At 33.8% G+C, this 72,089-nt stretch overlaps 4 protein-coding genes and 9 non-coding genes across 13 annotated transcripts; 6 read left to right on the forward strand and 7 right to left on the reverse strand.

Annotated features, from left to right (window-relative positions):
• Nucleotides 1-19,835: 19,835 nt before the first annotated feature.
• Nucleotides 19,836-21,342, forward strand: LOC131072353 (uncharacterized). The gene is made up of 2 exons (XM_058008491.2): nt 19,836-20,322; nt 20,414-21,342. The coding sequence occupies exons 1-2, from the start codon at nt 19,836-19,838 to the stop codon at nt 21,340-21,342; spliced, it is 1,416 nt and encodes a 471-aa protein (XP_057864474.2).
• A 3,449-nt stretch (nt 21,343-24,791) lies between these two features.
• On the forward strand, nt 24,792-25,352 carry LOC131856507 (AAA-ATPase ASD, mitochondrial-like). The gene has a single exon (XM_059208319.1). The coding sequence runs from the start codon at nt 24,792-24,794 to the stop codon at nt 25,350-25,352; it is 561 nt and encodes a 186-aa protein (XP_059064302.1).
• Nucleotides 25,353-25,368: 16 nt separating this feature from the next.
• Nucleotides 25,369-25,970, forward strand: LOC131072352 (AAA-ATPase At4g25835-like). Its single transcript, XM_059207869.1, has one exon. It carries the CDS (start codon nt 25,380-25,382, stop codon nt 25,965-25,967), a length of 588 nt encoding a protein of 195 aa, XP_059063852.1. The 5' UTR covers nt 25,369-25,379; the 3' UTR covers nt 25,968-25,970.
• A 1,096-nt stretch (nt 25,971-27,066) lies between these two features.
• Nucleotides 27,067-27,140, reverse strand: TRNAV-UAC (transfer RNA valine (anticodon UAC)). Its single transcript has one exon. It is a non-coding gene; the product is annotated as a tRNA-Val (tRNA).
• A 17,142-nt stretch (nt 27,141-44,282) lies between these two features.
• On the reverse strand, nt 44,283-44,356 carry TRNAI-AAU (transfer RNA isoleucine (anticodon AAU)). Its single transcript has one exon. It is a non-coding gene; the product is annotated as a tRNA-Ile (tRNA).
• Nucleotides 44,357-47,034: 2,678 nt separating this feature from the next.
• Nucleotides 47,035-48,867, forward strand: LOC131072306 (AAA-ATPase ASD, mitochondrial). Its single transcript, XM_058008452.2, has one exon. It carries the CDS (start codon nt 47,143-47,145, stop codon nt 48,607-48,609), a length of 1,467 nt encoding a protein of 488 aa, XP_057864435.2. The 5' UTR covers nt 47,035-47,142; the 3' UTR covers nt 48,610-48,867.
• Nucleotides 48,868-52,718: 3,851 nt separating this feature from the next.
• Nucleotides 52,719-52,792, reverse strand: TRNAV-UAC (transfer RNA valine (anticodon UAC)). The gene has a single exon. It is a non-coding gene; the product is annotated as a tRNA-Val (tRNA).
• Nucleotides 52,793-55,193: 2,401 nt separating this feature from the next.
• Nucleotides 55,194-55,267, reverse strand: TRNAI-AAU (transfer RNA isoleucine (anticodon AAU)). Its single transcript has one exon. It is a non-coding gene; the product is annotated as a tRNA-Ile (tRNA).
• A 1,445-nt stretch (nt 55,268-56,712) lies between these two features.
• TRNAV-UAC (transfer RNA valine (anticodon UAC)) lies at nt 56,713-56,786 on the reverse strand. The gene has a single exon. It is a non-coding gene; the product is annotated as a tRNA-Val (tRNA).
• Nucleotides 56,787-58,536: 1,750 nt separating this feature from the next.
• Nucleotides 58,537-58,610, reverse strand: TRNAI-AAU (transfer RNA isoleucine (anticodon AAU)). The gene has a single exon. It is a non-coding gene; the product is annotated as a tRNA-Ile (tRNA).
• Nucleotides 58,611-62,818: 4,208 nt separating this feature from the next.
• Nucleotides 62,819-62,892, reverse strand: TRNAV-UAC (transfer RNA valine (anticodon UAC)). The gene has a single exon. It is a non-coding gene; the product is annotated as a tRNA-Val (tRNA).
• A 609-nt stretch (nt 62,893-63,501) lies between these two features.
• On the forward strand, nt 63,502-63,575 carry TRNAI-AAU (transfer RNA isoleucine (anticodon AAU)). Its single transcript has one exon. It is a non-coding gene; the product is annotated as a tRNA-Ile (tRNA).
• Nucleotides 63,576-65,784: 2,209 nt separating this feature from the next.
• On the forward strand, nt 65,785-65,857 carry TRNAI-AAU (transfer RNA isoleucine (anticodon AAU)). The gene has a single exon. It is a non-coding gene; the product is annotated as a tRNA-Ile (tRNA).
• Nucleotides 65,858-72,089: the final 6,232 nt, after the last annotated feature.

Genomic DNA, 72,089 nt, shown 5'->3' on the forward strand with positions numbered 1-72,089 from the left:
GCAGTTCCTCCCAAATCAACTCCTACAAGTCAATATAATCTCCTAGACCATCTGGGGAAGACACCTGCACAAATATCAATTCTTGAATTGTTGAAAATGTCCCCTATGCATCGCGTAGTCCTAGATAAAGCTTTAATTGAGTCCACTATCCCGACAGACATTGATGCTGACTAGTTTCAAGCCGGAATTGGACATTTAGCTGTCTCCCAACATGTTGCCTTTTCTGATAATGATATTTCACCTGATAATCTCCCACATAATGATCTTTTACATCTTGAAGTCTTTGTCCATAATTGCAAAATCCGACGAGTCTTGATAGATGGTGGAGTGGGTCTTAACATTTGTACCCTGAGAGTGGTCATTGGTCTTGGTTATACAGAAAGTGATATTGTTTCTTCCAGAAGAATAACAATCAAAGCATATGATGATGCTGAGCGCCCATCGAAAGGGATAATTTCATTGCCTATCAGAGTCAGTCCAGTGACAGAAAACACTTTCCTACAGGTCCTAGACCTTGATCTCCCTTACAATATGATTCTTGGTCATCCGTGGATCCACGCAATGAAAGCAGTTCCATCCACTTATGATCAATGTTTAAAATATCCTTACAATGGGACTAAGATAACAATTCCAGGAGATCCTAATCCATTTCAATTTTGTGCTAATCTAAAGGATTCCCCGCAGCAACAAGTCCCAGTCAATAGAGAGGCCCACTCACATAGTTATGTGGATCCTAATGAATTGTTAGATGCTGTCAAAGGAAAATTGAAGATACAGGACCAAGGATGCGGAGAGTATTCAATGGCTCAAACATTCCTCGTTGGGAATTTACCAATATCTCCAAAATCACATGGTAGACCACATTTGTTGCAAAAGGAACCTAAGATAGTCATTCAATATCAGCCCCCCACTACATTTACAAGATGGGGTGAACTTGACAAAGAAACTTTGGATGATGATGTCATAGATTGGCTTTATAAGGATCCAACTGAGACACCACCTATCAGGTTGCCGGTGGAGTGGTATGGCAAAGGATTTACTATGCTGCAGAAGAAAGGATATGATGGTTGCAGTGGCTTGGGCCCTAACAAGAAAGGAAGGCTAGAACCTATTATACCCAAGATGCGACCTCCAAATTTAGGGTTAGGTTTTGTACCATTGTGAATTGGACCCTCATCTACCAAAGTGACCACATGTAGAAAGGAGTGTGACTCTGATGATGAAACAACACCTGAGGATACCCGACCCGAAACTGATTCCAATGAATGGGAGTGGAGTTCCTTTTCTTCTAGCTCCTATGCCCTTGATAATGTTTTCCTTGACCCTGATGATTTGCCCATGGAAGACAAACATGAAATAACTCCCCCTCCCAAAACATCTCCTAACGCCTGGATAGAGTCATTATGGGACCCAAGCTCTGAATCAGATATGAGCAATTCAGACAGTGATACCATGGACGTTTACATCTTTACCATCTCAGCCCTCTCTCTCCTTAAAACCGATGATGACATGCCCCTTGTCTATCCTCAGCTTATCCAACATGACCAACAAGAACCACTCACATTAGATTGTTTTCAAAATGACGAAGCAATTGCCAAATTTCTGGGACTCCGAGAAGGCATACCACAAGGTGATCATAAGGCAGGATTTGCTATTGATCTGGATTCCACAGCATATTTTGGGGAGTCAACTCCATCTTCCAGTCATAAAAATGAAAAAAGAAAAGAAAAATTAAAAAATCAAAAGAATGAGTCTTTGAGTGAAAACCGTAAGGCACTCTCTGATCATGAAAAAGTAAAAATAAAAGATGTACGTGAGGGTGAAAATCTCTCTTAGGCGCCCAAAGGTGGAAGATTGGACATACCCCTATCAAGTCAAGATAAATCAACATTGCTTGTGGAAATGACCGAAGAGATAAATTTGGGTACACCTGACAACCCTAAGGTCATTCATTTTGTTGCTTCACTATCAAAATAGGAAAAGATAGATTTTGTCAATTTCTTTCTTGAGAAGAAGATCAGTTTTGCGTGGTCCTATGTAGATATGCCCGGCCTTGATCCAGAATTAGTCCTTCATCACTTGCCATTAAAATCAGATGCCAAGCCCGTCAAACAAAAACTCAGAAAGATGCATCCCCAAGTGGCTCTCTTGGCCAAGGTAGAACTAAAAAAATTATTAGATGTGGGCTTTATCAGACCCATTGATTATGCAGATTGGATTTCAAATTTGGTACCAGTTAGCAAGGTAGCTAGGGCCATCAAAATCTGTATGGATTTTAGGGATCTCAATAAAGCATGCCCTAAAGATGACTTTCCACTGCCAAATATAGACATCATAGTTGACATGACTGCTGGATATGAGATGCAATCACTGATGGATGGTTTCTTCGGATATAACCAAATTCGCATTGCTCTTGAAGATCAACATAAGACTGCATTCACATGTGCTTGGGGTACCTACTACTGGAATGTGATGCCCTTTGGTCTTAAAAATGCTGCAGCAACATATCAAAGAGCTATGATGACAATTTTTCATGATTTTATGCATACTCTGATGGAAGACTATGTTGATGACCTATTATGCAAATCTGTCACACGAGATAGTCATTTAGCCATCCTTGGCCTAGTCTTTGACCGAATGGAAACTTACAAGCTCAGACTCAATCCAAAAAAGTTTGTCTTTGGTGTCACAGCTGGCAAATTATTAGGGTACATTGTTTCTCATAGAGGCATCAAAGTCGACCCTGCCAAGGTCAAAGCAATAATGGATATGCCTCCTACTTCCAATCTCCATCAACTAAGAAGTCTGCAAGGAAAGCTACAGTTAATCCGCTGGTTTATAGCTCAATTTGCAGACAAATGTCATCCCTTCCAGCATTTATTGCATAAAGGTGTCACTTTTAAATGGACTGAGCAATGCCAATCAGCATTTCAAACTCTCAAGGATTATCTGTTGTCGCCACCTATTCTAATGTCTCCTATAGAAGGAAAGCCATTCATATTGTATATCTCTACAACTAAGACAACACTGGGAGGTCTCTTGGCCCAACAGGATGAGAAAGGCAAAGAGCGGGCTATTTATTATATCAGTCGGACACTAGTGGGCTATGAGCTGAATTATTCAACTATTGAATGGGCATGTTTAGCAGTGGTCTTTGCAACACAGAAGCTTCGACACTATATGTTAAATCATCAAACATTGCTAGTTGCAAAAATTGATCCCTGAAATACTTGCTTAGTAGGGCAGCTTTGACAGGTCGCCTAGAAAAGTGGGTTATGATCCTCAGTGAGTTTGATATTGAGTACATGGAGTGAAAGGCAATAAAAGGACAAATCATAGCGGATCAACTTGTCGAGGCTCCTATCTATGATGATCATCCCATGTTGATAGATTTTTCGGATGAATCAGTCTTTTCTCTCATGTCTTCTAATGAATGGAAGTTATATTTTGATGGATCCCATACCAAATTCGGGTCCGGAGCAGGTATATTGTTTGTCACCCCTCAAGGTGATGCTATTACCAAATCCTACAGAATAACTTTCCATTGTACCAATAACATTGCCGAATATGAAGCTTTGGTCATAGGACTCCGAGTAGCGATCCACTGGAATATCACACATTTGCAAGTCTATGGAGATTCTCAGTTAGTCATCCGTCAAGTGAATGATGACTATGAAACAAAAGATGAAAATCTTATTCCTTACAAGCATATGGTAGATTTATTCAAGACAAAATTTACAGCTATCCATTTCAGTCAACTTCCAAGAATTCAGAACAAATCGGGAGATGCGATGGCCACTATTGCTTCCATGTTAAATATGCCCCACAATATGGACAGATGTGAATTTTTGGTCGAACAGTTGTTTGTCCCTTCTTTCAAAATTCTGATAGCAAATGTGATGTGTGTTCTTGTTGGTCCTAATTCCCTGTGGTATAATGACATCTATCAATATTTGAAATCCCAAACCTTACCACCTAATTTTTCCTCTAACCAGTGCCGAGCCTTCATTCGACAGACAGCCAAATATGTCATCATCGCCAACACCCTTTACCATCATTCCTTTGACCATACCCTCCTCAGGTGTTTGGATTATGACAAAGCACAAATGACTTTACATGAGGTTCATGATGGTGTATGTGGAGGCCATTTCAATGGTTTGAGCTTAGCCAAAAAGTTGGTTCGTGCTGGGTATTATTGGCCCACTCTGGAAAAGGATGTTCATGATTTTGTCAAGAAGTGTTACAAATGCCAAATCCATGGAAATTACATTCATGCGCCAGCCCAAGAACTTCATTCTGTTATATCTCCATGGCCCTTTTCTCAATGGGGATTGGATCTTATTGGCAAGATTCACCCAATATTGGCAAATGGACACAACTTTATCATTACAGCCACAGAGTACTTTACAAAATGGATCGAGGCTATTCCTATGACCTATATCACTGGTGTGCAAATTTCAAAATTCCTATTGAATTATATCATATGCCGATATGGAGTTCCCCTTGCAATTGTCACAGATAATGGCCGTCCATTCAAGAACAAAGATGTCAAGGAACTCTGTGAAAAGTTTCACATCCAACACCGTTTCTCCAGTCCATACTATCCACAGGGTAATGGTCAAGCCAAAGCATCAAATAAAACCATTATCAAGATCTTGAAAAAGGTTGTCAATGATGCTGGTCGAGATTGGCATGTACAGTTGAATTCAGCACTATGGGCTTATCGCACTTCTATCCGCACACCTACTGGCGCAACACCTTATTCCTTGGTGTTGGTGCGGAAGCCATTTTACCCTTGGAAGTGGAGATTCCTTCTTTGCGTGTTTCCTTGCAACATCTGATTGATGATGAAATGCATAGAGTCTCTCGGTTGCATCAGCTTGAGATGTTAGATGAGAAATGTCAAACAGCCCTGACACATTAGCAAGCATATCAAAACCGTCTTCGTCGCTCTTATAATAAGAAGGTCAAAGGGTGACACTTCGAAGTGGGAGATCTGGTTTTAAAGGCAAACCCCAAGAATGCACAATCTATTGACATCATCAAAGGAAAGTTTGAACCTAATTGGGTTGGGCCTTTCATAGTTACTGCAGCCTATGGCTCAGGGGCATATCAGCTTGCCACCCCAGAAGGTGAACCTTTATCAGATCTAGTCAATAGTATGCACCTTCGCAAGTAATAGGCATAGTTTTCTATCAGCAGTTCTTCAAATATGATCCTGAAAAAAATACAAAAAAAGTGAAAAAAATTGAAAAGACAAACAAAAGTAAAGAAAAATTCGCCCTCTAGTGAAAACCTGGCAAATAGGCGCTTTGGGCAAGAACCATGGTGAAAACCTGGCAAATCGGCACCATGTGTAAAAGATTATTGCTCCGTCATCTATCATGACCCCTAGCTATACTTTTCCCTCACAGGTTTATCATTCTTGCTTTGACCCAATGTTTCGTCCCAGGCCTGTGATCGGTCAACATCATTGTCTTGCATACTCAGGTTTCTAGTCCTTGTGCATATGTTTTGTCCTGGTCGCTATATATGTCTTTCAAAATTTCATTGGGTGCATGCCCCTTGTCATGATCAATTACTGGAGCTTTCAAATTGAAAAATGTCCTGAAAAAAATCATAAAAATTGAAAAATGTCCTGAAAAAAAATCCCTAAAAATTGAAAAATGTCTTGAAAAAATCCAAAAAATCAAATAAAGTCCTGAAATAATTCAAAAAAAAAATCAAATAATGCCCTGAAAAAATCCAAAAAAATCAAATAATGTCTTGAAAAAATCCAAAAAAACCAAATAATGTCCTAAAAAAATCCAAAAAAATCAAAAAATGTCCTAAAATAAATCCCTAAACAGTCAAATAAAGTCCTGAAAAAAATGAACAAAAAAATTGTAAAAACTCAAAAAACAAAACACCAATATCCCCTTTGTGCATAGACAGATCGCTAAGCATACATCCAACGACACGCAATCACACGCTGCGCTTTAATGAAATCATGTGTTAACAGAAGAAATTTTTCAATCAAACCACACATTCAAACTGATCACAATTGTCATATCAATCAATCAACATAAATATCATTTGTCCTTGTCACTACTATCATGGGTCTTATACAGGGTGTGGTATGCTCAAAACTAGATTGTGTCCTGTCTTAGATGGGGTATCACATTCCCTGAAACCAGACAACATGATCGTCCTATCAACACTTTCAAATTTTGACAATGAATATCAAGATGTTTGTTTGACTTGTTGGAGTTAGTGAGTCTTATCATTTATTGATTTATCTTCGATCATGTTCCTATGTTGCTTGATGATGTCACTGAGTGATTTAGAGTGACCGGGATGGTTCATGGTCCCTTTTTTTGTGGTGTTTGTTGTTTGTGGAATGCTTGTCACAAACTGGGGCAACTATATCATTGGTTGTCTGTGATAAGTACGTTCACTTTGAGAACGCCACACATGCCTCGACCCTTGATGTATGCACCCTAGGATGCTTCACTCATTCCTTGTGTGAGATGTGTCTGTCTTTTGCAAAAGGGGTTGCGTTTTAGCTCTGGCCTTCAATGCCATGATGCTCTGCATCCGTTTTGCTACATTAAATAAAGGTTCTCACCTACTTTTGTGCATTGGTGAAAGCAAGTTTTTCTTCATCTCTAACTGTCCTCTGTCTAATTTCTTCTTACTAACATTTCTTCCATCAGTTTGGGTAGTTAGTTCAATCTAGTGTTCTGATCTCCAAACACATAAGCTGCATCCTGCATTCATTGATTAGTACATTTGCATTATATCAAGCCTATATCAAGCATTTTATCCATTTCATATTATAAATGCATCAAAAACACATAAAAATATATTCATACATGTTCCACAATGGTCCATAAACAATGCATAAGCCATCCATACATGGAAAATAACCATCAACCATAACACATTGCATCCCATCATATAGCTGCATATCATATCATATATCAAAATAATATCAGAGTACAAAATTGGACTGTATGTCCTCAGTATGGCCCGTAGGTTGAATACATAATGTCACACTATATATGTCTCTATCATAAGGAGCACGTGCCTCTGTCACTGGGTGCTCCCTCTATCCTCCTCATCCCTACCATGTCTCAAGGATGATGTCCCTCTTGCCCCAGGTCCTGGCTGTGGTGGTCTCATAGGTCCACTCACCCCCATGCTACTCACTGACCTCCGAGAATGTGGCCTGCTCTCTGTCCTCGATCGTGCCCGATATGACGCTGCTCTCTGCTTTGGTAGAACTGGACTCTCATATAATGTCCTCCAATGGCGTATCTCCTCTCCGGTCTCTACCAACATCTGTGCCATCTGACGTGCACTGGCATCCCTAATCGACCCAATATACTCAGTCACTCTCTGCTCTGCTTGTTGTGCCTACGCTATTGCTGTATCTCGAGCCGCTATCAGTCTGGCTATCTCTCTTATGAACTGATCCTTCTCTGTCCTCAAGATAGCATTCTATCTCTCTAATGTGGCAATGTGATCATGCTAACTCGCTATGGTAGCCCTACATATCTCCATCTCCTGTATGCTAGCTGTCTCTGGCTCTATGGGTATATCCTGCAATGACTCCTGATCGGCTGAATCTGGCTCATCCTCTTTGTCCTCATCATCCTCCTCATCATCCCATTCGTCCTCGTCATCATCCTCATCCTCATCATCTCCCTTGTCCTCATCTTTGTCCTCATCATCTCCAGTGAGTGGGAAGTCCTCCTGTCTTCTAGGTACCGGAATATCAGGATATGTCAATGGCATAGGCCGTCGTCATGCAAACCATCGCTCATACTCCTCTATCATCCCGACATCCACCACATCTGATCTCTAATCCCACTGTCTCTATTATAGCTATGTGAAGTCGGCATATGCTATGTGTGTCTGAATCATCCTCCCCCACTAACTCGTCTCTCTGTGAGATCGAGAAAAGTGTGCAGTCCCTCTCGGTACATCTTGCCTCTCTCCAAACTATTGTCTGACTCTCTCTGGCAGGTACATCTCAATCACTCTCTGGTGATTCACTGGTCACCCAATCAGGTATCTCTCCTGTTTGCAATACAGTAACTCATCACTATCATCTGACCATCCAGGGCAATCAAGATATGGCCTCCATGTGAACTCTCTCAATCTATCTAGCTCATGTCGCCAATACAGTATGTATCCGAAAGGACCCTGTCTCAATGTACCCCCATAACTATACACATATGGTCGGTGTGGTACTACCTGTCTCTCTACAATCGGTTGACATATGGCTATGTGCTCAAATGCCCATACCTGTAACAGTGTGACTCCACAGCTCAAACCCTGCACTCCCTGATATGCTATCTGATGCAACTGAAAATATAGCATGGCAAGCACACATGGTACCCATGCGTATACAATCCCCTCTGTCACCATCCACTCTAGCACTCTTCCTCATCCAATAGGGAATCCATGTCCTCATCTATCCCCTGCTAATAAGCATGCTATAACCACGGCTATCACCACATATGACTAATCGTACTCTGCTGCCATGGTCTCCCAGCCAATCTCCCTCTCTATGATATCTAGATCATCTGCGTCGCACTCAAATAATCTACACAAAGCATCTCTCCCTGTTGCTGGGTCATACTCTATCATCTCCCCATGAATCAGAATGCGGAGGATACGCCACACATCCTCTAGTGTCACAGTCGCCTCTCCAGTCGCCAGATGGAAAGAGGAAGTCTTTGAATGCCATCTCTTTTCCAATGTAGTCAGCAGTCTTGTGTTTGCCCTAATCTCAAGCATGAATGTAATATAGTATAATCCAAGTCCTGCTAATGTATCTCTGTCCGTGCTCCTGAGTCTATGTTGTAACATGAAGCAGTTAGGTCGGTTCTCCCGCATAATCAATGGATACTGTCGACTCTACATCACAATTGGGGCACACTTGGTTAGTTTTAGAGTTTCCTCCTATGAGTTGCATTTCCTTATTTCATCCACCAATTAGGGTGTTTCTTATCTATTTTGACCTATCCAACCCTCATCCCCCTTTTCAGGATCATTCGCATGCTGTTTTTGGTCAAATTAGGGTTCTTAGTGCACAACTGCGCCTATGTACCCTGTCCTGCGCCTGTGCAGCATCAAGCTGCGCCTATGTACCCTACACAGGTGCAGAACATCCTACACAAGTGCAGGATGCGCCCACATAGGTGCAGAAGTCCTTTTTTTCATTCCCTGTGGGTTCTGCAATGTCCCGCAAGCAAGCAAAATTCATGAAATTGACAATATGGGTTTTTGAGATACATACCGCTGCTCCCACGTCGTCCGATCATTTGTAGGTGCGTACGCATTCCTTAAGGTGATCTTCCATTGGAATGTTTTCCATCTCTATGCAAGGGTCCTTTTCCAGAGCAACAAATCCTCCACTTTGGCTAGTGCAAATGAGCTCTTTTCCTTCTCCTTGTCTCATTTATAGATCTTTGTCAGTGCCTAGATGGATGTGCATCCTCTCCATCTTATGCTGGTCACAGTCTTTTGCACCTTCCATTGCTTGTCATTCATGCATCTGATTTTCGATTCTTGATCCGTTTGATCCTATCATTTTCTATCATTCTTATCGATCAATTGGCCTCTTTTCTAGATGTTTTCGACCAATTCCTCGAGGGGGCATGCATATGTCTTTTTATTGTCTGGGGCATTTTCATTATTGTTCTTCGAAACAATGCTTAAAATCACATTGTCTCAAAGAGGGGCAAAATGTAGACATCTAAAAATGGTCAACACTTGCGGAGTCATACTTTAACATTAGCACATTGTCTTATTTTAGGGTTTTTGTGTCGCATTAACATTTCTTCTATGTTGCGCACTTGGTCTTTATCATTTGCAAGCATCGAGTCTTTCTTCTGCATTCTTCATTTGTCTTGCTTTCGAATTTGGTCTTGTCGATAATAATCTTCAGTCATGATTTTGGTCGATCTTATCCTATTGTATCAATGTGCGTGTTCATTTGTCATCATTTTGGACATCGTCAATCCTAATCGATGATAGAATTAGGGTTTGTCCTCTTTTTAATCTCATCAATTTTGCGATTGATTTGTCATCGATCGTTGTCATTTTTCATTCTTGTTGATTTTGCGATCGATTTGTCATTGATCGTTGTTCTTTTCAATCTTGTCATTTTGCGATCAATTCGTCATCGATCCTTGTCCTCTTGTCAATCTCATCAATTTTGCGATCGATTCGTCATCGATCATTGTCCTTTTCAATCGTATCAATTTGGATCAATTAGTCATTGTTCCTCGTTAATTGGCACCTATCAATTTGATCTCTTTGTCAATCTTGGTCAATTTGTCAACCAATCTCAATCGTTTATTAGCATTGGTCCTTTGTCAATCAAAATCATGATCGAATCGACATTAATTTCTTGTTGTCTTGACCTAATTCCTTCTCCTCTTATTTCTAGGATTTTATGATTTATTCATTTAATCTTGATTGTCATTTTCCCTCTAGGTTGAATAGTTTATTTATTTATCCTAAGTCTTCTTGTCACAATTAAATATTTATTTAATTAGGCTAATTAATTCCTCTCTTTTTGTGAATTAATTAATGAATGAAAAATTATTAATTAATTTACCTAATTTTCCAATTTACTAATTTCTCCTAATTCCCAATTTCCTAATTTTCATCAATTTCTAATTTTCTAATTTCCAATTCATCTAATTTTCTATTTTCTCCTATTTTTCTAATATTTCCCCTAATTTCATGGGAATGACATTTCAATCTTGTCATAATTTGTCATAATTTGTCAATCAATGAATTTTGCATAGCAACCATGTCAATTTTGTCATAATTTGTCAATCAATCAATCTTGCATAGAAAGTGTCAATTTTGTCATAATTTGTCATATTTGTCATTCTTGATTTGAAATTTCCTTTCAAATCTCTTCATGCTAATCTTGTCTTTTATCTAATTTATCTATAAATTGGATGAATTTCTTCAATCATGGCCCCCCTCGATCAATCAATCACGCTTCTAGTATCCTTATGCTATCTTGTCAATCTTGCTTTCATATTATGCTTATGCACTTGTAGGTGAGATCCACAAACAAAGCAATTTGGAGGAGAAAGAAGGACAATGGAGAATTATGAAGGAGATATCTACATTTGATTTGCTTTAATTTCATTTTGAATATCTTGTCTTCATGTTTTCTATTGAATATTTTTAGGATTGTTATCATTGCAATCTGGTTTTGTGATTGAGCTAGTTTAATGTTTATATTGCTTTGATGGTTTCCAAATTCCTATCTACATACATACATACATACATACATACATACATACATACATACATATATATATATATATATATATATAGATATATATTATGGATTTTTATAAAATAGTTTAATTCCTCAAACCTATTTACAAATTTGATAATTACACTCTTATCTATACGTTTGTGATCAAATTATCATTAGAATTCATATACACATGTATATAATGCATATATATTTTTGATCTCAAATGATTACGTATATGTATAAACAAAAGTCTTGACGAAATCAAATTTCACTATAATTGGATATTGATATATGTATATGATTGAATTCTTATATACATATACATTTTATACTATTGACCAATTTACAAAAGTACTTATTAGTATGCTTTTCCATATATTATACATATCTGAACAAGAAGGACATAAAAACCTAGGGTCGATATTCGTTTTCAAATCATCTACACATTTTATCTCTTTTAACCATAAAGCTTAATATTTCACCATTACTCATGCAACTTAAATTTAATTCAATCGCCACTCACATCATGCAATCAATGCACATGTATAATTATTTAAATCAATCTACTACTCATTCCAAATTCATCATTTCAATTTGAACAAACACTCAATAAGGTCATTTCAATCATCCATCTTTCAAGATGCAAATATAAATCCTAATGTGGTGTGTGAAAGATTCCATCTATCCTAACGAAATATAAGAGCCAAGACAACTCTACCTGAACCATGTTCTCACCTTCATCATTGTTCACCTGTTCCTGCATTCACTTTGCACTCAATCGCTCATTAGCAATGACAATCCCAATTTACAATAAAAATTATTACTGATCATTCAATTGTATATAAATCATATCAGTACATTCGATATCCTTTCTTATTTCATTAACAGTTCTATTTCATTTCAATTTCATGTGAAAAATAAACATTATTTTCCTAATTAAATAATTATGGAAAAATAGGGTTCGTGACATAATATCTTTGCCAACTTCAGATTCAATCAACTCATTACAGGTATTTTGCATGTTATTGTATTGTCTTGTACAAATGCAAAAAGAAATCGCATATGTTAATATTATCTTTGTTCATTACTAGGTGCTTTGAACAGACAATTTGTTCTCCATTGCACAATCAACACAAAAACTGAGGCAAGTAGCACAATAACTATTAGCAAAACTGAAAAGTTTCGATGACCTTTTGAAAATTCTATTTTCTGGAGATATACACTCTCTCAAATACTCTATATTGTAGAAGCTTAGAAGGGAATTTTCAGTGCATGCAAAACTAAAATCTATGTATCCAAACAATCATAGTTTTAGAAATAGACTCACACTCTTCAACATATCCCATGCAACATGGCCCCTTGCATAGTACTTGAAATCTGCATTATTTTGTTTGTAAATGCTATGTCTTTGTTCTTTGTTTATGTTTGTTTTTCAATCTTCTTGGGTACAAATCTCACGTGCCCTTGGTTTTGGTCTTGTCGAGTCTCAAACTGGTGAACTTTGGCTTTTGTTGTTCCTAGAGTCTACTGGTGTTGCTGGGTTTAAAACTAGAGACCTTTGCTAGCTTAACTGTGTCAAACCTCCCAATTATTGTTGCTTCTTCTTCTTCTCTGACCAACATTAAAACTGCAAAGCTGATTCAATATAGGATGAAAAAATCACGATTCACAGCTACTGACCAACAGTAAAACTGCGCACTCCTACATATTAACACGTTTAAAAATGCATTGAAAAACTTCGCACCCCTACAAAACTTCAAAGAAATGAAAACACACACATTTAGTTTATAGTAATAGGAAACATTTATTCAGCAAACACAAAGGACCCCATGAAAATAAGAACATATAAGAGGACTAACAAATGTTTTAGCAGATGCCCTTTGTTTTGTCCACAAAGTTTTGAGGATGGCAGGCATGGTGTCCCTTTCTTCGCCTGTGACTATGGCTATCACCACCATTCGACTCTGCGACAGCTTCTTTTGCCTGCTGCCCCTTTTTATCTTCTTCACTAATGGCTAAGCCTTGAACTGCATGAATTATCTTAGGAGGAAGCTCTTCCAATTCCTTCGATACTCTATCAATATCTGCCAGTGTTCGATTGAAGTCCTCTCTCACCACAACATGCAGAAGTGTAACATGCTGAGCATTTGGAGCCATTGTATAGGCTGGAACAATCCACCCATATTTTCTCAGATGATCTGATATTTCATATTCATCACTTGAGCGAGAAGGCCACTATAGGCACCCCCATGTCTTTGGATAATATTTTAAATTTCCCTGTTCTTTCTAGATTTTCTGTCAGAGTCCTGAAATTTGATCTACAATTCTCCATTATCATCTTGTATCCTTGTAAATAGAGTTCTGTATTAGATTTAACTTGGCCTGAATGGAGAGCTACCATACAAGACATCACTGTACAATTGCTGATAATTTAAGATTTTCCTTAAAAAACATAAATTTGAAGGGTTTTTAGGGTTGAAACCTCGAATCCCAGGCAAATGAGTTGGTAGTACTATGCAATGATTTGGCTTGCACCTTCCAATTTGTAAAAAGAAGCTTAATTAGCAGATAGAGTAAAAAATGTTCCACTGTAAATCTGGATATAAAAATCATGAATCAGATAATGTCCATTCAATATAGGATGAAAAAATCATGATATCCATATTTCAATTAAATATTAAAACTCATTACTATTTATTACCCTATCATCGACAGTACTTGGAACGGGGACATTAAGCAATTTAGAAGAATGCCAGTGACAATTGCATAAAAAAGTTTATTTCTTACAAATCATTATTCTCAGCAATTTAGAAGAATGCCAGCTTTGACAATCACATTAAAAAGTTTATTTCTTACAAATCATCATTGTGAATTTTAAGGAATTGAAATCTTACAAAGCAAAGTGCAAATTAAATGGGAAAGGTATTAAAGTCATCGTTATTCAAAGTTCCAGTATATTCTAACATCTCATTTTGAATTATCAGCTATAGAAGCCTTAAAACATATGCTCCTTGGCTGCAGAGTAAATAAATAAATTACTATCATGGGTTGTATATTGAAATACAATAAATAGTTCATGATAGTAATTTATTTAAAATTTGATAATTGTCACCAGCCCATGAGATTTTGAAAATTTTAATAATTCTTATGAGCTTCTCAGAATAATTTATAAAATTTTTAAATTCCAGTGATAAGGCAAGTGAATTAAAAATATTATCAGCACAGTGCAGAATGAGAATTTAATTTTCAATGCTTTTTAGGTAGAATCGATATAATATATGTTTTTTTAATAAATTATGGACCATTGTTTGAAAGTTAATTTTTTGTTTTCCTTTATAACTTGTTACTACAGCTGTGGATGAGAAGCACACATTCTTCTTACATCTTCTGACAGAGGTGTAATTTATAGGAAATATAATATTTTTCAAATTAGAAAGTTGCATATTATAGAATAGCATTTTTTGTTTGAAATGTTAATTTAGATAGAATCTGTTTAAAATACAAACTTTTTATTTTGTTTCATATTTTACATTCTAAATTTACTATTAGTTGACATCTTTTTCTTTCAAATTTGAAGATGAATATTATATTTCAAATAAAAAGATAGATGAATATTATATTTAATTAGTTGACACTTAATTAAATGTATATTGATATAGATTTGCTAATTTAATGTTGTGTAGGCATTAAAATTTTTGTTCACCAATCAAACACTTTAACATTTTCAGGAGAATTTGTCTTCCAACTTAGTATGCTATTTTTTACAATAACCTTTTTTTTGTGAAATAATTTTTAAAATATATTGTAAATTCTAATTTATAACAATAATCTATTTTATTTTTAGAAATTTTGTTTTTAATAAATTCTAATTTATTACATTCTCATCTTTCTTTTAAAGTTTTAATAAAATTTAGTAGAGCTAAATTTATAAGAATATTTTTTTTTATCTATATAGTTAAAAAACTTATGAGAATAATTAATTTTATTTATATATAGTTTATAAATAATTAAGAAAAATATAATGAAAACAATTTAAAAAATATAAAAGAGATTCTTTATTTTACTTTTAAGCTATTTATATATGATATTAGGATCTTTATATTCATTATATTAATGATTTTATCTTTTTAGAGGATATTTTTCACATTGAAGGTTTTGTCTCTTTAGAGATCATTCTAACAAGCATTGAACGTTTTATCTTTTAGAGATCATTCTAACAAGCAGAATGAGCATTAGATTCCTAAGGTTAATTCTTTGGTTTCAAATGAGGTTATTTTAGGATTTTAATAATTTATAATTATATTTTGACTACAAACTCTACTAGATAAAAACTTTTAAAAATTTAAAACACATTCAATCTCACTATCAAATTTTTAAATCATCAAAGAAAAGGATTTCAAGTTCTAAAAATTCATCAAATATTTAGACATATTCAATTTTCTGTGTTGTATTTTTTTTCGTTATTCTCATTCACAAAGCCTTTAGGTGTAACAATGATATATAAAATCTATCCGTAAAATCATAGATGAAATCCAATATGATTTTTGTCATCCAACCCACATCATTGCAATGCTTTCAAGAATAAATACAAGTTTACAACCTTTTGTTTTAATGTAGAAATTGAAAACTATATAGCACTTAAAACATGTCAAATTTGTACATAGATAATTGATTGTTTATTTTTTATGCCAGATATGCTAGGAGATATATTAGCCACAAGAAATAGAAAACGTGCTAGAAAAATGAAGATTGAAGATTTACAATATAAAAACTTTTATTATCAATAATAAGAGAATATTTTTACTCTTTTTCACGTTTACATTTAGTCTATACTTGGTACCAATTTTAATTTATTTGTATATTCCATACCACCATATTTATTTAACAACAATTGTGTATAAAATTTGTTAATAATGTATCTATCACCATACACTCTCATACCGAGTTCAATCATTCTCTCTATACATAGATAATTCCAATATTGAATTGTTACAAATAATTCTACTTTTCTTCACAGTTTTTTTAAACTTCATTTTTACTCTGATCCTATCACATTATATAAATTAGAAATATAATTTATTGTGTAGCTATGGATCAACCAATATTGAATTTTGAATCGGAAGAGGAGAGGAGGCAATATCAAAGAGCACAAAGAAGAGAGTATTAGAGAGAATATCAAAGAGAATATAGGAGACGACAACGGGAATGTTTGACAGATGATCAAAGGGAAGAAGAAAGAAGAAGACAAAGAAATGCTAGACGTAGAGCAGAAGTAACAATACAAGAGTTGGAATTTCTAAATAGAGAGGAAGCTAATATTATTACAAATAGTCGTCAAAGAACATCTCAACAAGTCTTTCATATTGAAAGAGACCAAAGGCAACAGGTTGATTCACATTCAAGTGGGTAGTACAATCACCATCAAATCAAAATATTCGGTCAATAGAACAAGTTGCAGAGACACCTTGACCTAGAAGTCAATTTGAGAATAATTTGGGTGCAGAAGATGATGCACAAAATAGACAAAATACAAATGGAATGATTCGAGCTGATTTTCAAAGATTTCAAATGCAATTTCGACACCAATTAGATTGCTTTAGAATGCCAAGCATGTGCTATATTTGTCAAAAGTGTTATATGGGAATTAAAGTAAATCGCATCTCACAAGGTCCTATATGCACTAGATGTAGACAAGAGAGAGGAAACAATAGATTTTTAGCTTCAAACAATATGGATCCCGGACCACAACTAGAAGAGCTTGCAAGTTTGACTCAAGTAGAAGAAATGTTGATTGCACGTGTCAACCCAATATTACAAGTTACACATGCAACAGGTGGTCAATACAAATACAAAGGACACACAATAAGTTTTCCACAAAATGTGGAACATATTTCAAACATCTTGCCACATACAATAGATCATTTGCCAATCATTATTGTTCGAAGAAGGGACCAACGTGGCACAAATTATAACTTTACAGTGAATAGGGATCATGTGTACAAAGCACTTACATACAAAATTGAGCATGATAAATATTACTCTGATTTTATAGTTAATGACAACACTCTCAATGATCTATCTAGCAATTTTGATGAAAATATTTTCAACAAATTGAAGATAGTGCATATGGAATTTGATTCTGATGCAAATGAAATCATATTTGTGGGTCCAATCATGGAAACAGATGAAGGTAATACAATTGATCACACAAATTCAATGGCTTCTAAACTACCTAATGCTCAAAAAGAAATGGAATTAATACATGCATGTATTAATAATCCTGATACAAATCAAATAACATTGATCGATTGGCTACCAATTGGTACATCTCCTATCAATGAGTATGTCACGTCGGGATTACTTGATATGGCATTTCCAACATTGTTTCTTGATGGTAGATGTGATTGGTTAGAGCCATGAATGAGGCGAGTGCATTTGTATGAATTTGTGAAACATCTACTGCGGTATAAAGATCATCAATTTGGTCAACATCCAAGATTCAAATATTTTATGATGAACATGATTATGAGACATCGTGCACAAAATTCACTTGCAGTCTTTGTAAAATGAGGTTTTCATGACATGCCAATCACTATTAATGAATTGCGTCAGCATATGGAAAATATTCCACAATCCCATTTGGCAGATAGGTTGATGTGGTTTGGAACATCATTGAGGGGTACAAGGTCATATTGGGCCAAATGTCATGCAGAATTAACAAACATGCTTCATCAAATAGGCTCCTCTACGATATTCTTCACATTAAGTGCAGCAGATATGTATTGGCCTGATTTGTATGCACTAATGCTAGGAACATCACCAACTACTCCATGAGAAGCTCAAAATTGGAGAAATCTAAATGTTATCAACTACCCTCATATAGTTGCACATTGCATGCACTTAAGACATTCAATATTTAGAAAAGAAATCCTAGAAAAAGGAATGAATGTTGAAGATTTTTGGTCTAAGTATGAGTGGCAACATAGGGGGTCACCACATGTGCATGGATTCATATGGATGAATGGAGCACCCAATATGGACAATATTGACTGGTCAAATGAAGAGCAACGAAAACATGCGGAAAAATACTTTCATTCCATTGTTCATGCATGGAATCCTAGAGAAAATCCACATCAGCAAAATATACAGGCAAGTTTATAAAAATATCAACATATAAATGGTTCATTGTTTGACATAAAGTATTTTATAGCTTATGATGTAGCTAACATATTTGTTTTTATTTTAAATTGTAGACATTTCAAAATTTTCCTCTACATCCATGTCTAAAAAATACAAGACAACTTGCAGAGACAAATATTGATAAGGACTATGAAGAAATCCTTAACTATGTAGAATGACATATATTGTGTAGGGAGGGTGCATGCCTACGAAAAAAAAGAGGAAGGATGGTTTGTAGGTAAATATTTTATCAAATCAAATATTTATATAAGAATTAAATACTATACAAAAAAAAAGTAACAAAATATTTATGACAAGTCTTGATATTTTCTATAGGTATAATGCTCCTTGGCCTTTGAATCTGAGGGGGTCCAAATTATATGAAGATATAGAAACGGGTGAAAAAAAAATTGAACCTGCAAGAAATGATGATAGGGTGAATTCACATAATCGTCACATATTGCAATTATGGAGAGAAAATATACATTGGCAACCTATTCTTTCCAAACATGCAGTAATCAAATATATTGCCAAGTATGCAGCAAAAGCATAGAAAAACTCTGAAACATATCACCATATGTTGATGTGTCTCTCCAACATGGAAGACCCTAATGATTTAGCTGCTCAAGCATATAGAAGGCTTCTGACTGAAACAATTATTGAAAGGGACATTGGTGCTCAAGAAACATGTCACATGTTGTTAGAACTTCCATTAGTAGAGAGTAGTAGAAGATTTGTTAATCTAAATGTCTCACGTGAGGTGTTCAAACCTATAACTATAAATGATGAAGAGAATAATGAAGACCAGACAAAATCTTTCATTGATGGATATAAAACAAGGCCTCTTTGTATGGAAGGTGTCACATTAATTGATGGAGCTAGATCATGGATATATAATCCTAAAAGAAAATGAGACAACAAATGGGAACCAAAGGAAAGAGTAGCAATTGTTAGAGTTTTTCCTAGGTTTGTATCTCTTCCTCCTCGTGAGTCAAATAAATGGATTGACTTCTGTTTATCAGAGTTATTACTCTACAAACCATTTCGTGACATAGAAAGGGATATTGGTCATGATGATGACTCTATAATAGAAAATTGGGAGTCATTTACCTACAATCCTTGGCATGTCGAATGGACAACAAGTATGGAAAATGCATAGGCTAATAGTGATTCAGAAATTGAAGAGAATGAAGTTATTTAGAGAAATACCACAGAGCATGAATGGGAAATTATATCTAGGCTACATCATGGTCAAAATATACAATTTTTAGAAATAGATATGTTGGGGAGAAGAGACATTGATAGACATACAAATTGGTCTGCTGATTATCAAGGTGAAGAGTACACAACTACAACAATCAGTTTCATAACTAACATGAAGGATCATGGATGTCTTATATATGATGATATACCCCAATGCATCAACTACACGACCCTCAGTGATAAGCAAAAAAAGGCAGTTGATATAATTATGACACACTATCAGAGGAATCAAAATAAAGTGCCATTGTTCATGATAATTCAGGGAACAACAGGTACAGGAAAGTCATATTTAATTGGTGCCATCAGTCAAGCTCTTGAAAATGTTGCAATTCCATCTCATTCTCCTCTTCTATTACTCGCACCAACAGGAGTTGCAACATTCAATATAGGGGCCTCTATAGTTCATTTAAAATTGAGATTCCCAATACGAGATTTCACTCAGCTACAAGGAACAAGACTTGCCATTTTTCAAGAAGAAATGGCACATATCAAGTACATTTTGATTGATGAAATGAGCGTCATTGGTCAAAACATGTTGGAAAACATAGATTCTCAACTCCGACAAGCATACCCACAAAGTGCACACCTAAGTTTTGTAGGTATGCATTTCATTTTGACTAATGAGGAAAAATAAATTTCAATAACAATATTATATATTTTGAAAAATAATTATTTTGAATTATCTTTCAGGTATATCTATGATTTTGGTAGGAGATTTGGGTCAATTGCCTCCAGCTAATGATAGACCTGCATATGCCAGTAATAGACGGGCAAAGATACTATGGGAGGAATTCAAAATTATGGTTACTTTAGATAAAATATTCAGACAAGATGGAGAAAATATTCAGCAACAAAGATTTTATCAACTTTTGACAAATCTAAGAGATGCAAACCCACAAATTGATGATTGGAAGCTGCTAATGATGAGAACCCCTACTAGCATAGATAATGCAAGTAATTCTGAATTTGAAAATACCGTCCATTTGTTCTCCACAAATGACAATGTTCATAGTCATAATAAAAAAATGTTATATTCATTGAGGCATCCCATTGCACGAAGTGTGGCAACAAAAGTAGGAAGTGTTAATATAGGAGAAGATTTCTCAACTAGTGAACTTGATCTAGAGTTATTGATCAGTAAGAATTCAAGGGTCATGCTAACTTCAAACCTTTGGATACAAGCAGGTCTTGTAAATGGAGCTTTGGGATATGTTCAAAAGATTGTCTACAAGCCAGGAAGTGCTCCACCTGACCCACCGACATATCTGATGGTTGAATTTGATAATTACTTAGGATTACCATTTGAAGATCAACATCCAAATACAATTCCAATAACAACAATACAAAAGGGCAGAACACTTCAGCTACCATTGAGATTGGCATGGGCATTGACTATGCATAAGTCTCAAGGATTGACTCTTCCAAAAGTAACTATTGATATAGGACCAAGAGAAAGAACTGGATTGACATTTGTTGTAGTATCTCGAATAAAATCTCTAGAGGGTTTGAGAATAATGCCACCATTTACATATGATCGTTATGAGAAAATGAAAAAGGGTAGACAACTTGCGAAGCGCAAGGCTGAGGAAAATAGGCTGAAACTTTTGGAAGATAATTGATGTAATATATTTTTTGTTGAATTTTTTTTATTGTCTTTCACACATGTGTTCTCTATTGCCACTATAATTATTTCTAATATTTAATATATCATATATGCTTTCACAATGTTTATTCAATAATTATAAATGATAAGAAATATTACATGAATTTAATCAATGAAAGGTTTTTTATTTCCGTACAAATCTCTAGAGGGCTTTAAAATAATATTACCATTCATTATGAGAAAATAAAAAAAGGTAGACAACTTTCCAAAAATAAGGCTAAATAAAATAAACTCAAATTTGTAGAAGATTAAATTTGCACGTATATATTTTTTTGATCAAATTTGCTTCCATGGCTCTAATACTTGTGTTATGTCTGCCCACCACAAATAATTGTTAACATTTTATACACCACTAAGTGCTTCCACAATATCTATTAAATATACAAATATAAATTATTATTTTATGTTACATAAATTTAAACAAGCCATTTTTTATTTAATTCCATATCCAGTATAAATTTCATTTGAAATGTGAAGGATATTTCCTTTTGATAGCCATATTTCTTAGATGCACCTAATATAATATTGCATCTTTTTTTATATCATCATGGTAAAGAAAATTCGTACATGTATGAATTGTTATGGTCCTCCTTGTGTTTAATATACTAACTTGGAAAACAATGTATGTATGTATGTATATCTCTTTGATTAAAAATGTATGAATATATATTTTAGGTACTTTGATAACATTCATTTGCTTAATGTTTATTACCCTTTATGTGATTTTCTATTTAAATTGGAAAGTATATTCCTTGAGCAATTTAATAGTAATTTAAGAGCTAATAATAATTTGCATGCATGTCAGGAAGATGTCTGATAATATACGTACAAAATGGGTGTCCACTTGGATGTCAATGTATCACCCGTATCTTCCACGCAATGACCTCCTTTGTATAGAGGAATTGAGTGTCCGCTATTGGGTCAGAGATAGGATGGTCAAGAAAATTAACAACAATGGATTAAGGACCAATTAATTCAAATTTGAAAATTATGCTCTATATTTTAACTTCTTATATGAATTGAAGATCAAAATGAACTTAGATGTCAGATTTTATAATCTTCAAATTGAGATTATAGATTTGTATGGTTGGTCGATTGCTCTATACCATGAGATTCGAGATCTTTACCTTGTTGGATGCATTTGGAGGATCATTATTACACCAACAACAAAAATTGAGAATCACACTCTATCTGGTCAATTTAGAATGAAGTTTATGAGATTTCTTAAGGGACAATCACGGATCAGTTATCACATAGGCCCACCTGAGGAATGGTTTCTTACTACTCTTAAGCTCGGGTACTCTATAAGATTCACAGTGCATCAAGTTATGCCATCATTTAGGTTGTTGCATACATACTATGGGATACCTGCCTTGTATGCAATGAAGTCCAATGTGACAATTAAAGTTCGGACTATTCTTGACAATACTGAAGATCGAGAGATATTACTTATGCATCCATGGTTAAGAAAGTGAAAGTAATCTATAGATATTATTTGATAAATGTGTGCAAACTATTTAAAGATTGCATTTATGACTATATTCAATTAGGCTATTTTTATATTATTATTTGATGCAATTAAGCCTAAATTCAATTTTCATAATATTTTGTAACTATTGTTGTAAAATTGCTAAGAATGTGATCTTTTATGGTTTATGTATTCTTTCTTGCATCAAACAAAACTAATGAACTTGGTGACTACAAAAAAATTGTCAATGTTTGTTATGTTGTTAATTATATTTTATTGGTTATTTAATAATCAAATAGAAAGATTAATTTTTTTATTGTCACATCATTTGCTTATGATTTTATATTTTTTGTGGTATTTCATATGATTTTGGTGACATCTCAACAAAGTAAGCCAGCTAATATCATATTTTAATGGTTGAATTTTTTCAATGACTATGAGGTATTTTCATTATTTATTTCATGTACAATTTGTATTTCTTAATATTATTTTTTTATAATTTTATTTTATTTCAAATTATGAATTATTTTATTCTCAGTGTACCTTAATACTAATCTTAGTTTTATTGTTTTTTATTTTTAGCAAAAAGTTGAAACTATGGATGCTTCACAGAATGAATCAGAAATCATTGTTGAGAGCGCTCATGCTTCTGTAAACTCTAATAATTTTGTCGAACCCCCTATCGACAAATGTGCAAGAACCATTTTAGAGTATTGCAACAAAATCGTTAGAGAAATTGAAAACACTGCCTTAATGATAGATGATGTTGAGGAACTCGAAATATTGGAAATGGAAGATGTTGCAAGGAAAACTCATGAGGCATATACAATAGAGGCTGGATTTCCAGCTATGTTGAAAGAAGTATATCGTGATCACTATGAAAACAAAGGTCGTAATACTATTCTCATCACTGAAGAATTTGCAATGGGTTTACACCATTACAATGGAGTGTTATTACTATAGTTACTTTGTATTTGATTTTCAATATTTTTTATTTTTACAAACATTTTACACATTTTAGAAATATTTATCGATTTTGTTTGACTTATATTATGATATAAGAGAAATAATATTTTTTGGGTAGGATTAGTGTGGGATATTATGTGAGGTTTCCATTAAAATTGTTATATGTAAATACATTTTCTTCTATCAATTTGATGATTTATAATGCATGTGTTGAATTGTTCTTATCTTCCTGCAACATACCTATAATAATATATTTATAGTGATTCTATAAATTGTTGCAATTGTTTTCTTGCATAGTTCTCTCTTGTCAAATAGAAGGTATGGTGATTTATTCATTGTTTATGAATTCTGGGATACTATGTGAGATTTCTATTCGAAAATGCTATATGTAAAAATATTTTCTTCTATCAATATGATGATTTATAAAGCATTTGGTTGGTTATTTTGATCTTCTTGCATAGCTCCTCTAATAACATATTTATAGTGAATCTTTTGATTGATGCAAGTATTTTTCTTGCATAGCTCTCATTTGTCACATAGAAGGTAAAATGATTTATTCATTTCTATGAATCTTAAATATTTTGAAATTAGATATCTCTCAGAAAATTTTACATAGATTTTTTAAAATATAAGTATACTAATATAAGGTGCCAAGTTACTCCTCAAGCTTTTCTGTCCATTAATCCAAGTCTAATATAGTATGACCCTTGATCTGCACAAGGGCCATTCACTGAAGGTATTATAAAATCGTTTCTGCAGTTTTCTCCTTACCAGATTCTGAAAATGGAAACTACGAGGAATGAGGCAAAAGTAGTTGAATTACAATTGAACACTCTCATGTCGGTAACCGAGACGTTTAATCAAACCCTACCATGACTCAACAGTGGCATCTTCATCATTTCTTTAATGGTGCAGGCCAGCTTTACCATTTCTATAACCTTCTTTTGCCCCTCTCAAAGCAAGCCAACAAAATGGCAATGGAGATGTGGTCGAATCTCGGGACGCTCACGGCAACCATATTTTTCGTGGCAACAATGGCCAGGAATTACCTCCCTCGCGAACTCTACGAATATTTCAGAGAACCACTGCGCAGGCTTGCCCGATATCTGTCTCCATACATCATTTTAGTGATTGAGGAGAACGAAGGCATCAAGATCAACGATCTTTACGAATCGGTGCAGATTTATTTGAGGACGCTATCCTCTTCCGCCGCCGCCAGATTGAAGCTCAGCAAACCCCAAAAAGCCACGGCTTTTACCTTCACCATGGACAAGGGCCAACAAATCATGGACGAATTTCAGGGCTTCAAAGCCTGGTGGACTCTCCGCAGCAGAGAATGCAAGCCACCTCTGTTTTCCAGATATAACACCTCTGACGAGAAGCGCCACTTTGAGCTGAAATTCCACAAGAAGGACAAAGCCAGGGTTTTTGAAACCTATCTTCCGCATGTAATTGCGGAGGCCAAAATCTTGGTGTTGAAAAACCGGCAGCGGAAGATTTACACCAACAAACGGGGTAAATCGCACTCGTAGCAGGACAGAAACCGCGTTTGGACGCCGATGGTTTTCGAACACCCTGCAACTTTTGGAACCCTAGCTCTTGACCCGGAGGTAAAGGATGACATAATGGAGGACTGCAGAAAGTTTTCTCAGAGGGAAAATTATTATAAGAAGCTCGGCCGTGCGTGGAAACCGGGATATTTGCTCTACGGCCCGCCCGGCACCAGAAAATCGAGCATGATCGCTGCCATTTCGAATTTTCTGGAGTATGATATTTATGACCTGGAATTAGCTGAGGTCAAGACCAACACTGAGCTAAGGAAGCTTTTGATCGGGACAACAAATGAGTCTATTATTGTGATTGAGGACATCGACTGCTCACTGGATTTGTCCGACCGGAAAAAGAAGGCGAAGAAAAGGAGCAAGGAAGAGCAAAACCCTAAGAAAGATGAGAGAGACAGTGACGAGAGCAAAGTTACTTTGTCTGGGGTTTTAAATTTTACAGATGGTTTGTGGTCGTGCTGTGGCAGCGAAAAGATTATTATTTTTACCAGGAATCATGTTGATCGGCTAGACCCTGCGCTTCTTCGATCGGGCCGCATGGATAAGCATATTCATTTGTCTTTCTGCACTTTTTCTACGTTTTAAGTTCTTTTCTGGAAATTGTCTTGGGGTTGAAGATCATCCTCTGTTTGAAAAAGTTGAGGTTTTGATGAAGAAGGCGGAGATCACGCCGACGGATGTGACTGAGGAATTGATGAGGGTGTGTGACAATCCCACCGCTGCTCTTGAAAAGTCTGCCGTGAAAAATGAGATTGCACCGGAGAATGAAAGTGTAGAAGACAATTTAGTTGCAGATGCATCTTCTCCGGTCGCTGTCATAGGTGAAGATTCCAGTTTAAATTAAAAAGTTTCAGCAGAATAAGAATATGCTTGAACTCAATGTCGTTTTTTTTCTTTCTAGTAAACAAGTAAACGTAACTTGTTATTTTATTTTTTAATTTTTTTTCCAAATGTAGAAAGAGTAGAAGACAATTTAGTTGCAGAGAATCTTCTCCGGTCGTTGGTATAAGTGAAAACCCAAGTTTAAATTGAAAAGCTTCAGAAAAGTGGGAACATGCTTGGACTCAAATGTCTTCCATTTTTGTTTTTAATATACTCTGCTTGGTTATTCTTATCGATCACCAGGAAAACTCCTATCATGGAAAAGTAATTTGTAATTTTATTTCAGGAAAATTTTCTCTATTTATGCAGTTAATCATTAAACCCCATTCTTCTTATTAGCGTATGACTTTAATCTCTAAATTTTTTTTATTCTTTTTTTTTTGACTGACATGAAAAATGACTGGATAAGTGCCTGTTATTAATTGCATAAATTTTCTAAACAACTCAAATCTTATTTTGTAAGGTGGAGGTAACATATGTGGGGGTAACATATGTGGATAGGAAATTTAAGGTAGTTTGTTAAGTAGTCATTTGTTTGTTAGAATAAGATAATATTTATTAATAATTTAAATAATTGTTTTTGTCTTTATTGTATATTTGATTGAGTTTTTTTGTCTATTTTGAACAATATATTATAATTGATTTGATGTCAACTTGCTGACTAAAATATTTCAGCTATTACTTCTTGTATTATTGAAATGTAATTGTTATATTCACAAAAGTTGATACATTGAGGTCATGGTTGGTACGCTTACAAATATTGAAAAAAAAACCATTAATTAAAGCTCAATTATATAATCAGTGGTGCTGCCCAGGTTCGAACTGGGGACCTTCAGTGTGTAAGACTGACGTGATAACCGACTACACCACAGCACCACATTGTTTAAGTGAGATCTCAGACGGAATATATTCTTCTTCTAAACAAGATAAATAAATAATGCTGAATATAAATTCAGTCTTCTGCAGTAAAGATGAATCTTACATGACAGTGGAAAATTCGTCGAAGGAGTTTCTAAACTAAACTTTTGTTTGTTTGATATTTTCTTACCCATACACAAAAACTGTTGCTGAAATCGGATGGCATGACATGTCAAGCAATACTATGTCACGTAACCAAGAATTATCAAGGTATCTTATTGTCAAAGCTATAATTTAGGTGCGGTATGAGGAAAGCTATTAAGTGTCATTAATGTCACTCTTAGTACAGGATGATAATAGATATTGGAAGAACTCTACAAAGTTTTGCTTTTCTGTAACATTTGTTTATATTGTATACTTGCTATCCTCCACTAGCATTAACCACTTGTTTCTCACAAAATCAACTTTTCTCAATGGAATGAACGAGATAAATAAATCATCACAAATATTTCTCTACTTAATAAATTGAACTCTTTTTCTTGAACCTCATGCATAACACACTACTTCAAGATATAATTATCTCAATGATACCAATTATATTTGTCAATCCTAAATTCTTTATTAGTTTGTTGTAGCTTTGCAAATTCCTCCACATCTTGTGGATCTATGTTTGTCCTTTCTTTCACATCATTTAACAACTCACCTTTTTTTGCTATAATGATATTCTTGGCATGTATCTATACCTCATATTGGATTTACATTTTTGGTTTCCTTGACTCTATCCATCATTCCTCTATTCATACAATGTTTCTCATACTATGTTAACATACAAAATTCTCCATACTCTATTAAGTAATCTAAACCTTAACTCTTGGTCCTCGATTGCAAATTCATTTCGTGGACTAAATCCCCATGCATTATGAATATAATAACATGTCCATTAGTTCATTATTCTAGCCACTAATTTGTACTACATGATCATACCTATTGTTTTATTTATTTAAATTGCCACTGCATAGTACTCATCATTGTCCTCTTCTTGTAACAAATTCTTCACATCATGAGTTTTCAAGTTGTCATCATTTATCATGCATGCTTATCATTTCATTCAGCTTCCAGCTTGCAACACCCTTTTTATTGTTACTTATGACATCCTTGTTGATTTTTATATCCTCTCACTTCCAAGGGTAGTATCATCAATTGCTTCCAACCAATAAAAGTATCATCTCCTTCTTTAGGATTCTCCTCCATTGGTAGTTGGACTTGAATAAAAAAAATATCAAGATATAGATGAGAGAAATCATTGATTTATATAGTTGATGCACACTAAGGAGTGTGAAAGCAAGAGAGAACTAGAGAAGGGAGAGATAGGAAGGATAGATAACATATCCATTAGTTCATTATTCTAGCCACTAATTTGTACTACATGATCATACCTATTGTTTTATTTATTTAAATTGCCACTGCATAGTACTCATCATTGTCCTCTTCTTGTAACAAATTCTTCACATCATGAGTTTTCAAGTTGTCATCATTTATCATGCATGCTTATCATTTCATTCAGCTTCTAGCTTGCAACACCCTTTTTATTGTTACTTATGACATCCTTGTTGATTTTTATATCCTCTCACTTCCAAGGGTAGTATCATCAATTGCTTCCAACCAATAAAAGTATCATCTCCTTCTTTAGGATTCTCCTCCATTGGTAGTTGGACTTGAATAAAAAAAATATCAAGATATAGATGAGAGAAATCATTGATTTATATAGTTGATGCACACTAAGGAGTGTGAAAGCAAGAGAGAACTAGAGAAGGGAGAGATAGGAAGGATAGATAAGACTAATTTTGTGTTGGAATAAGAATGGAAGTAGGTTGTGGAGAAGAAATGAGAATAGAAGCAAAAAGAACCCATGAAACGAGCAAAGAGGAGTAATGGTAAGACAAGAACATGCTAGAGGTAAGAAGATACCACTGTCCAACGAGTGGGGTCTAGCTTTTTTGTCCATGAAGTGAGAACTAGCAAGGAGACAACATTAGAAAAAGGAGGGTTTTAGAAATTGTATGCGAATATTCAAATGCAAGAGACTCTATGGGGAGTGGAATATGTCAATGCCATATGTGGAAACCAAGCATACTGTAAGCATTAACTTGTTTAGGTCATTCATCTAAATCACATTAATATGTGGGGGTTTTTTTATGTGACTCATATGAAATAATAGGTGAGCTTGTTTAGGTGGCTCGTCTGAAATAATAAGTACTTTTTCAATAGAATCACCTATTAGAATGATTTAAAATGAGCCACATAAACACATCAATGCTTAAAGTATGCTATTTAATCAAACCTTATGAAACTAAAACATTTAAACCTTGTTTATATAAATAAGTGATGCATACACCAGAAAACTGTAAGTTTTTAAACCATTGAATCTCCCTTAAACCGTTGGATTTTGTGAAATGCATTCATTCATTCGATCGAAAACCAGTGAAATTAGGATGCCTCAGGTCTTCACTTCCCTTGTTAAATATTGGTTGATTACTTCTGTTGATCTTTAGTTTCCTCGCATGGTAAGTCAGGACCTAAAACCATGTCTATATGTACGGTGGTGTGCGTTTGTGATTTGCAAGAAGAGGACTGAGCATGCAATCCAGTAACTGCAACAAGCGACCCTTCCTAAAATATCTGTTAAAAAGCGTGGAAATGAGCAATTTTTGGAGGTGTTAACAAAAGATGCCATTAATATTGATTGCAGGAGAGGAGAAAATACTGCAACACGATTGATAATGGCCTATGCAGGTCTCAAACCTGCGACCTTCGCGTTATTAGCACGACGCTCTAACCGAGCTAATAGGCCGCTGTGATTTAGACAGTTGAGCTAACAAGTTACTGGAATTAATCGTTTAGACAGGAAAATCTGTTTGTGTTTAACCTTAAAAAATAATACAATCGCTCATCGGATGCAAATTCCAATTGGCTACTGCAAAATTAAAACAAGAAAACAGTAAATAGATTTTTTCTCTATTTAGGTCACTGTGGGCACCGATTGAACCCGCAAGCTCTGCACACCGCAATATGCACGTTTATATGCACTAGTAACATTCTGTAAACTCTAATTCTATGTTAAAACTGATGTAATATATAATTCTCTCTCTCTATATATAATTCTCTTTATATTATCTTATATATATATAATTTTTATAAAAAAAACATATATTCATGGTCTAGACTCTCCCATCTCCATCTCTCATCCTTTTTTGGGGCTAAAACAGTAGGTACTGCACATGGCGTAAGACTCTTTCTCACCAACCCTTTATCTAGGAGCTCTTGAATTTGTCTTGCTATCTCTTCATTTTGTTGTGGAGTCATTTTATACACTACCTTGTTAGGGAGTACTGCCCCTGGTATGAAGTCAATCTGATGGCTAATGTCTCTGATAGGTGGCAGGGAATCAGGTATGTCTTCTGCAACCACTCCTTTGTATCTCTCAAGCACTTCTCTGACCTCCTTGGGTCCTACTTCACTCACACCTGTCTTCCTTTCCTCCTTGAGTTTCACAATCAAAGAAAAACCTACTCCACCTTCCTCTTTTAGTGTATCTAGGAATTCTTTTTCTCCCACCATCATCACACTAGATCCTACATGTTGTGGGTTCCCTTCTACCAATGACTGTATCCTATAAGTTACACCATCCTTTTGGAGTGAGTAAACATTCTTTTCCCCATCATGATGAGTCTTTCTGTCAAACTGCCATGGTCTACCAAGCAAAAGATGGCAAGCATCCATTGGAAGGATGTCACACAAAATTTTATCCTTATACCCCCCAATATTGAACTCTACCCATGCTTGTTCATTGATGAGTATGTGTTGCCCCTTTTTCAACCAACTGACCCTATATGGACAACTATAGGGTATCCTCTCCAAGTTCAACTTGTTTACTACTTCCAAAGATATAATGTTATCAGTAGAACCTGAGTCTATTACAACTTTACAAACCTTACCTTGAATCTTGCAGTTGACTCTAAACAAAGCCCTTCTTTGGGGTAGCTCAATCTTCACTAGTTCCTTGAGCAATGTCCTCTTGATCATTAGGTTCTCTCCCATCTCTAATGTTAAAATCAATTTAAGAGACGTCACACTCCTTGCATCTTCTTGAGTCAAAGTGGTTCTCCTCTCACCACCATGAGAAGTTGAGGCCTTCTCCAGACACTTGTAAGCTGGGTGCCCCATCAAATTGTAGTTTTAGCATCTCTGATTGTAGATCTTGATCCTCTCCCTGATCCATTTGTCCCACCTCTTCCATTAGGTCTTTTCCCTTATTAGACTCCTCTGCTACTTGAGTCCCCAACTTTCTCTCCTTGGCTAGACTCCCCACCAGACCTTTGGTTAGGAATTCTTCCTCCAAAACTGCCTCTACCTCTAAAACTTCTCCCTCCTTTACCTCTGTTACCCTACTCATTTCTTCTCTTTAGCTTTTCCTTTTCCCTTAGGACCAATTGAAAGAACTTGTTCATTGTCTCTGATGCCAAGATGTTGATCTCATCTTGGATGTTAATTCTTAGGCCATTCAAGTACCTAGCCACTTTTTTTTATTCCTCTTCTTGTCTCTTTGATCTGAGACTAAGTTTATGAAACTCCTTCAGATATGCATTCACATCAAGGTCTCTCTACCTGAGGTTCTACAAATTCTTGTACAACTGCACTTCATAGTCAATGGGCATGAATTGTGCCTTGACTTTAACCTTCATCCTTTCCTAGGAGATTATCATACTCTTCCCCTCCTTAACTCTCTCCCCTTGTACAAAGTTCCACCATGTAAGAGAAGACCCCTTCAACCTTGCCTTTGCCAACTTGACTCTCTTGTCTTCAGGGATTTCTTTGTACTCAAAATGATTGGTCAATGCCTCAATCCAGTCTATCACCTCTTCTGCTTCCATTCTTCCACTATATATAGGCAACCCATCTATGGTGTCCCTATTAACTGACTTCAAGGCATCTAAAAATGCCTTTTGATCCACAGGTATATCTTCTACTCACTTAGGGGATTCCACATCTTCTTTATCCCCTTCTTCATCAGTGTCACTTTCATCTTCCTTATCCTTACCCTTAGGCTTTTTCAATTCTTTTAGCTTGGACTCAAGCATCTCTTCAATCAATTTCTTCACTGCATCTTGTGGCATACTCTTAAGAAGCATCTTGTCAGCCTCTACTTCAACCTCTTCCTCTGACATACACTAAGACCACACCACCCAAGTGATCTTCAAAATCCTACTCTGATACCAATATGATGAGGAGGTATCAACACTTAAAGGACAACCTTGAACCAATCAACCTAAATGGCTCACAAACTCAACCAAAACCCTACTACAAAAGGGTCCTACACAACACCAAGCCAAATAATGGTTCAATGACACTTAACAATACCATGGGAGACTCAAAGACTCAAATATGTCCCCTCTCAAACAACAAAACAATCAATAGGCTTGAGTGTCTACACACACCCTTGCATACATGAGTGGGCTACTACTAAGATTTAGGGGTTTGAATGGCCCACTTGACCAATTCAACACAACAACCCTTGGAGGGGTGTTCTTACAACATCTTGACACAAACAAAACAAGATTTCATGGTCTAGACTCTCTGTACCATCAATTTTGACTCACTTGTCCACAAACAGACCTAAATTGCAATTAGGCCTCCATTTGAAGGAATCGGGTGATAACTTTTGGCACCCTGAGGATCTAAGCAAACAAATTATATTTTCAAACACCCTTTTGGGAGTTCTCAACAATACCTCACTTTTAGGTTCCAAGCCAATTTGCAGATATCCCAACCTATACTGCACCAACAAACCTAATAGGGCTATTAGGCCTACTTGACTGGACACTTTCTCCTAATTGATGACCACCACTGACCATGAAATGTTATATCAACCTCCAAAACACTCTTCTAACATATTAAAATCCCTCCATGTGCTCTACTACTCAATTCACACATATTGCACCCACTAAACCGGCCTATCACATAGAGATGCTAGACCTAGGGTTAATTCTTCATTCTCTTCACCCTTTTGGATCCTCTTAATGGATTCTGAAAATGACACATAATACAGTGGCCTATCATCTCCTACAATGTTAGAGTATTCAATTAAGGACTGATAGGCCAAAACCCATTATTAAAGTCAAACCTGAGGGGTTTAAGGGTTTTAGGCTACCCGGTAGAGATTTGCTTATAGAATGGGGTAGATATCACTTCAAAACTTCACACCAATTGAAAAATAAAGGTAAAACAATCTAGTTTTAGGATCTATGTGATGAGAATTCTTGTCAATCCACCTTCAATACGAAATCAACATAAATTAGGTGGGTTTCTAATTTTTCCAACATATTTGATGCTTCAATTTCCTTCCAATATTAACAACCTTACATCCTTCAATGTTTGGGGCCTTTAAATGTGTCTCCCAAACGACCACAACCATCTCCAACTATTTTTCAAAATGAGCTGACCATTGGAGAATCACAACTCACAAAATTGCAAAATTGTCATTACAACAAATTGACAATATGACATTTTTTGCAATGTTCAACCAACTTAGACTCTGAACAATCTTAGGACCCCAAGGATATTACATATGATTTGATTACATCAAAATGACTCAAATAAACCTTTTGTCACTTGGTCTCACAATTTACACCATTGTGACCCTTATTGACCCAAATTGATCTACAAGACCCTAAGTGACAATTTGACCCACAATTGGACAAAACTTGTCACACTCCTAAGACATTGATTACAAAAGGGGTCAATAGGGTCTTATTATATCCATTTTATACTAATAGAAGAGCATCTTGACTTTGGTTCATTCCTTCATAGGTGGTGCTCTTGCACCAGGATGATAGAAATTTCTACCAGAGAAGAGAACCTAATGGTTATCAGAATGAAGCTTTTGGAAAAGATGATAGAAGACAAGATAAGAAAGTGTTTAGGGGAAATTGTTTTAAGTGTGGAGGAGATAGACAATGTGATTTTGAATGTAAGAAGATAGAGAACACTAGGAGAACAACATTAGTTGAAGAAATCCCCATAGGATCAACTTACAAACCATAAGATAAAGAATTGTTGATGATCAGGAGAGCCCTGTGTCATACGAGAGAAGATGAAGAGCCCTTGCAGATGAGGAATTTGTTCAGGACCAGGTGTAAGGTATCTGGTAAGTGTTGTAAAGCTTTTATTGATAGTGGTAACTTGGACAATCTTGTTTTAGAGGAAATGGTGAATAAATTGGAGTCGGAAAAATTGAAACACCTTAAACCATATCAGATAGCATGGATTGAGGATGATCAAGGGTATAAGCATGGAGTTGTGTCACAATTTGGGGAAACTAAGGGTAGTCCGGTCGAACTGAGTCTGGCTAGACTACCCCTCGACTGTAAATGGCATCGGGAGACCAACTGGATTAACTTAGTTCAAATGAGTCCATTAAAAAAAATCAATTTCTGTTTATAGTTTGAAATAAGGGTAGTCCGGTCAAACTCAGTCTGGCCGAACTATCTTATGTGTCATGTGATGTGGCACAAAAAAGGTGAAAAACTCTGTATTTATGAAACTTTTCACTTTTGCTCACTTTTTCTTCAAGAAGAATTTTTTTATACAAAAATTGAAAATAATCCTTTTGTAGAGCTCAAAGCCATGAATCTAGACATAATTTTTTTATTATTTTGATTATTTTTAATATTTTTTATTAATTAAACATTGCGAGTAGCTTTTTAAAGTTAGAAAAGAGGTTGATTAGAAATTAAAAAATATATATTAAATGATATTAAAAAAAAAAAAAATTCACTAGATGAGAGAATATTCTCGAAAAGGGTATTCTTTTAGGTTAATGATAAATGGGTCAGTGCAAGAAGATGAGTCCACTTTTTGGCCAAAAAGTGGAAGTGTTTTCCCTGATTTTCAGATTTTGTCTCATTTGAGCTTAAATTTTGAAACACTTAGAGATTGAATCTTGGAAAAAGTCAGTAATATAAAAGATAGCCTTCTGAGTGTAATTTCCAAATATGTAATTTATTTTCATACCCACATAATAAAAAATAACTTTTTGAATGGAGTTCTGAAAACTATGTTTTAAAAATGTCTGTTTCAGGACCATATCATGCATGTATACGACCCACACTTTTTGACACAATTAAAATTATTTTCTCAAACCATTATGGGAAATGGTTTGTAACACACTGAAGATTGATGAGCATATTTTTCTATATTTTTTTTTCTAATATTTTTTTTTAATTAATCTTTTAATGGCTGTAATTATCTTTTTAAAAATTTGACGTGTACGACCCACATAATTTGATGTAAACTTAACATTTTTTGATTTTTTTTTTTAAATACAAAATAATTTTGTGTAGATTGATGACATATAATTTTTTTTCCAAAATTCTTTAAAATAAAAAAGTTATTAAATTAACAAAATTAGTTAATATTTCAAATTTATGGACCCGATTTAGTATAAATTAAATGAAAAATAGTTAAAATAATCAATTTTTAAATAAATTTACATATTTAGAATTTAGACAGTATAATATGAAATGGGTTTTAATTTCGTATAAAAATTCTATGATTAGAGGCATGTAAACTATTTCAGAAGTTCATATTTGTGCTTTCATTCATGGAGATTTGAATTTGTAGGTCCATGTCTCAGGTGTGGCCATCCTAGGCCTATCCCGGGCCTAATCCCGAGCCAAGTGGTGGGTTGTGGAATCAACTTCCACAAAACAGGCCCCCATTTTCAAACAAGGGCGACTTGTGGAAAAAAATGGAAAAATGCGATTTAGAAACGGAAACGGGCCCCCGTTTTTAAAAACAAGCCCCCGTTTCTAAAAAAAGGGCCCCCCTTTTTAAAAACAGGCCCCCGTTTCTAAAAAATGGGCCCCCATTTTGTTTAAAAGTGGGCACCGATTTTAGAACAAAATGGGGGCCCATTTTGTTTTGCTTCGGACCCCCATTACCTTTCAGCTCGGGAGCCCAAAGCATAAACGGGCCCCCATTTTTTGAAAACGGGCCCCCGTTTAAGAGCGTGTTTTCCAACACGCAGACTTCCGCGAATTTGTGACTCATTACCTTGCACTTGCCCAAATTTAGTAGTGAAAATGTGATGTCGAATGAAAACTATCAAATTTAGCTATGTTGGACATCAAAATATTTTAACAAGAAAATTATACATCAAAATTAATTTTTTTTTAACACAACATATATATGTTGTCTATTTGGAAAAAATAAAAATAAAAAATAAAAAGTCTATTTTCTTTTTTTTTGGTGACGCCGACTAGAACCCCTGATTTTTAAAAATTTTGAGCAATGAAAAATCTAACTTTCAATTTATTAAAAAAATATCAATTTTTTTCTTATTTTAAAAAAAAATAACAGACATAAATATCATTCATATTTCTACATTTGATCAGTTTACATCATTTCAAAATTCAATTTAGAAATGCCACTTTTATGCGGTCGAAGTTAAATAGTTTTAGTTGTGTTGTCCAGTTCCTTTATAAAAGTGTGACCCAACATTCTTCTTTTATCCATAAGTTGTTAGTGATTGAGAAATGCTTGGTGAAATTGAAAATTATCATGATGAAGTCATGTACATGATATTATGCCTATGGATATTTATCACATTTTGTTGGGTATACCTTGGCAGTTTGACAGACAGGCGATGCATGATGGAAGAAAGAACACATACACTATTGTAGAAAATGGGATGAAGAAAATTGGGCATTACCCATGGAGGAGCATTTGAAGAGTGAAGTTTGTATGAATGCTAGAATTTGTTTAGTGGATGGAAGGAAATTCTTGGATGGAATAAGACATGAGAATGTGTGTTTTGTCTTAGGTCCTAAGAAGACTGAGAACCTAGAGCATGAAGAAAAAAACCAGAGGAGATAAGGGCATTACTGACAGAGTATGAGGACATCATTATAGATAATGTACCTGATGGATTACCACCTATAGGGAGTATCAATCATTGCATGGACCTGATTCCTAGAGCTAGTTTGCCTAATAAATTTGCACACTAGATGACATCGATAGAGAATGAAGAGTTGAATAAACAAGTGTAGGAATTGTTGAAAAAAGGTTTGATCAGAGAAAGTTTGAGTCTTTGTGCAATGCCAGTTGTGTTAGCACCTAAGAAGGATGGAAAATGGAGGATGTGTACTGATTCCAGAGCAATAAACAAGATCACAGTGAAGTACCTGTTTCCTTTACTTGGGATGAATTACATAATGGATTGCTTGAGTGGAGCTAGATACTACACAAAGATAGATTTGAAGAGTGGATATTATTAGATCAGAATCACAAAATGAGATGAGTGGAAGATGCCATTTAAGACAAATGAAGGATTGTATGAATGGTTGATGATGCCTTTAGGGTTGATTAATGAACCAAGTACTTTCATGAGGTTGATGAATGAGGTATTGAAGAAATTTTTGGGTAAGTTTGTTAATCTATATTTGGATGACATTCTGATTTTCAATAAGACAAAAGATGAGCATTTGTTGTATTTAAGACAAGTTTTGCAGAGGTTGAGAGAAGTTGTTGATAAATCTTAAGAAATCTACTTTCATAAAGGAAGAGAGCCTATTTAGGATTTCACATATCTATTGATGGATTGAATATGGACCTTGAGAAGGTAAGAGAAATTGTTGAATGGCCTACACCAGAAAGCATTGGAGAGGTAAGATCATTTCATGTATTAGATAGTTTCTACCAAAAGTTTATCAGAAATATCAGTTCAGTTTGTAGTCCTATGACTAAGACAAAGAAAGGAGATATGAAAGAATTCAAGTGGAGAACTGGAGCAAATAGAAGTTTTGAACTATTAAAGAAGAAGGTGATTGAGTAGCCTGTGTTGGCTTTAGTGGATTTCAACAAAGTATTTCAAGTGGACTGTGATGCAAGTGAGAATGCAATTGGAGTAGTATTAAGTTAGGAAGGGAGAGCAATAGCTTATTTTAGTGAGAAATTGAATGATGCTAAAAGGAGATATTCAATGTATGATCAGGAATTTTATGTCATAGATCAAGCCTTGAAAAAGTGGAGACATTACCTATTGCCTAAGGAATTTGTGTTGTATATTGATCATCAAGCCTTACAGTATTTGAACAGTCGGAGTAAGTTGAATCAAAGACATACGAGATAGGTAGAATTTTTGCAAAGTTACACCTTTGTGTTGAAGCATAGAAGTGGGAAGTCAAAATAAGTTGTTGATGTATTGAGTAGGAGAAGAAATTTGCTGACAGAGATGAGAGTGACAATAGTAGGATTTGAGGAGTTAAAGATCTTGTATGATGATGACCCGGATTTTGCAGAACCTTGGAGAGCATGTAGAGAACCGGTTATGGTGGGTAGAAGTCAATGGCTAGATTATTTCATTCAAAATGGGATGATATTCAGAGGAGTTCAGTTGTGCATACCTAAGAGTTCTATGAGGGAGAATTTGATAAAGGAGAAGCATAGTGGAGGATTAGCCAAACACTTTGGTATTGACAAAATAGTAGCATTGGTAAGTGAATATTACTTTTGGCCTTAGATTCATAAGTATGTTAGGAGACTTGTGCAGAGTTGTATATTTTGTCAAGTTACAAAGGGCAGTAGCCAGAATGTGGGATTATATAAACCTTTGGCAGTACCGGAGAGACCTTGAGAGGATATAAGCATAGATTTCATACTTGGATTGCTTAAGACTCAAAGGGGAAATGATTCTACATTTGTGGTGGTGGATAGATTCTCGAAGATGGCTCATTTCATACCTTGTAAGAAGACATCAGATGCAGTGCATGTAGTTGACTTATTTTTTCAAGGAAGTGGTGAGATTGCATGGATTACCTAAAAGCATATTTTAGGATAGTGATACTAAGTTTGTTGGTTATTTTTTGAGAATACTTTGGAAAAAGACAAAGACAAATTTGAAATTCAATTCTAATTTTCACATACTAATGGACAGGCAGAAGTAGTAAACCAGAGCTTGGGAAATTTGTTGAGATGCTTGGTTGGAGAAAAGACCAAAAGTTGGGATTTGATTCTTACACAAGAAGAGTTTGCCTACAACAATTTAGTAAACAAGAGTACTAGAAGGATACCTTTTGCGACTATTACCAGAGAACACCCTAGACAAATATCAGAATTGAGAGATATCAGTCATGAAGACAAGAGGAGTGCAGAGGTAGAAGAATTTGCAAACCATATGAAGGACTTACATATTCAAGTTAAGAAGCATTTGGAGGAAATAAACATCAAATATAAGGAGAAAGAAAATGAGAAGAGAAGACATAAGGAATTTAAAGTTGGCAATGAAGTGATGGTATATCTAAGAAGAGAAAGATTTCTAGTTTGAACCTATAACATGCTACAGATGAGAAAGTTTGGACCTTGTAAGATCTTGAGGAAATTTAGTTCCAGAAATGCATATCAAACGGAGTTACTAGATAGTTTGAGTATTTAACCTATATTTAACATTGCAGATCTACAATAGTATCATGAATCAAAATTCAGTGAAGATAGTATTGCAAACTTGGAGAAATAGTTTCCCTAGAAGGAACTAGAGTAGATTGAAGATATTTTGGATAGAAGGATTGAGCATAATACCCAGAAAAATCAATACATCGAGTATCTTGTAAAATGGAAGGATAGACTAGTTGAAGATTTGTCTTGGATTTCTAAGGCAAAGGTAGACCGCCTTTGTTTTCCTCTGACCATAATAAAGTGACAAACTCTCTTTTTCAACAAACCCGGATGTCTAATGCAAGAGCATCCTCGGTTCTTGGCAATCTTGCATCAACCAAAAACATTTATTTTCAAATTGTTTTCTGTTTCGCAGCTTCAACAATTCTTTTTGCATTTTTTGGCATTTCCTCACCACATTTTGTGGGGTTGGATTTTTCTTGAGGCCATTATCATCTTCCTTATTGCTAAGCCGCAGAGCATTTGGATCATTTTCCAGCAAGTTATTGATTTCGGATTTCGAGACAGCTTTCTAGCTTTGGATACCAGAATCATTTGGACCTATTTTCCTATTGGAGAATCTTGTGGATCCTTTCCATAGCTTGTGGAGCTTCATATCATTGATTCCAATGTTCCTTGGCTTGTGATCGACCTTCCCTTTGATCCGCACTTCATCATTTAGATTTTTTAGAGGAATCTCTTTGGCAAAGGTTGACCTATTGGTTTTAAACGTTTTGATGTTGTTCTTTGACATTTGATCCCTTTTGGGCCGACTGGATCTTATTGGATCATATAAATAATTGTAAATGAGCATTAGAATTTATTCTAGAGAAGTTATAAGATAGACCTAAGATTTAGAGGTCTGTAGTTGACCAATTTTGTAGTTAAGCATGTATGTAGCAGGCCAGTAAGCCAAATCTTGTCACCTGAATGTTATTGGTTATCCATAATAAATTTTCATGATCTAATTCCTTCAGTTCTACATTTCCTCCATCATATCCTTTTGTTTCCATTGTGTTTACTCTTGCTACCGGGTCTAGATTGATCTCTTTGAGATCCCTCCTAACTGGTGGTTGCACTAGAATTAGAATTAAAGTAAGAATTAAAATTAAGGCTAAGGTTTTAAAATCAAAGTTAAAATTAAGGATAGAGTTTGACCAAAGTATGAGGGTAATTAAGAACACTTATACATCCCAATACACCAACCTTTTAAAGGTATTCTTCAACACCATTTTTTTGGATGAAATGATTTTCTTAAATGTTTAAATAGTTAGCCTAAGCTACAATACAACTCCAAAATGTTCTCTAATACTTATGCTGCATTGACACCTATGTGCATTCTAGTGGTGTTATCTCATGCCTATATTGATTCAATGTACCCATGATCATTGCATACATCTTATGTTGCCATATTGTGTATTCAGTTCCATATCATATTATCCCATTAAGGAGCATCATGCCACCCCCATGATCACGTATAAGAACTTTTTTTTTCATATCACGCTTCTCAAGACATCCTTTCGTATTATAGGTCTCATGATTTCCACATTTTATATTATGTTATAATTGTTTGTCCTTTTACATTACAAGTAATATACCTCTTTTATACTATTTTTCACTCACATGTTTGATTATGTCCTTAGAAAAAGTTTAGAGCATCAAATACATAAGTTATAACAACTTCCCCTATCCTATTGTATGTGTTTTCTATCTTTATCATGTCCTAAGAGTGACATTAGTGACACTATTATTTCCTCATGTACCACACTTATACTATGCCTATAGGCCCATTTCAACCTTATGATTTTCTCATACTACCGAAAACAAGATGCCTTGATGATATCTCTAGTCATATGATTTATATCATTATGATTTTCAATTTTTAGTTACTTTTTTGTCATGCGTGATGCTATCAATGACACTTACTTTGTATATTCATGTACTTACATTTACTTTTCGTGTACTATTTTGCTTAACTCTAATTTATTTCACCTATTCTACTCCAACAAGTGGAGAAAAAGCATATTATCCATTCCTATGTTGAAATTTAAGGTAGTGACTTGTGTTTCACATATACTTATCATTGAATATTGATAAAATATTGATTGTACAACATGGTAGTTCTTGATATGCCATACCATACTATTTCATTAATACTTTATATGTACAAGTTTATAGAAAAATGCCAACCCTACTCCTATTTATTCATTACCTTAGATAATTATATAAAGCTATTAATTTGTGCTTCTTTTACTTGTGAGACAAAAGATTCTCATTGCGCATGTTTTCTCTATTTCTAAGGTTTTTAGAAGTGTGCATGCTTAGGTGAAAGCAAATACACAAATATATCTAGTTTGATCCCTCAATTTTTGAGGACTCTATCATCTTTTTTATTTATTAATATTTACTCTAAGGGTGATTACATGGAAATGAGTGACAAAAGTTGTCAAAATGACAAATACTTTTTAAAAATTAAATAAACTTAAACTTGGATATATAATCAAGATGCTTACACTCAAAATATAAAGATATGATTAGAATAAGAATTATACTATCTCGAGTCTAGTTTATAAAAGTACTAAGGTGTTTAACAAATATTTAATTAAGAGGGTCAAATATTGACTATACACAAAGTGTTCCTTTTTTATCACTAGAATCTAATTTTGTATATGATGTGATGATAAAGAGGGGAAAGTGAGATAGTTGGCAGCCACTTAGGAACAAGAGTCAATGAGAAGAGGGTCAATGCATTTTTTTTTAATTACATATATCTATTACACATTATACTTATAATATTAAAATACTTCAACATACAAAAAAATGTTAGGGTAATACAAAAGCACATTTATAAAATCTACTAGGATCAAGTTTTGAACAAAGATGAATAAAAAGAAAGGGTAAAATCTATAAAGCAGAGGTTGTTAATGCAACGTCAATAAAAGGTGGACTTTTTTCATGAAATGTCTCCCACATATCTCCAATGGAAATAGCATCAATCAACTCCCAACCAATAAGAGCATCATCTTCCTTTTCAAGATTCTCCTCATTAGGGGTTAGACATGATGAGTTGTAATTTGAGGGAAATTGTTAATTTATAAAATTGATACACGCAAGGGAGTGCAAAAGAAAGAGAAAATTGAAGAAAGGTGAGGTGGGTAGGATAATAGGGAGTAAATTGCATCTTGGAATAGGAACAAAAGGAGGTCATAGGGAAACAATGAGACTAGTAGCAAAAAGACACACTCAGGAAGTCTAATATGATTGAGTCCTAAACAAAGATGGATAAAAATAAAGGACAAAGCCCACAAAACACTAGCCAACTAATACAATTCTAGTAGAAGGTGAATCCTAATCATCAGACTTACCCGACATATCCAAGGGCAATATCATTGATCAACTCCCAACTAATGAGTGTCATATTATTCTTCATGATTATCCTCAATTTGGGTGGTCAAACACTAATTGAGAAAATTATGAGTCACAAACAGGGGAAAATATTGATTTATAGAGTTGACGCACACAAGGGAGTGTGAGGGAAAGAGAGAAGTGAAGAAGGGAAAGGAAATAAGAATAGATAGAGAAGGAATAGATAGAGAAGGGGAAATTGCACATTGGAATAAGAATGAAAAGAGGTTGTAGCATAGCAGTGAGACTAGTAGCAAAAAGGTAGGCTTATAAATTCTAATAAGATCAAGTCCTAAAATAGGATGTATAAAAATAAATGACAAAGCTAATAGAACACTAGACAGCTAATACAATGCAAACAAAAGTGCATCCTAATCATCAACCTTCCCCACACATCTTTAAGGGTACTATTGTCAACTGGCTCCCATCCAATAGGAGTGTCATCTTCTTCTTAGGGATTATCCCGAATGATTGGTTGGACATGAATTGAAGAAATGATGAGTTTTGGATGAAGAAAAATATTGATTTATATAGTTAATGCGCACAAGGGAGTGTGAGAAAAAGAGGAGTGAAGAATGGAGAGATGGAAAGGATAGATAAGGTTAAATTGTGTGTCAGAATAGGAATGAAAGGAGGCTTCAGGGAAGTAATGAGACTAGTAGCAAATATAACCTACGAAAGGAGTCACAAGTAGCGATGGTAAGACAAAGAGAAGACACTAGAGGTAAGAAGATGCAATTGTCCAATGAATAGGATCTAGTTTGTATGTCCATGAAGTGAGAGCTAGCAAGGAGATAGCGTGAGAAATAGAGAGAAGTTTTAGAAATCTTTTATGAGTATTCAAATTTGAGAGATATTCCATGGAGACAAGAATATGTCAATATCATGTGAGGTGGCCAAATACAAACTAAACATTTATATGTTTAAATTATCCATCTCCAATCACATTAATAATTAGATTTGTTAAGGTAATTTATTTGAAACAATATGAATAAAACTTCCAATAAGATTCACTTGAAGCATTTGCAGGTATAACACTGCAGGAAGCTACCTGCAAGAACGAATATTTTGCTTCCAGTTAAGTATGTGATATAAGCTAACAGCCATGCAACCTCTTATCCGCTAGAAAAGAGAAAAAGAGCATTTTTTTTGCGGCGCTGAGAGGATCGCTTCATTAATATTCATATTAATAGAGAGGAGAATCTACAGTAGCATGATTGAAATGCGAGAAGCAATAAAATACCACCATTAGTATCTCCCTAATTATGGCCCATGCAGGTCTCGAACCTGCGACCTTCGCGTTATTAGCACGACGCTCTAACCAGCTGAGCTAATAGGCCACTGTGGCCATCGACCGAAGCCAGAAGCTCACCACACCACAATATGTACGTCTATAAAGAAACAATCTGTATTCTCTAATTCAATGTTAAACATTGTTGTAATTCATTTAGAAATCAGTTACCAATAGTTCATCTTAGATAATCTGTTATATATATATATATATATATATAATCTTTTGAAAATATAAAAATTTACATACAAATATATAATCTTTTAAAAATATAAATTTTTAAAATTACATATAATTATAAGATAAGGATTAAAATTATCGTAGATTTAAAATTAGAGTTAACGTTAGGACAAGAATTAGAGTAAAAATTAGGGTTAGAGTTTAAATTAAGATATAAGAAGAATTAGGCATACATACATCTCAACACACCAAGTTTCTAAAGGTATTCTTCAACACTAGATTTTCTAGTGAAGTAATTTTCTCAAATGATTTAGTTAGTCCAAGCTACAATACAACTCCAAAATTTATTTTGATGCTTATGCTACATTGACACATATGCATATAATAATGGTAATATCTCATTGTTGTATTGCTTCCATGTATCCATGATCATCCATAAAACTTATGTTGCCATATTGTGCACTCATTGTCATATTGCACATTCAATGCTATATTATATTATTATATTAATGAGTGTCATGTCATCCTTATGATGTACATCCACCTTCTTTTCATATCATGCTTCTCAAGTCATCCTTTTAGATTCGGGTTCTTGTGCTTTACCCATTCTATATTGTGTTATAATTGCTTATTCTTGTACATTAGAAGCAATATAGCTCTCATACTATTTTGCACTCATATGTTTGATTATGTTCTTATAGATAATTTTACAACATAAAAAACATCACAACTTCCCCTATCCTATTATGTGTGTTTTCATTCTTTATCATACATGAAAAGTGACACTATTTTCTCCTCATAGCACACTTATATTTTGCCTCTAGGCCCATTTGAACCATATAATTTTCTGATGTTAGGGACATCAAGATACCTTTTTGATATCTCTAGTATATATGATTTACATGATTATGCTTTGATTTTTACTTACTTTTTTATCATGTGATATTATTCATGACTCTTTATTTGTATATTCATGTGTTTACATTCACTTTTCATATGTAGTATTGTTTTTTACTCTAATTTATTTGACTTGTTTTATGCAAACACGTGGAGGAAAGGCATATATCATCACAAGCATTCCTATGTTGAGATTTAAGGTAGCAACTGATGTTATGCATATACTTATTATTGCTTATTGATATATCTTAATTACATGACATGGTAGTGCTTGATATGTCATACCATCCTTTTTAGTAACACTTTTTTGTACAAGTAAAATTTTGTAAATATACATATTGCACATGGTTTCTCTATTTTGCAAGTCCTTATGGAGTGTGTATGCTAAAGAAAAAACAAACACACACATACATCTAGTTTGGTCCATTATTTTTTATGGAATCCATCATCCTTTTTATATATAAATGTTTAAGAGTAATTGTATGGAAATGAGACACAAAAGATGGTCAAATTGGCCACCTTTTCTTTTTCTAAAATCAAATGAACTTAATCTTGAATATATAATTAAAGATGCTTACACGTAAAATTTGAAGATGTGATTAGAATAAGAATTTACTAGTTTGAGTAGTTTCTAACTACTAAGATGTTTAATAAATAATTAAGATTAAAAAAAAGCATTGCATGCACATGAATTGTTCCTATGTTTTTCTCTAAAATATAAGAGTGTATGGTACATACCTCTTTTTCTCATGTTAAAGTATTTTTCAAAATAAATTGGTAAAATAATAGCTAAGTGCAAGAACTATTAGTTGTATATTTTATATAATTTTTACTACGTTTAATAGTTATTTTGAAAGTGAGTGTGCAAATCATTTAACTTCCACCAAAAGAATTGAAAATGTAATTATTTTGTTGAACTTGTATACAATGAAGTGTTAGACAATCTTGTTTAATTTTTTTCCAAATTTAAATAAAAGGATAAAAATTTAAAGGAAAAAGAAATGCTTATGTAAATTAGAATAGAAAAATAAAAGAATTATGAGAACATTAATAGGATTAACTTAGAATAAACATTTTAGTTTATTTTAAAGAGTTCAAAAATATGATTAGAAAATTAAGAAGTCCAACATTTTGCTATTAGTTTTGTTAAATTTTGTTATCAAAAAACTAGATTAAATAAAGATGAAGTATTGAAATGTTTATCAATGTAAGTGGAAAAGGCCCAAGAAAATTCTATGAAATATATGTTTTTTGGAAGGTGTAAATTGACTACAATTGTTACGCATATATTTATTTAATCGTTTAGACTAGCTTCTACAACAAGACACAACTAGTTGAACTTTACCGTAAATATTAATCAATTCATATCCAAAACGGATTTAAATTTTAATAAATTATGAGTTATGGACAAATGTATACGTAATATAAGGAGCTAGCGGATAAATTACTCCTCGAGCTTTTCTGTCCATTAATCCAAGTATAATATTTGATCTGCAGAAAGGCCATTCATTGGAAATTTGGAGGTATTATTAAATCATTTCTGCAATTTCCTTCTTACCAGATACTGAAAACGGAAACTACGAGGAAAGAGGCATACGTAGTTGAATTGCAATTGAACACTCTCATGTCGGTTTCGTTAGACCCTACCATGACTCAACAGTGGCATCTTCATGAGTTATTTAATGGTGCTGCCCAGCTTTACCATTTCTATAACTTTCTTTCTCTGTAAAAGCTTGCTCTCAAGGCAATTCCACAAAAATGGCAATGGAGATGTGGTCGAATCTCGGGACGCTCACGGCAACCATATTTTTCTTGGCAACAATGGCCAGGAAATACCTCCCTCGTGAACTCTACGAAAATTTCAGAGAACCACTGCGCAGGATTGCCCGATTTCTGTCCCCATACATAATTTTGGTGATTGAGGAGAACGAAGGCATCAGGATCAGCGATCTTTACGAATCAGTGCAGATTTATTTGAGCACGCTATCCTCTTCCGCCGCCGCCAGATTGAAGCTCAGCAAACCCCAAAAGGCCACGGCTTTTACCTTCACCATGGACAAGGGCCAACAAATCATGGACGAATTTCAGGGCTTCAATGCTTGGTGGACTCTCCGTAGCAGAGAATGCAAGCCGCCTCTCTTCTCCAGGTATAACGCCTCTGACGAAAAGCGCCACTTTGAGCTCAAATTCCACAAGAAGAACAAAGCCAGGGTTTTTGAAACCTATCTTCCGCATGTAATTGCGGAGGCCAAAATCTTGGAGTTGAAAAACCGGCAGCGGAAGATTTACACCAACAAAGGGGGTAAATCGCACTCGTACGAGGACAGAAACCGCGTTTGGACGCCGATGGTTTTCGAACACCCTGCAACTTTTGAAACCCTAGCTCTTGACCCAGAGGTAAAGGATGACATAATGGAGGACTGCAGAAAGTTTTCTCAGAGGGAAAGTTATTATAAGAAGGTCGGCCGTGCGTGGAAAAGGGGTTATTTGCTCTACGGCCCGCCCGGCACCGGAAAATCTAGCATGATCGCTGCCATTTCGAATTTCCTGGAGTATGATATTTATGACCTGGAATTAACCGAGGTCAAGAGCAACACCGAGCTAAGAAAGCTTTTGATCGGGACGACAAATAAGTCTATTATTGTGATTGAGGACATCGACTGCTCACTGGATTTGTCCGACCGGAAAAAGAAGGCGAAGAAAAAGAGCAAGGAAGAGCAAAACCCTAAGAAAGAGGAGAACGACAATGACGATAGCAGGGTTACTTTGTCTGGGGTTTTGAATTTTACAGACGGTTTGTGGTCGTGCTGTGGCAGTGAAAAGATTATTATTTTTACCACGAATCATGTTGATCGGCTGGACCCTGCACTTCTTCGATCGGGCCGCATGGATAAGCATATTCATTTGTCTTTCTGCACTTTTTCTGCGTTTAAAGTTCTTGCTCGAAATTATCTTGGGGTGGAAAATCATCCTCTGTTTGAAAAGGTTGAGGTTTTGATGAAGAAGGCGGAGATCACGCCGGCGGATGTGACTGAGGAATTGATGAGGGTGAGTGACGATCCCACCGCTGCTCTTGAAAAGTTGATCGAGACTTTGCAACGGGCTTTGGAAACTGCTGCCGTGAAAAATGAGGTTTCACCGGAGAATGAAAGTGTAGAAGACACTTTAGTTGCAGAGGGATCTCCTCCAGTCGCTGTCATAGGTGAAGGTTCCAGTTTAAATTGAAAAGTTTCAGCAGAATAGGAATATGCTTGAACTCAATAGGAATATGCTTGAACTCAATGTCGTTTTTTTTTTCTAGTAAACAAGTAAACGTAACTTGTTATATTTGTTAATTTCTTTTTTCCAAATCTAGAAAGAGTAGAAGACAATTTAGTTGCAGAGTATTTTCTCCGGTCGTTGGTATAAGTGAAGATTCAAGTTTAAATTGAAAAGTTCTAGAAAACTCAATGTCTTCCATTTTTGTTCTTGATATACTGTGTGCTTGGCTATTCTCGTCGATCACGAGGAAAACTCCTATCATAAGAAAATAATTTGTAATTTTATTTCAGGATAATTTCTCTATTTATGCAGTTTAATCATTAAACTTCGTTGTTCTTATTAGCTCATGACTTTAATGTCTAGTTTTATTTTGACAGACATGAAAAATGATTGGATAAGTGCTTGTTAGTACTTGCTGTTAAGTTAGTACTATTGTAATGGTTGCTCTCTATTTTGGGTAACTCGTTATTATTCAATTGTTTCTCCACCAAACTCGTTATTATTCAATTGTTTCTCCACCAATTAGACCTAAGAGTTTTGGTTTTGATATATTTTTAAAAATTTTATAAAGTTAAGATGCATGATTTTTAAGTTTGTAAATAATAGAAATTATTTTTCTCCAATCTAGTTGCTTGAAAAATTTGCATCTTATTATCGGATTTCAGATCCACTATTTGAATGAATTTTTTTAGGAAATTTATTTTACGCATCCACCAAACAAATATTTAACAATTAATTTTGACTCTGTATCTAAATATTTTAAATTTTTTATATAAATAAATAAATAGATATATAATATAAAAAAACATAAACTAATAATATAATTTTAGTTATTCTCATTGCAATACATTAATAATATAGTACTAATATATATAATAATAAATTAATAACTAACAACAACATAATAATAAACATATAAAAATATATATAATAATATTATAATATATTTTTTGTATTAAAAATTGAGAGAATCCAGAACAAGAGGCCATGCCTCAGCAAAACATAGCTGTCACCACCACAGGACAACAAAAACCAAAGTAATAGCAGGGTGCATAATCCGTACAAAAGAGTACTAACAAACTAACTGCATCATGAAAAGTCAACAAAAGCATCAAGAGAGGATGTCATCATGGGGTTCAACCCATGCCACCCATCCTTGAGGTCCTTCCATCCAAACAATGGTCTTCTGGCTCTGAATCTGTGTCAGCATCTCAACTTGGGCGTAGGAGGGCTCCTTGTTATCTTTAATTTTGTTGTTCAGCTTCTTGAGAGCCTCCTTAAAGGAGGATAGGTTGTCCACGTTGTGCCTCCACTCATAACCATCCTTCATCTCATAGATGAACATGGTGGCGTGACTATTCTTGAGGAACCTCGGGAGCTTGTGCCTCTCAACGTTCATAGTAGAGGCAACCTGCACGACAATTTTGAAGAATGTGTCTTCGAAAAGACTCAGTAAGGGCCTTGGCTTGGCCTTCAAACCTATCAGCATTCCTAATTTTCCAAATATACCAAAGAATATTGGCAGATAAAGTAAACCAAAAGATATTAGCATCCTTTTTCAATCCTTGAATGTGCCCAAAAATAATTTCCATAATATTCACAAGATCGGGGATAGAAAAGCCAAACATTAACCACATTCCTTAGCAATGGAGCAATCAAAGAAAATATGCCTACCAATCTCAGGAAGTTTACAAATAGAGCACAAATCATTATTATCATAATTCCTCCAGAGAGGAAGTCTATTAAGTATGATAAGCCATTTAAAGCATTTGATTTTTGGCTCGATCGGACTTTTCCAGAGCCCGCTGAAGGTCTTTTTCATTGTATAACAGGCAGATCAGAATACCATAATATGTTAACATGATTAATAATGGAAGCCTCATAAGTCAAGACAGAGTAAATGTTACGAGCCTTAATTTTAGCCAAAAGAGTACCATTAGCCCATTTAAAAGACATAAATCTATGAGAATCAGCATCAGAGTCTTTAGGAAGACCGAAATCAATACAAGCCTACTTAATCATGTTGTAGGTTCCTTTTTGAGCGGGGGGGAGGTTAAATTTTGAGCTGAGATCTTCCCACATGATAAAAGTATCATGTTCCAAAACATCAATAAGATATTTGATCCCTTTGTTGGTCCAGGCTATAGCCAAGCATCCCTGAATAAGGGCCAGGGGTTTGCCAATGTGGAAGAGGTTCCACCATAAGGATCTCTGGCCATGAATTAGGTCACCATTGTTGAAACTAGTGTTGACCAAAAAACCCCTAACATGTTCCTAGGCTTTCCAAGTAGACTTGAACACACAAGTGCCTTGGGCAAAAACAGGAAAACTACTGGCCACAAGGTCGGTGAGAGGTAAACCCTTCCAAGACTTAGCATTCTTAGGGACAACCCTCTCAATATTGTGTCTAATTAAAACCTTCCAAGGTTCCCGACCTTCGAGAGAATGGAAGATCCATTTAGCCGCAAGGGCAATAACTTGGTAATATTATGATATAGTAATAATATAGTAATTAAAATACAATATTATAAGAATCCTAATGTTTGTCTATATGAATATCTCTAAATTAACTTTAACATATTTAATCTAAGCCTCACCTAACACCAACTTTAAACATAACTCTAATTTAACCATAATCCAAACTTAATTTTTGAATTTTATTTAGTATATCATTTATTTATTAGTATATAATTAACATATATTAATAATATAATAATTAAAATAAAATAATATAGGATTAAAATACAATAATACAAGAATCTTAATGTTTATTTATAAAAGATAATTTTTGTAATAAAATAAAATAATACAATATCTAGAATAACAATATATTATTAATTGTAATTTAATATTATATCACTTATAACAATTAAAATTAAATTACAATTTACATATAACTTTAACCTACCATGCATATATTTTCTAAGTTTCACTTATAATTCAATGACTATTTTTATTTTTAAAATCTTAAATATATATCTTATTATATCTATTACTCTATTAAAAAATCAAATTATAATTTACATATAACTTTAACCTATAATGCATATATTTCACTTATAATTCAATAACTAATTCTATTTTTGAAATCTTATATATTTATCTTATTATATCTATTACTCTATTAAAACGGTAAGTACTGACTACTACGTGGCACTTGTTAATTACGCAATTGATAACAACTATTTACTTGCATTCTTAATTACATAATTGATAATAGCTATTTACTTGCATGCTACTAAAAAAACTTTAAATGATAAATTTTTTCATAAGCTCAACACTCATTCTATGAAATTTTCTAAACAATTCAAATCATATTTTGTTGGGTGGAGGTAACATATGTAGATAGGAAATTTAAGGGAGTTTGTTAAGTAGTCATCTATGAGTTAGAATACTATATTTATTAATAATTTAAATAATTATTTTCTTTTTTATTATATACTAGATTGGACTTATGAGTTCTTTTGTCTATTTTGAACAATATACTATAATTGATTTGATGTCAACTTACTGACTATTATATTTCAGCTATTACTTTTTGTGATAGAGCTATCCTTGATTAATACATGAAGATTCTTTATTGACCACATTATTGATTGAATCATTTATGTTTCTTTATGTAATTGAAATGTTGTTGTCGCAAAAGAATCATTGCATATTGATAATGACTTTATCCGTATATTCACAAAAGTGGTCAATGATTGAACCTAAGCCATCATATTTGAAGATATATTGCATGTACGTTAGACCACGATGGAGCTTCTATTCAAATAATAGAAATACCAATGATTTAAGATAGATCTTCAATGAAATTGACAAGCCAATAACAAGAAAATTAGAGTTTTGCCAAATTTGTAATTATAATACTTTGAGGTCATGGTTGGTACGCTCACATTTGAAATATTGCAAATGAGTCATTTCTGTAACTATCATCTTTTATAATATTGCAAATGACTCATCTGTAACTATCATCTTTTATAATATTAATATTACAAGCTCACGCTATACTGAAAAAGACGGAGGCTGCCAGACTTCAGTAAAACACATTATTTAATGCTCAATAATTTACTCAATGGTGCTGCCCAGGCTCGAACTGGGGACCTTCAGTGTGTAAGACTGACGTGATAACCGACTACACCACAGCACCACAGTTGATGAAGGGATTGGTAAATTGATATTTCAGGATAAATATCTTCTCATCCTTGATAAGAAAAATAAATAATACTGAATACAAAGTCAGTCTCCTGCAGTAAAGATGAATCTTACATGACAGTGGAAAATTCGTCGTAGTTTCTAAACTAATCTTTTGTTTGTTTGATATTTTCTTACCCATACACAAAAACTGTTGCTGAAATCGGATGGCATGACATGTCAAGCATTACTGTGTCACGTAATCAAGAATTATCAAGGTATCTTATTGTCAAAGCTATAATTTAAGTGCGGTATGAGGAAAGCTATTAGGTGTATTACTGTCACTCTTGGTACAGGATGATAATAGATATTGGAAGAACTCTACAAAGTTTTGCATTTTCTATAACAATTGTTTATAAACATTTGTTTATATTGTTATTATATCCAACATATAGTTGCTATCCTCCACTAGCATAACCACTTGCTCCTCACAAAATCAACTCTCCTCGATGGAATGAACAAGATAAATAAATCATCATAAATATTTCTCTACTTAATATTTATTGAACTCTTTTTTTTTAACCTCATACATAACACACTATCTTAAGATATAATTATCTCATTGATACCAATTATATTTGTCAATCCTAAATTTTTCATTGGTTCATTGTAGCTTTACGAATTCCTCCACATCTTGTGGATCTATGTTTGTCCTTTCCTCAACGTCATTTAACAACTCACCTTATTTTTCTATAATGATATTCTCCGCATGAATCTATACCTCATATTGGATTTACATTTTTGGTTTCCTTGCCTCTATCCACCATTCCTCAGTTCATACAATGTTTCCCATACTATGTTAACATATAAAGTTCCCCATACTCTATTAAGTAATTTAAATCTTAACTCTTGGTCCTTGATTGTAAATTCATTTCTTGGACTAACTCCTCATGCATTATGAATGTGAATAACATATCCAGTAGTTCATTATTCTAACTGCTAATCTCTACTACATCATTATACCCATTGTTTGATTTATTTAAATTTCCACTATAGAGTACTCCTCATTGTCCTCTTCTTGTAACAAATTCTTCACATCATGAGCATTCAAGTTGTCATTATCTATCATGTGTGCTTATCATTTCATTCAGCGTCCAACTTGCAACACCTATTTTATTGTTACTTATGACATCCTTCTTGTATTGTTATGTCCTCTCACTTCCATTAAGAGTAGTGTCATCGATTGCTTCTAACCAATAAAAGTGCCATCTCCTTCTTTAGGATTCTCCTCCATGGGTAGTTGGACTTGAATAAAAAATATATGAAGATATAGATGAGAAAAATCATTGATTTATATAGTTGATGCGCACTAAGGAGTGTGAAAGAAAGAGAGAACTAGAGAAGGGAGAGGTAGGAAGGATAGATAAGAATAATTTTGTTTTGGAATAAGAATGAAAGTAGGTTGTGGAGAAGAAACAAGAATAGAAGCAAAACGAACCCATGAAATGAGTGAAGAGGAGTAATGGTAAGACAAGAACATACTAGAGGTAAGAAGATAAAACTGTCCAATGAGTGGGGTCTAGTTTTTTTGTCCACGAAGTGAGAACTAGCAAGGAGATAACGTTAGAAAAAGAAGGGTTTTAGACATTGTATGTGAATATTTAAATGCGAGAGACTCTATGGGGAGTGGAATATGTCAATGTCATATGTGGAAACCAAGCATACTCTAAGCATTAACTTGTTTAGGTCATTCATCTAAATCACATTAATATGTGAGGTTTTTTAGGTGACTCATATGAAATAATAAGTGAGCTTGTTTTGGTGACTCATCTGAAATAATAAGTTCTTTTTCAATAAAATCATCTATTAAAGTGATTTAAAATGAACCACATAAACACATCAATGCTTAAAGTGTGCTATTTAATCAAACCATATGAAACTAAAACATTTAAACCTTATTTATATAAATAAGTGATGCATACACCCGAAAACTGTAATTTTTTAAACCGTTGGATCTTGTGAAATTCATTCGATCGAAAACCAGTAAATTTAGGCTGCCTCAGGTTTTCACTTCCCTTGTTAAATATTGGTTGATTACTTGTGTTGATATTTGGTTTCCTCGCATGGTGAGTCAGGACCTAAAAACATGTCTATTTGTACGCTCTTGTGCGTTTATGATTTGCAAGAAGAGGAGTGAGCATGCAATCCAGTAACAATCACATCAAGTATTTGTTGCTGGACAGTGAAGTGAGGGATGCGAACTGCAACAAGGAATATTTGGCTTCCAGTTGATGTTGCGACCCTTGCTAAAATATCTGTTAAAAAGCGTGGAAATGAGAAATTTTTGGAGGTGTTAACAAATGATGCCATTAATATTTATTGCAGGAGAGGAGAAAACACTGCAACACGATTGATAATGGCCTATGCAGGTCTCGAACCTGCGACCTTCGCGTTATTAGCACGACGCTCTAACCAACTGAGCTAATAGGCCACTGTGCTCTAAACAGTTGAGCTAACAGGTCACGGAATTAATCGTTTAGACAAGAAAATCTGTTTGCATTTAACCCTCAAAAATAATACAATCGCTCATCGGATGCAAATTCCAATTGGCTACTGCAGAAAGAAGTGCAATTGCTGTGCAAAATTAAAACAATAAAACAGTAAATGGATTTTTTTAGGTCACTGTGGGCACCGATTGAACCCTCAAGCTCTGCACGCCGCAATATGCACGTTTATATTCACTAGTAACATTCTGTAAACTCTAATTCTATGTTAAAACTGATGTAATTAATTTGAATGAGCTGCCAATAGTTGATCTTGGATAAGCTATATATAATTCTCTCTCTCTATAATTCTCTTAATATTATCTTACATATAATTTATATATATATATATATATATATATATAACCTTTAAACAAAAAATATATATATATATAATTTCTATTTTTTTTAATAAGTAAGTGCTGTCAAGAGGGCAACTCCCATTTTTATTAAATCATAAAAAAATAAAATTATAATGTTGAAGGGAATGAATAGATCTTTTGAGAGAATTAAACAAATTAAAAGAATGATTTTCCTTGCACTGTAACTCCACCAGACTCCACCCAACTCTAGAGTCTTCATGAAGATTGATAGACCACCGCTACATAAATGCGACCTTTATTCCATCCTTTTGACCAAAGTCACCCAACCAGCAAAACTCCATCCTGATATCAGTCATGCCAACTAAATTACACCATATGAATTTGATATCATGCATTATCTATATAGCCAGAATTCATCCTCAAGATAGCTACCACCACTTGAGATCCCTGCAACACACCCGCATTTGCAAGAAAATCTACAATTTTATTGACCTCTCTAAATATATTCCCGATGGAAAAATCAATAGATCGATATTCCTATTACAATACTTACACGAATAAGTTTAAGCAATTCAGAAGGCTGCTTGGTTTAACTATAACCCTTTAAAATTAAAAAGTGAATGTAAATATTAATCTCTTATAATATTAATTAACTACAACCATTAACTATTCAGTTCTGCCCTGTTCTTCAATCCTTGGCCGACATGTTGAATGCTTCCCTAGTCCCTACAAGTGCCACTTTCGTTGCCTTCTTCTGAAAATATTTCAGTTTATGTAGTTTTTAATATTCTTTTGGTGCTAAAAGTAAATGGCTCAAAAGAAAACTTGAGTTTCCTGAACTTTGTAAGTGAGTCTGTTAAGGATATTCATTCCACTCCAAGTGCTGAACTTAATCGCCCAGCTGAAGTATAGTAGCTATTCTAAACCATGTAATTTTTTGTATTCATTTTTGGCTCCTCGAATGAATATTCTTAGCTTACGCGGTAGTGAAAAAGACGAAGGCTGCCAGATCCGTTTGACAGAAAAAATAAACTCCAGGGAAACAGTTAAGAAATTAATAATACACACAGTGGTGCTGCCCAGGTTCGGACTGGGGACCTTCAGTGTGTAAGACTGACGTGATAACCGACTACACCACAGCACCATATTTGATTCGGAGGTTGGTAGATTGAGATTCGAGACTAAATATATTTTCCATCTTGACGATAAATATTGCTGCATACAAAACTAGTCTTGTGTAGTAAAAATGAATCTTACGTGACAGTGGAAGATTCGCCGGAGGAGTTTGTAAAGTAATCTTTGAATGCACAAATAAATAAATTATCACAAATGTTTCTCCGCTTAATTGTCACAAATGTTACTCTCAAGGATCTATGTTTGTACAACTCGCCTTATTCTGTTATAATAATATTCTCAGCATGAATCTATACCTCATAGTAGATTTACATTTTTGGTTTCTTCGACTCTCTATCCATCATTCCTCTATTCATACAATATTCCCCATACTCTATTAAGTATTCTAAACCTTAATTCTTGGTCTTCGATTGTAAATTCATTTCTTGGACTAACACCTCATGCATTATGAATGTGAATAACATATCCATTAGTTCAGTATTCTAACTGCTAATCTCTACTACATCATTATATCCATTGTTTGATTTATTTAAATTGCCACAATATAGTACTCCTCATTGTCCTCTTCTTGTAACAATTTTTTCACATCATGAGTATTCAAGTTGTCATTATCTATCATGTGTGCTTATCATTTCATTCAGCTTCCAACTTGCAACACCTCTTTTATTGTTACTTATGACATCTTCTTGTATTGTTATGTCCTCTCACTTCCGTTAAGGGTAGTATCAACGATGGCTTCTAACCAATAAAAGTGTCATCTCCTCCTTTAGGATTCTCCTTCATGGGTATTTGGACTTGAATTAAAAAAATGTCAAGATATCGATGAGGGAAATCGCTGATTTATATAGTTGATGCGCACTAGGGACTGTGAAAGAAAGAGAAGTGGAGAATGGAGAGGCCAGAAGGAAAGATAAGAATAAATTTTGTGTTGGAATAAGAATGAAAGGAGGTTGTGGAGAAGAAATGAGACTAGCAGCAAAAAGAACCCATGAAAGGAGCCAAGAGGAGTGATGGTAAGACAAGAACATACTAGAGGTAAGAAGACACTAATTTCCAATGAGTGGCGTCTAATTCTTTTGTCCATGAAGTGGGAACTAGAACAAGGAGACAACATTATAAAAAGAGGGGTTTAGGGAGAAGAATATGTCAATGTCATGTGACGCAATCAAGCATATTGTAAGCATTAACTTGTTTAGGTCATTCATCTCAATCACATTAATATGTGAAGTTCTTTAGGTGACTCATATGAAATAATAGGTGCACTTGTTTAGATGGCTCATTTGAAATAATAAATATGCTTGTTTAGGTGGTTCGTTTGAAATAATAGATACTTTTCAATATTTAAGATGGGTGTCCTTCCTTCATTCATTCATGTGAAAACCAGTCAATTTTAAGATGCCTCGGGTTTTCACTTCTCTTATTAAATATTGGTGGATTACTTGTGTTGATCGGTGGTTTCCTCGCATGGTGAGTCAGGACCTAAAAACATGTCTATATGTACGCTTGTGTCCGTTTGTGTCTTGCAAGAAGAGGACTGAACATGCAATCCAATAGGACTGAACATGAAGTATTTGGAGGTGGTCAGTAAAGTAAGGGATGCTACCTGCAACAAGGAATATTTGGCTTCCAGTTCAGGATGCAACCCTCGCTAACGTATCTGTAAAAAAACGTGGAAAAGCTCAATTTTTGAAGGTGTTTAGCGTTTGGCGCCATTAATATTGATTGCAGGAGTGGAGAAAATACTGCAAAACGATTGATAATGGCCTATGCAGGTCTCGAACCTGCGACCTTCGCGTTATTAGCACGACGCTCTAACCAACTGAGCTAATAGGCCACTGTGCTTTAACTAGTCGAGAGAACAAATTACTCCAATTAATCATTTAGACAAATGACAATCTTTTTGCTTTCAACTCTAAAAAATAATCACAATCGCTCATTGGATGCAAATTCTGTAGTGCAGAGAGAAGTGGAATTGCTGTGCAAAATTAAAACAAGAAAACAGTAAATAGACTATTATAGGTCGCTGTGGGCATCGATTGAATCCACAAGCTCTGCACACCGCAATATGCACGTTTATATGCACTAGTAACATTTTGTAAACCCTAACTCTATGTTAAAACTGATGTAATTCATTTAAATATGAGTTGCGAGTAGTTGATGTTGGATAAGCTATATATAATTCTGTATATTATCTTATATAAATATATATAGAGAGAGAGACATAATCCTCTATAAATATTAAATTTACATATAAATATATAATATTTTAAAAATAGAAAAATTTTCATATATAATTTCTTTATATATATATATATATTCTTTTAAAATACAAAAAAAATCATATATAATTTTTTTTTTAATAGAAAGTGTTGTCAAGGAGGCAACTGTCATTTTTATAAAATCATGAAAAAAGAAATTTCAATGTTGAAGGGAATGAATGGATCTTTCAAAAGAATTAAACAAATTAAAAGAATGATTTTCTTTCCATTGTAAGTCCACCCCACTTCAGCTCCCTCATTAATAATGATAGACCATCTAGAATTTGCCACTGCATTGGGCAATTATTGCTTTTGGTGTTGTGCCCAAACTATAGAGTGCAACCTTGGTTCCATCCTTTTGGCCAAAGTCACCCACCCAACCAAACACCATCATGATCTCACTCATGCCAAATAAATTGCACCATATGAATTTGATATCATGTATTATCTTTGTAGTAAGAATTGGTCCTCAATATATCTTCCAAATCTTCCCATCCATATGAATGGTTTGCCACCACCACTTGAGATCCCTGCAACACACCCACATTTGCAAAAAGGTCTATAGTCTTATTGGCCTCTGTAGATATATTCCCAATGGAAAAATCAGACAAGGCTTCTAATTGCTCCAAAATATTTTTGATCCAGGATTGAAGTTTCTAATTAACTATCTTTGTCCTCCTTGTTGTATTACAAATCATTAAGTCCCCTTCTACATCCAGTAGATGAATCCCCTTATCACGATAGAGCCTTAATCTACTCACTAATGCCTTCATCTCTACTTCATTATTATTGGCAATCTCAATGTTCTTTGACAATGCCCAGACAAGCTCACCTTCATTGTCTCTAACTAGACATCCTATGTTAGCTTTGCTAGGGTGCTCATATAGGCACCATCAAAGTTAAGCTTTAATCTCCATCTTGGAGGGGTAATCCATTTCACAGTACTTCTCCATTTCCTTTTGTCATCTGTATGACTAAAAGGTTTTGGAATTTGGACCGCAACCTAATTTTTCATTAATTCATTATCCTAGCTTATGAAGATTCTTCCTTGCTCATCATTGGTTTTTTGTTCAAAATTTCACTAATCCATACTTCAATCATTTGCATGAATTGCTCTGTCAAACTCTCTAGACCATTGAAAACTCTTATATTTTTTTATTTCTAGATTTTCCATATTAGCATTGATGGAGGAGCAAGCCAAATCCCACCCCACAAAGCTTTTTAATGCAACCAAGAACACTAGATAAGAAAGTTTGATATCTTCTTACTCCTTGGACAAGACCAACCAAGTTTTTGTTGTAGCCAATTCAAATATTGTCAAACAAATCGACAAATATAATTTTTATTATTATAAATATTAAAATATATTATAATTTGTTATTTATATATTCATTTATTAAAATTAGAGTTAAAATTGGACTTAATTTGATTAAGATATTAGAAAAATTAATAACACTTATACATCCTAACACACAAGCTTTTAAAGATATTTCTCTAAACACTTTTTTTATGAAATATTTTTCTCAATTATTTAATTAGCCTAAACTACACTACAACTTCAAAATTTTCTCTAATACTTATGCTACATTGGCACTTTGTGCACTATAATGATATTATCTAATGCCTATATTGCTTTCTTGATTTTTTCCATATACACCTTATGTTGTCATATTGCACATTCATTACCATATTGTGCATTCACTTGGATATCATATTATTTCATTTAAGGAGTGTCATGTCACCCCCATGATTATGTACATGCAATCATTTCAGCAATTTCCTCCTCACGAGATTCTGAAATTGTAGTTGAAAAGTTGATCGAGACTCTGCGCCGGGCTGTGGAAAAGGCTGCCCTGGAAAATGAGATTTCGCCGGAGAATGAAAGTGTAGACGACAATTAGCTGCACAGGAATCTTCTCTGCTCGCTGTCATAGGTGAAGATTCCACTTTAAATTGAAAAGTTTCCGAATAATAGGAATTTGTTTGGAGTCATTGTCGTTTTGTTTCTATTTCTAGCAATCAGGTCACTTAAATCGTTGTTTTTATTTGTTAATTTGTTTTTCAAATCAGGAAAGAGTGGAAGACAATTTATTTGCAGAGATATCTTCTCCGGTCGATCGCTGGTATAGATGAAGTTTCAAATTTTAATTGAAAAGTATTAGAAGAATAAGAATGTGTTTGGACTCAGCGTCTTCCATTTTTGTTCTTCTCTGTTCGTGATTTATTCTCGTCGATCACTAGGGAAACTACCATCATGGAAAAATAATTTGTATTTTTTAGGATGAGTCCCCTATTTATGCAGCTTAATCATTCAGCTCTGTTGTTCTTATTAGAGTATGATTCTAATGATTTTAATCTTAGTTTTATTTTGACTGACATGAAAAATGACTGGATAATTGCTTCTTAATTATATTATTGATAATAGCTTGCATTGTCCTTACAAAAGCAAACCATTTAAGCTAATTGATAAAAAAATTCATAATCTCAGAATTCATTTGATGGAGTTTTCTAAACAATTCTATCCTTATTTTGGGGTGAGGTAATATATGCAAATAGGAAAGTTAGGGATTTTGTGAAGTAGTAATTTGTTTGTTAGAATAATATAATATTGATTAATAATTTAAATATAAGTTATAGTTGGTTTGATGTGAGTTTGATGACTAATATATTTCAGCTATTATTTTTTATGATTATGTAGAGATATCTTACGGAGATTGCTTATCGACTGCATTATTGATTGGATCATTTATGTTTTCTTTTCTTATAATTGAAATGTAGTTTTCCCAAAAGAGTAGTAGATGAGGATCACTAGCAATGAGTGGCTAGTTATATTGGCCATAAGGAATGTTCGTTTTTCAAATCATTTTATATTACAACATTGAAAATAGAATGATTTTGTTGATAATTAGAAAGTGCAAAATGACCATTTTGAGAGATGATCAATAATTGAACGTAAGTCATCATATTTGAAGATACATTTCATGTACATTGGCCTATGATAGAGCTTATACTCAAAAAATAGAAGTACTAGATCTTCATAAAATAGACAAAATAATTTAGAAAAAGATTTGAAACCTAATGAAATTGACAATCCAATAACTTAAATTTAGAATTTGTCAAAATTTTAACCATAATACATTGATGTCATAATTGATGCACATACTTTCCAAATATTGCAAGTGACTCATTGACACCTTTTTGTTTATGATCTTACATTAATATTTTGAACACACAACACACCTGATGATTACATGATATAATGCGTTTGGTGATATCCTATAATATGTTAAGTGTAAATGGTATTGATGGATAGTTGTTGTGTAACTAATTTTTGTTAAAGAAGCTTCAATATACTTGACATAGAGAAAGAAGTTCAAGCAATTCAGAGGGCTTCTTGATTTAACTATAACCCTTTCAAATTAAGAAAGAAGTGAATGTAAATATTAATCTTTTATATAAATTAACTTAAACCATTAACTTTTCAGTTCTGCCCTGTTCTTCAATCCATCGCTGACATGCTCAAGGCCTCTCTATACGTGCCCCATTGTTTGCTTTCTTCTGAAATCATTTCAGATTACGTAATATTTTTATTCTTTGTTACTCAAACTGAATGGCTCAAAAGCAAAGTGGAGATCGCCCAATTGAAGCAGCTATTGTAAACCATGTAATTTTGTATTCATATAAATATTCCAAGCTTACGCCGTAGTGAAAAAGACGAAGGCTGCCAGATCCGTTTAAGAGAAAAAATTGACTTCAGGAAAACCGATTAATAAAATTTAATCAGTGGTGCTGCCCAGGTTCGAACTGGAGACCTTCAGTGTGTAAGACTGACGTGATAACCGACTACACCACAGCACCACATTTGGTAATACATTCACCTATGTTTAATATTTATATATATTTATATAAAGATCTTGTGTAGTAAAGATGAATGTTACGTGACAGTGGAAGATTCACTGGAGGAGTTTGTAAAGTAGTCTTTTGTTAGTTTGAGTTTTTTTACTATACACAAAAGTGTTTGCTGAAATAGGATGGCATGATATGTCAAGCATTGCTGTGTCATGTAATCACGATCTACCAAGACACTCTGGTAAGCCTATGTGTAGTATAAGTCACTATTTTAACTCTCAGCAGAGGAATGTTACTGATGATATACGTTTTTCTTCTAATTTTTTATATAAAAAATTTAAATAGAAGAAAATAAACAAATAAAAAGTAAATGTAAACACATGAATTATACAATAATAAATATATAGAATAACATTACATGATAAAAATATAAAAGTAAAAATCAAACATAATCCTGTAAATTATCAAGGCAGCTTGTTGAGAAAGTTGTGATGTTTTTTATCTGTCCCTAGAACATAATCAGAGAGGTAAGTGCAAAATGATATGGGAGAGGTATATTGTTTGTAAAGTACAATTAAGGATGGCTCTGAAAGAGTGAGTTACTGTTCACTGTTCACTGGCCTAATGGCTCAGTTGGTTAGAGCGTCGTGCTAATAACGCGAAGGTCGCAGGTTCGAGACCTGCACAGGCCACTTTGAAAAATTATGACTACCGTAATTTTTAGTCCTTTCCGAACAAATATCCTCCTTTACTAAAATCTTCGATCTTTGTAAATTGAAGACAAAGGCTAGCAATCAATGCTAGGTGAACACATACTTACCAAAATTTCTCCTCGGATCTCATGCGATCCTCTCAATTATGTTAAGAAATTATTGTTGTTCCCGTTATGGTAGTTAGATGGCAGTAGATGTACGATTATTCTTCGCCAGCAATTTTTTTAGCTCATAGATTGTGCTGCTACAGGTAAACTTGCAGCCAAGTTTTCTCTTTTATTTCTTTTTGCCTTTGCTTTCAAACCAAGCAACTCTTTTTTGTCTGTATGCAATTTTCGGTCAGTTTTAAATTACATACATTAAGTTTAGAGAATGTTAGTCAATTCTGAATGTGTAACACTTTTAAGTTTAGAAATGTATTCTTAATGTGACCACATACATTAAGCAACATATTAAGCCTAAAAATGTTAATCTAACTCTGAGTATTTAACACTTTTAAGCTTAAAAATGTAAGCTTAATGTGTGTGATTTAAACAGTTCTCTAATTTTCCACTAGATCTCTTTCATTAAAAAAATGCAATAATAATAATGCTTAGTATAATGATCAATTGTGCTCACTGAATTCTCTATCGCTTGCTGGAGAAATCTAATCTTCTTGTTATCTTATTCTTATCTTCACAAATATTTGCCATCAATATGCTTACATTACTTCCACTTGTATCTTCATATAATTGTGTGTTTGTTTTTGTCCTAACAACTTGCAAAATAGAGAAAATATGTGCAATCAGCATCTTTTTTTTCATAAAGTACAATAAACATTAAATTATGAGCTTTACTTAACTATTTAGGAAAATGAATAAATAGAAGAATGGTTGGAAACTTTTGCTTGTATTGAAAAAGAGTTATTGAAATAGGATGGTATGGCATATCAAGCATTTTCATGTTATGTAATCAAGATCTATCAAGACACAATAAGTATATGTGTAGCATAGACTACTACATTAAATATCAACAAAAGAATGTTGTGATGATATTTGTGTTTCCTCCTCTTATTGACATTAAATAGGTGAAATGAGTTAGAATAGAGAAAAATATAAATGAAGAATAAATGTAATCGCAAGAATATATTCAAGGCATTGTGTTTTTTGCCCCTACTAAGAGAAATCATAAGGTTGAAATGGGTCTAGAGGCATAATATAAGTGTGGTATGGGGAAAGAATAATGTCACTAACGTCACTTTTATTACATGAATGCAAACACATATAATAGGATCAAGGAAGTTATGATGTCTTTGATGTTGTAAAACATCTCTAAGAGTGCAAATTGACATGTGAGTGTAAAATAATATATGAGAGGTATATTACTTCGAATGTACAAGGACAAAAATTATAACACAATAGAGAATGGGGGAAGCATGGGACCCAAATCTAAAAGCATGGATTGAGAAGCATGATATGAAAAAGAAGGTGCATATACATCATGAGGATTACTCCTTAATGGATAATATAATATGACATTGAATGTACAATATGACAATGATTGCACAATATGTCAACATAAGATGCATGCAATGACCATGGATATGTGAAACCAATATAGACATGAGATAATACCATTATAATGCACACAAGTGTTAATATAGCATAAACATGAGATAAAAAATTATACTTATATTATGATTGAAATTAACTAAATCATTTGAAAAAATTATTAAAAAAACAAAAATTATATTAATGTAAAAATTTATTATATAATAAAAAAAATTATATTATTAAAAGATTTTATAAATTGTATGTAAATTTTTATATTTTTAGAGGATTATATTGCTATATACATTTTTAGAATATTATATAGTGAGAATATTTTATTTATGGCTTATCCAAGATGAACTATTGGTATCTGGTTTTCAAATGAATTACAGCAGTTTTAACATAGAATTAGAATTAGAGCATACAAAATGTTACTGTTTATAAATGAGCATATTGCGGTGTGCTAAACTTGTGGGTTCGATCATGCCCACAGCGGCGTAAAATCTATTTACTTTTTTTTTCTATTTTAATTTTGCACAGCAATTGCATTTCTTTCTGTACTGGCGAATTGGAATTTGAATCTGACAAGCAATTATCAATATCTTTGAAAATTATAGGTAAGAACAAATTCATACCAAAACCATAAAACAATGTTCAATGGCCTATTAGCTCAGTTGGTTAGGCGTCGTGCTAATAACGCGAAGGTCGTAGGTTCGAGACCTGCATAGGCCACCTTTAGAGAAAGCCTTTAATGAATTGTAGTTTATTGCTTTCTGCATTTCAATCTTGCTTCACTAGGTTCTCCTCTCCCAAGTTCAATTTTAACGATGCAATTCACTCAGTGCCGCCAAAAATTGCTTTATTTGCACACTTTTGTAGCGGGTAACAGGTTCTTAAATCACAAGGATATGTGGGTTGGGTTCATATGATTTCAGATGAATCTGAACAAGTCATTTTGTCAGAAAACAAATTTTAATGTTCATTAAATTGAAGATAATTTATAAGACAGTTTGTTCAATCAAAACCGATTTCTGTAGATCAATTTTTTGTCTATGCAAGTTGACAATGAGTGCTCCCAGCTTCTCGATATACTCCTTGTTGAATAAATTATACCACATGCTAGCTTCACATGATATTGACATATTCCTCTCCCAAATGGAACATCTCTTACATTTGAATATCCACATGTACAATTTCCAAAATCACTCTATCTTTCGCATGCTATCTCCTTACTATTCCTCCTTGCTAGTATGTTTGCCTTGTCTTACCATCACTTCTATTGGCTCCTTTCATGCGTTCTCTATGACCTCCTTTCATTCTTATTCCAACACATAATGTATCATTCTCATTCTCTATCCTTCCTACATCTCCCTTCTTTGCTTCTCTCTTTTTGTCACACTCCTTACTATGCATCAATTGTGTACATCAACAATTTTCCTCATTTGCAACTCATCATTTATTTGATTCTATCCAACCACCTATTGAGGTGAATCTTGAAGAATAAGATAGCACTCTTACTAGTTGGGAGCCAATTGATAATACTATCCTTGGAGAAACCTGAAAATCAAGATCCACTTTTTGTTGGCATTACATTAGCTGTCTAGTGCTTTGTGGGCTTTGCCTTTTTGTTTTTATTCATCTTTGTTGGGTACTTGATCCTATTAGACTTTATCAGTGCATCTTTTTGTTGCTAGTCACATTGCTTAGCTATGAATTCCCTTCCTTCTTATTTAAGCTTAAAAAATGTGCCAAAATTAAATATACATCATATCTACTACTCTAATGGCTTGCAAATGAAATGTTTGCCCATTCCCTATTTTTATTCTAGTGGCTAAAAGTTTTGGAGAGGGAAAATAGCACATGAATAATATAAAGTAAATGTCATAGATAATATCACATGAAAAAGAATTAAGTAAAATTTGAATCATAATTATGAAAACTAGTATTTGCATAGGATGGAATGCAAAGATCACGTCGATAGAAAACTATAATTCAATTTGTGCATATATGATCGTCAGTTTGTCAAGTCCCTCTCCTGCATTTTGCTTAATAATTTAATAACTTGTTCTTCTTACATATGTTAAGAAGGTGGACATAGATGTTAAACATTGAAGCAAGCATCTAGAGGAACAAATAATCAAACCTAAAATGCATTCTAGAGAATAGCTACAACAAAAGATATAGTTCTTTTTTAGGATTTATTTCTTAAGAAATTCAATCCATCATGTTGATCCCATTTGATGTCTTTTCAAGACTAAGAGATTTCTATTTTCATAAAGAATGTCACTTTTGAAAGTATTCAACATCTTAGAAGTATTAGCCTATGCCAAAAGACAAATAGCATAACAAGATGTTTAAATTCTAGTTTTGGCAGTGGGTTCTAAAATATGTGAAATTAGTGTTTGTAATTTATTTGGTTGTGAAATGATTATATCTTCCTATAAATCGCAACCCCTCAAACGTTCTCAACATCAATTTTAAAGAAAAATTGAGAAGAAAATCTAAGAACGTAGAAATAATCCCTTCTCTATATTCTAGCATATCAATAGAACTTTTTTTATTTGTCATATGATTTTCTTGAAAGATGAACAACAAGGTGAGAAGATCTTTATAGGGATTGAATGTCCAAGACACTCCACCACTTGAATTGCATTTTAGCATTTTGAATCTAAATAAATTGGACAATAGACTTCAGTATGATTTTTTCCTTGATTGTGGATCTGAACTATTTTTGGTTATTACAAACCAATTAATTTTAAAATCATTTTTTAAAAAATGAAATAAAAAAAATAAAAATTTTCTCAAGCAAGATCTATTGACTAGTAAGGGTTCCTCACTTAGTTTAGATCTTGGAAAATTCTTGGTGTCATAGTATTAAGTTACAAAATAGAAATGTAAAAAATGCAAAAGTGTAAGATTGAAAAGATTGTATCGAACATATATAAAAATAAAATTTTAAATCACAATAGCTATAAATAGTTTTAGAAAATAAATGTAATTGTATAAAATATACAAATGCAAGTCCATTAGATCGTTTGGGCTAGAAAGGGATCCTTAATCAATTGAGGCACCAGGTTGTGTCCATCGATTGTACACTAGCTTTGAAGCCTCATTTGAAGTAAAGTATTATTTTTCAGGCCATTAACCAAATATAGGACTAAGTCCCAGCCTAAATTAATCAGTTGCCAAGAAAAAGAAAAGAAGCAATATCTATGCATATCAATTGTATATATAGACACACACATTAATGTTAAGTTGTATACATTTCAATGTCTTATGTGCATGTATCCAAATATATATAAATTTAAGGTTTATGAAAATTTTCTTTATTAGCATTTGATACATAATCTGTATTAACTTTTGTCTCTATTCCAATGCAACACTAGTTCTTTCAAATATTATGGATAGAGTTTGTAGGAAAAATATTAGGGAACCCTACCAAAGAATTTTTTTTGATAAGAGACGAACTGAAATCAATCTCCGTACAACTGATACTTCAATTTGTTAAAAAAATATAAGATTTGATTCGACCAAATTCTCTTTGAAGAATTGGTGTTGGTGCTTCTCACTTTACTCCTTTTTTCGCTCATTGTTTTCAAGCATGAATCAAGAAAATCACCTGAGAATATGCTAAATATATATCCTTCTACATAAAGAGTGACTTGCCTCAAGATTTTTCACAATTTGTGTTATGTTATGCATAATGTTGATGAGAAAAAATGGTCAAATTTTGGAGGGAAAATGTACAAAATCATGCCACAACAGAAATTATTTTTTAAAATGAGGTGAACCAAGCCAATCTCCTATAGTTGTTGCTTCAATATATTCATGGTAAATGAAAACTAAAAATATGGGGATTTTTGGGCTACTTTACCTCAATAGTGGTTGCGGCATGGGCATGAGAAAGACTTAATTTGATGTGTAAGGTGATGAATATTTCAATTGTCCACAATAAATTTAGGTGAACAAACAATTTTTCCTTGAAAACCATGATAAAAGTTGTCTACCAAAAACAATCTACCAAAAAACATTTGCCCAACATACATAGCGTATTGGCTAATTATCAAGGGTATTTTGTTCTACTAAATATGGAAGAAACATAAGATTGAAATGGCCATAGAGATATAATTTGTGGTATGGGGAAATCTTTATATCACTAATGACTCTTAATAGATGATAAGAATGCAATCACACATAATAGAATAAGGGGATTTTTTATGTACTTGATGTTGTAAACTATTTCTAAGAACGTAGTCAAACATGTGATTTTAAAATGATATGGGAGAGGTATGTTTCTTCTACTATACAAGAATAAGCATTAATAACACAATAGAAGACGGGGAAAGAAAAATGTCCCCAATCTAAAATGACAACTTGTAAAGTATTATATGGAAAAGAAGTTTCATCTATGCATCATGGGGATGAAGTGGTGCTTCCTAATTAAATAAGATGATATAAAAATGAATACATATTATGGCAAAATTATTTGTATACAATAATCATAGGTAAAAATAAATGATATAGACATGAGATAATACCATGATAAGACACATAAGTGTCAATGTAGTATAAGCATCAAGTGAAAATTTTGTGTTGTGTTCTAATTTATAGACCAATTAAATCATGAGGGAAAATTATTTCACAAAAAAGTGATGTTATGAAATATCTTTAGGAGTTTGGTGTGTTAAGATGTGTAAGTGTGCTTGGCAACGCTAACCTTAGTTTTGATCCTAATTCCAACCCTAACTTTAAATCTAAGTAGAACCTTGATTTTAACTTATTCTAACTTTAAAATTACACATAATGAAATAAAATATATATATATATATATATATATATATATATATATATATATATATATATATATATATATATATATATATATATATATATATATATATATATATATATATATATATATATATATATATATATATATAAAATTAAAAATTATAATTGCAATGAAGAGAAATAAGTGTTCATAAGTTTACATGTGCAAACTAGGATCTAGACCTATTTCAAATAGGCATTACACTAAACAAGAACGAAATCAATAGATTCAACCTCAATTATGTGAAAAGAGTTGAATATTGATTGAATTCCACCTTTCTTAGTTTGAGTTGAATTGGATACTAAAAAGATGAAATTTGAACGCTAGATCAAGGGCTACAAATGGAAAATTGATGTAAATTAACATAAATAGGTAGCTATAGATTTGATATTAAGCTTAACTATTGGTTTGAGATGAGGAAGACAATTGAAAAATGTGATTGGAAATTGAGACTGGAAATTTGGAACAAAGTAGCTCTGAATGACCCTGTCCCTCGAATGTCAATTGCAGACAAATTTAATTGACCGGACTCAAAATGCTACTCAAAATCTATCCCAAAAACTTCATAGGAAATATGTCACACAATATAGTGTAGACCAAATTTGTCCTCTTCTTTTGTGCCTAGAAAAATTGTATCTAATCATCTTTGTCTAGTCTACATGATTCCAAATTAATAGGGCAAAGAAACAAACAAAACAATCACATGCGATTGTTAGACAAAGAAACAAATAATCACATGCAAGGACACAAAAAATAAAATAAACAAACAAACAAAAGGCAAAGAGACAATGGAAGACAAAAAGACACACAAAAGGGGGTTAGTACTAAAAACAAAGGTTGCAAGTCAAATAGTTGAAGAGACCTTGATAATAAAAATGTCTCAACCACTAATACCATTCTTGTATGCTATTGTGAGAGCATAAATAGTCACATGGAAAGAGAAAGAGAATGCACCAATTGATGAACCATGATCCAACAACTAGCAAGGTGTGTATGCTATGGGTTCATGGGAAGGAGAAAGAAACAAATGAATTCCACAAGCTAGCAATTTATGTTATGCTAGGTGATCTATGGAAGCATGGATTCCCACGGGACAACAAATTTGTGTTATTGTGATGGTCAAAAATGGGATCGAGTAATTTAGGACCTAATCCAACTTCCCTCCATACATTGAAATACGAAATCTCCTAAGGAAGTGATTCACTTTGACTAACTCTTGCAAAAGAGAGTCAACAAATACTCTTAGGGTTTCTATTCCTTTGCTGCTATGAAAGGGAATGAGCTAAATATGCAATCTAGTGATCCTTTTTGTTCTACTTACCAATGCTTTTTTGGTTTGTGGGTATGATCTTTTCTTGTGTCTCTTGATTGTGGATTAACTACAATTTTTTTGTACTCCTCTTCAAACAAATTTTTCTTCCAATTTTTTTTTGTAATTTTTCTTTACCTTTTGTAAATATTTCTCAATTGAGAATAAATAATTTGTTCTCTCTAATCCCTTATATCTTCACACAAACTATTTAAATAATTGTTATGCAACTTTAACCTCAACTACAATCTATACTCTAGAGTCCTCGACATTGACAAGATTTTTCTTTGAAACTCTTTACTTCTTTTTAAGTGACAGACCATTCCTTCCTTTTGGTACTAATTTTCTCTGGTAGTTACTATTTCTCCTGCAATTCAATAGCGACGATTTCCTTCTTCGGTCCGTGACTGTTGTGCATGATCCTTCTATCCCTTCTGCCTTCTTTCTTTTCTCTCTCTAATGATTTCTATTTGCAGTCATCTCATTACTTTTTCCAAAGTGACGAGCTCTTCAAATAACAAACATATTTATTCTTAACTGATTTATTATTATCTCTGTTCTATTTTGCCTCCTTTTATCTGGGTCTGATATCATGGAGAGAATAGAATAATATTTTTTCTCTGTTTGAATAGATGGATTCAAAGGTTCTTAAATAGATATATCAATGAAAAAATATCTCTTAATTAAAGAAAAACATGCCTGTAATATGTAAACATATATGTCATGCCATCCTATTTCAGTAACACCATTTGTGTATAGATAAAGAAAATCAAACAAACAAAAGACTACTTTGCAAATTCCTCAAATGAACCTTCCATTGTCAC

Source organism: Cryptomeria japonica, chromosome 7 (genome assembly GCF_030272615.1).
Source record: "Cryptomeria japonica chromosome 7, Sugi_1.0, whole genome shotgun sequence".
NCBI classification, from domain to species: domain Eukaryota; kingdom Viridiplantae; phylum Streptophyta; class Pinopsida; order Cupressales; family Cupressaceae; genus Cryptomeria; species Cryptomeria japonica.

Excerpts from the sequence above, each read along its gene's own strand:
- LOC131856507 (XM_059208319.1), top strand. The coding sequence starts at position 24,792 with ATGGCAATGGAGATGTGGTCGAATCTCGGGACGCTCACGGCAACCATA.
- LOC131072353 (XM_058008491.2), top strand. The coding sequence starts at position 19,836 with ATGAAGGATCATGGATGTCTTATATATGATGATATACCCCAATGCATC. Across the intron at positions 20,323-20,413 it reads TGCACACCTAAGTTTTGTAG|GTATATCTATGATTTTGGTA; the intron begins GTATGCATTTCA and ends ATTATCTTTCAG.
- LOC131072306 (XM_058008452.2), top strand. The coding sequence starts at position 47,143 with ATGGCAATGGAGATGTGGTCGAATCTCGGGACGCTCACGGCAACCATA.
- LOC131072352 (XM_059207869.1), top strand. The coding sequence starts at position 25,380 with ATGGTTTTCGAACACCCTGCAACTTTTGGAACCCTAGCTCTTGACCCG.